Source organism: Pan troglodytes, chromosome 4, assembly GCF_028858775.2.
Source record: "Pan troglodytes isolate AG18354 chromosome 4, NHGRI_mPanTro3-v2.0_pri, whole genome shotgun sequence".
NCBI lineage: Eukaryota > Metazoa > Chordata > Mammalia > Primates > Hominidae > Pan > Pan troglodytes.
The window spans coordinates 64,947,977-65,020,065 of record NC_072402.2 but is presented as its reverse complement, the minus strand read 5'-3'; positions in this window follow the sequence as shown (position 1 = coordinate 65,020,065).

Genomic DNA, 72,089 nt, shown 5'->3' with positions numbered 1-72,089 from the left:
GTTTTGTAGGATCTGCTTGTGGATATATGTAACACTTTGAGGAATTCGTTGGAAACGGGATTTATCATATAAAACTAGACAGAAGTATTCTGAGAAAGTTCCTTGTGATGTGGGCAATCATCTCACAGAGTTGAAGCTTTCTTTTGATAGAGCAGTTTTGAAACAAACTTTTTGTGGAATCTGCAAGTGTTCATTTGGAGCGCTTTGATGCCTACAGCGGAATAGGAAACGTCTTATGATAAAAACTAGACATAAGCATTCTCAGAAGCTTTGTAGTGATGTGTGCATTCAACGGCCAGAGTTGAACCGTGCTTTTGATAGAGCAGTTTTGAAACACTTCTTTTGCACCGTCTACTTTTGGATATTTGGAGCTCTTGGAGGAATTCGTTGTAAATGGGAAACCTTCACATGCAAACTAAACAGAAGCGTTCTCAGGAACTGCTTTTGGATGTGTGCATTCAAATCACAGAGTTGAGCCTTCCTATTGACAGAGTAGTTTTGAAACAGTCTTTTTGTAGAATCTGCAAGTGGATATTTGGAGACATTTGACGCCTCTGATGGAGATAGAAATATCTTCCCATAGGAACTAGACAGAAGCTTTCTCAGAAACTGCTTTGTGATGTGTGTATTCACATCACAGACTGGAACTCTACTTCCGATAGAGCAGTTTTGAAACAGTCTTTCTGTAGAATCTGCAAGTGTTCATTTGGAGCGCTTTGAAGCCTACGGTGGAGAAGGAAATATCTTCAGTTAAAAACTGGACAGAAGCAATCCGAGCAAATTTTTTGAGATGTGCGCACTCAACTAACAGAGTTGAATCTGTGTTTTGATGGAGCAGTATTGAAACACTCGTTTTGTAGGATCTGCTTGTGGATATATGTAACACTTTGAGGAATTCGTTGGAAACGGGATTTTTCATATAAATCTAGACAGAAGTATTCTGAGAAAGTTCCTTGTGATGTGGGCAATCATCTCACAGAGTTGAAGCTTTCTTTTGATAGAGCAGTTGTGAAACACACTTTTTGTGGAATCTGCAAGTGTTCATTTGGAGCGCTTTGACGCCTACAGCGGAATACGAAACATCTTATGATAAAAACTAGACAGAAGCATTCTCAGAAGCTTTGTAGTGATGTGTGCATTCAACGGCCAGAGTTGAACCGTGCTTTTGATAGAGCAGTTTTGAAACACTCCTTTTGTACCGTCTGCTTTTGGATATTTGGAGCTCTTGGAGGAATTCGTTGTAAACGGGAAATCTTCACATACAAACTAAACAGAAGCGTTCTCAGGAACTGCTTTGGGATGTGTGCATTCAAATCTCAGAGTTGAGCCTTCCTTTTCACAGAGTAGTTTTGAAACAGTCTTTTTGTAGAATCTGCAAGTGGATATTTGGAGACATTTGACGCCTGTGATGGAGATGGAAATATCTTCCCGTAGGAACTAGACAGAAGCTTTCTCAGAAACTGCTTTGTGATGTGTGTATTCACATCACAGACTGGAACTCTACTTCTGATAGAGCAGTTTTGAAACAGTCTTTCTGTAGAATCTGCAAGTGTTCATTTGGAGCGCTTTGAAGCCTACGGTGGAGAAGGAAATATCTTCACTTAAAAACTGGACAGAAGCATTCCGAGCAAATTCTTTGAGATGTGCGCACTCAACTAACAGAGTTGAATCTGTGTTTTGATAGAGCAGTATTGAAACATTCGTTTTGTAGGATCTGCTTGTGGATATATGTAACACTTTGAGGAATTCGTTGGAAACGGGATTTTTCATATAAAACTAGACAGAAGTATTCTGAGAAAGTTCCTTGTGATGTGGGCAATCATCTCACAGAGTTGAAGCTTTCTTTTGATAGAGCAGTTTTGAAACACACTTTTTGTGGAATCTGCAAGTGTTCATTTGGAGCGCTTTGACGCCTACAGCGGAATACGAAACATCTTATGATAAAAACTAGACAGAAGCATTCTCAGAAGCTTTGTAGTGATGTGTGCATTCAACGGCCAGAGTTGAACCGTGCTTTTGATAGAGCAGTTTTGAAACACTCCTTTTGTACCGTCTGCTTTTGGATATTTGGTGCTTTTGGAGGAATTCGTTGTAAACGGGAAATCTTCACATACAAACTAAACAGAAGCGTTCTCAGGAACTGCTTTTGGATGTGTGCATTCAAATCACAGAGTTGAGCCTTCCTTTTCACAGAGTAGTTTTGAAACAGTCTTTTTGTAGAATCTGCAAGTGGATATTTGGAGACATTTGACGCCTGTGATGGAGATGGAAATATCTTCCCATAGGAACTAGACAGAAGCTTTCTCAGAAACTGCTTTGTGATGTGTGTATTCACATCACAGACTGGAACTCTACTTCCGATAGAGCAGTTTTGAAACAGTGTTTCTGTAGAATCTGCAAGTGTTCATTTGGAGCGCTTTGAAGCCTACGGTGGAGAAGGAAATATCTTCACTTAAAAACTGGACAGAAGCATTCCGAGCAAATTCTTTGAGATGTGCGCACTCAACTAACAGAGTTGAATCTGTGTTTTGATAGAGCAGTATTGAAACACTCGTTTTGTAGGATCTGCTTGTGGATATATGTAACACTTTGAGGAATTCGTTGGAAACGGGATTTTTCATATAAATCTAGACAGAAGTTTTCTGAGAAAGTTCCTTGTGATGTGGACAATCATCTCACAGAGTTGAAGCTTTCTTTTGATAGAGCAGTTTTGAAACACACTTTTTGTGGAATCTGCAAGTGTTCATTTGGAGCGCTTTGACGCCTACAGCGGAATAGGAAACATCTTATGATAAAAACTAGACAGAAGCATTCTCAGAAGCTTTGCAGTGATGTGTGCATTCAACGGGCAGAGTTGAACCGTGCTTTTGATAGAGCAGTTTTGAAACACTTCTTTTGCACCGTCTACTTTTGGATATTTGGAGCTCTTGGAGGAATTCGTTGTAAATGGGAAACCTTCACATACAAACTAAACAGAAGCGTTCTCAGGAACTGCTTTGGGATGTGTGCATTCAAATCACAGAGTTGAGCCTTCCTATTGACAGAGTAGTTTTGAAACAGTCTTTTTGTAGAATCTGCAAGTGGATATTGGGAGACATTTGACGCCTGTGATGGAGATGGAAATATCTTCCCATAGGAACTAGACAGAAGCTTTCTCAGAAACTGCTTTGTGATGTGTGTATTCACATCACAGACTGGAACTCTACTTCCGATAGAGCAGTTTTGAAACAGTCTTTCTGTAGAATCTGCAAGTGTTCATTTGGAGCGCTTTGAAGCCTACGGTGGAGAAGGAAATATCTTCACTTAAAAACTGGACAGAAGCATTCCGAGCAAATTCTTTGAGATGTGCGCACTCAACTAACAGTGTTGAACCTGTGTTTTGATAGAGCAGTATTGAAACACTCGTTTTGTAGGATCTGCTTGTGGATATATGTAACAAATTGAGGAATTCGTAGGAAACGGGATTTTTCATATAAATCTAGACAGAAATATTCTGAGAAAGTTCCTTGTGATGTGGGCAATCATCTCACAGAGTTGAAGCTTTCTTTTGATAGAGCAGTTTTGAAACACACTTTTTGTTGAATCTGCAATTGTTCATTTGGAGCGCTTTGACGCCTACAGCGGAATAGGAAACATCTTATGATAAAAACTAGACAGAAGCATTCTCAGAAGCTTTGTAGTGATGTGTGCATTCAACGGCCAGATTTGAACCGTGGTTTTGATAGAGCAGTTTTGAAACACTCCTTTTGTACCGTCTGCTTTTGGATATTTGGTGCTTTTGGAGGAATTCGTTGTAAACGGGAAATCTTCACATACAAACTAAACAGAAGCGTTCTCAGGAACTGCTTTTGGATGTGTGCATTCAAATCACAGAGTTGAGCCTTCCTATTGACAGAGTAGTTTTGAAACAGTCTTTTTGTAGAATCTGCAAGTGGATATTTGGAGACATTTGACGCCTCTGATGGAGATGGAAATATCTTCCCATAGGAACTAGACAGAAGCTTTCTCAGAAACTGCTTTGTGATGTGTGTATTCACATCACAGACTGGAACTCTACTTCCGATAGAGCAGTTTTGAAACAGTCTTACTGTAGAATCTGCAAGTGTTCATTTGGTGCGCTTTGAAGCCTACGGTGGAGAAGGAAATATCTTCACTTAAAAACTGGACAGAAGCATTCCGAGCAAATTCTTTGAGATGTGCGCACTCAACTAACAGAGTTGAATCTGTGTTTTGATGGAGCAGTATTGAAACACTCGTTTTGTAGGATCTGCTTGTGGATATATGTAACACTTTGAGGAATTCGTTGGAAACGGGATTTTTCATATAAATCTAGACAGAAGTATTCTGAGAAAGTTCCTTGTGATGTGGGCAATCATCTCACAGAGTTGAAGCTTTCTTTTGATAGAGCAGTTTTGAAACACACTTTTTGTTGAATCTGCAAGTGTTCATTGGGAGCGCTTTGACGCCTACAGCGGAATAGGAAACATCTTATGATAAAAACTAGACAGAAGCATTCTCAGAAGCTTTGTAGTGATGTGTGCATTCAACGGCCAGAGTTGAACCGTGCTTTTGATAGAGCAGTTTTGAAACACTCCTTTTGTACCGTCTGCTTTTGGATATTTGTTGCTTTTGGAGGAATTCGTTGTAAACGGGAAATCTTCACATACAAACTAAACAGATGCGTTCTCAGGAACTCCTTTTGGATGTGTGCATTCAAATCACAGAGTTGAGCCTTCCTATTGACAGAGTAGTTTTGAAACAGTCTTTTTGTAGAATCTGCAAGTGGATATTTGGAGACATTTGACGCCTGTGATGGAGGTGGAAATATCTTCCCATAGGAACTAGACAGAAGCTTTCTCAGAAACTGCTTTGTGATGTGTGTATTCACATCACAGACTGGAACTCTACTTCCAATAGAGCAGTTTTGAAACAGTCTTTCTGTAGAATCTGCAAGTGTTCATTTGGAGCGCTTTGAAGCCTACGGTGGAGAAGGAAATATCTTCACTTAAAAACTGGACAGAAGCATTCCGAGCAAATTCTTTGAGATGTGCGCACTCAACTAACAGAGTTGAATCTGTGTTTTGATAGAGCAGTATTGAAACACTCGTTTTGTAGGATCTGCTTGTGGATATATGTAACACTTTGAGGAATTCGTTGGAAACGGGATTTTTCATATAAATCTAGACAGAAGTATTCTGAGAAAGTACCTTGTGATGTGGGCAATCATCTCACAGAGTTGAAGCTTTCTTTTGATAGAGCAGTTTTGAAACAAACTTTTTGTGGAATCTGCAAGTGTTCATTTGGAGCGCTTTGATGCCTACAGCGGAATAGGAAACGTCTTATGATAAAAACTAGACAGAAGCATTCTCAGAAGCTTTGTAGTGATGTGTGCATTCAACGGCCAGAGTTGAACCGTGCTTTTGATAGAACAGTTTTGAAACACTCCTTTTGTACCGTCTGCTTTTGGATATTTGGAGCTCTTGGAGGAATTCGTTGTAAACGGGAAATCTTCACATACAAACTAAACAGAAGCGTTCTCAGGAACTGCTTTGGGATGTATGCATTCAACTCACAGAGTTGAGCCTTCCTATTGACAGAGTAGTTTTGAAAGAGTCTTTTTGTAGAATCTGCAAGTGGATATTTGGAGACATTTGACGCCTGTGATGGAGATGGAAATATCTTCCCATAGGAACTAGACAGAAGCTTTCTCGGAAACTGCTTTGTGATGTGTGTATTCACATCACAGACTGGAACTCTACTTCCGATAGAGCAGTTTTGAAACAGTCTTTCTGTAGAATCTGCAAGTGTTCATTTGGAGCGCTTTGAAGCCTACGGTGGAGAAGGAAATATCTTCACTTAAAAACTGGACAGAAGCATTCCGAGCAAATTCTTTGAGATCTGCGCACTCAACTAACAGAGTTGAATCTGTGTTTTGATAGAGCAGTATTGAAACACTCGTTTTGTAGGATCTGCCTGTGGATATATGTAACACTTTGAGGAATTCGTTGGAAACGGGATTTTTCATATAAATCTAGACAGAAGTATTCTGAGAAAGTTCCTTGTGATGTGGGCAATCATCTCACAGAGTTGAAGCTTTCTTTTGATACAGCAGTTTTGAAACACACTTTTTGTTGAATCTGCAATTGTTCATTTGGAGCGCTTTGACGCCTAGAGCGGAATAGGAAACATCTTATGATAAAAACTAGACAGAAGCATTCTCAGAAGCTTTGTAGTGATGTGTGCATTCAACGGCCAGAGTTGAACCGTGGTTTTGATAGAGCAGTTTTGAAACACTCCTTTTTTACCGTCTGCTTTTGGATATTTGGAGCTCTTGGAGGAATTCGTTGTAAATGGGAAATCTTCACATACAAACTAAACAGAAGCGTTCTCAGGAACTGCTTTGGGATGTGTGCATTCAAATCACAGAGTTGAGCCTTCCTTTTGACAGAGTAGTTTTGAAAGAGTCTTTTTGTAGAATCTGCAAGTGGATATTTGGAGACATTTGACGCCTGTGATGGAGATGGAAATATCTTCCCGTAGGAACTAGACAGAAGCTTTCTCAGAAACTGCTTTGTGATGTGTGTATTCACATCACAGACTGGAACTCTACTTCCGATAGAACAGTTTTGAAACAGTCTGTCTGTAGAATCTGCAAGTGTTCATTTGGAGCGCTTTGAAGCCTACGGTGGAGAAGGAAATATCTTCACTTAAAAACTGGACAGAAGCATTCCGAGCAAATTCTTTGAGATGTGCGCACTCAACTAACAGAGTTGAATCTGTGTTTTGATAGAGCAGTATTGAAACACTCGTTTTGTAGGATCTGCTTGTGGATATATGTAACACTTTGAGGAATTCGTTGGAAACGGGATTTTTCATATAAATCTAGACAGAAGTTTTCTGAGAATGTTCCTTGTGATGTGGACAATCATCTAACAGAGTTGAAGTTTTCTTTTGATAGAGCAGTTTTGAAACACACTTTTCGTGGAATCTGCAAGTGTTCATTTGTAGCGCTTTGACGCCTACAGCGGAATAGGAAACATCTTATGATAAAAACTAGACAGAAGCATTCTCAGAAGCATTGTAGTCATGTGTGCATTCAACGGCCAGAGTTGAACCGTGCTTTTGATAGAGCAGTTTTGAAACACTCCTTTTGTACCGTCTGCTTTTGGATATTTGGAGCTCTTGGAGGAATTCGTTGTAAACGGGAAATCTTCACATACAAACTAAACAGAAGCGTTCTCAGGAACTGCTTTGGGATGTGTGCATTCAACTCACAGAGTTGAGCCTTCCTATTGACAGAGTAGTTTTGAAAGAGTCTTTTTGTAGAATCTGCAAGTGGATATTTGGAGACATTTGACGCCTGTGATGGAGATGGAAATATCTTCCCATAGGAACTAGACAGAAGCTTTCTCGGAAACTGCTTTGTGATGTGTGTATTCACATCACAGACTGGAACTCTACTTCCAATAGAGCAGTTTTGAAACAGTCTTTCTGTAGAATCTGCAAGTGTTCATTTGGAGCGCTTTGAAGCCTACGGTGGAGAAGGAAATATCTTCACTTAAAAACTGGACAGAAGCATTCCGAGCAAATTCTTTGAGATGTGCGCACTCAACTAACAGAGTTGAATCTGTGTTTTGATAGAGCAGTATTGAAACACTCGTTTTGTAGGATCTGCTTGTGGATATATGTAACACTTTGAGGAATTCGTTGGAAACGGGATTTTTCATATAAATCTAGACAGAAGTATTCTGAGAAAGTTCCTTGTGATGTGGGCAATCATCTCACAGAGTTGAAGCTTTCTTTTGATACAGCAGTTTTGAAACACACTTTTTGTGGAATCTGCAAGTGTTCATTTGGAGCGCTGTGACGCCTACAGCGGAATAGGAAACATCTTATGATAAAAACTAGACAGAAGCATTCTCAGAAGCTTTGTAGTGATGTGTGCATTCAACGGCCAGAGTTGAACCGTGCTTTTGATAGAACAGTTTTGAAACACTCCTTTTGTACCGTCTGCTTTTGGATATTTGGAGCTCTTGGAGGAATTCGTTGTAAACGGGAAATCTTCACATACAAACTAAACAGAAGCGTTCTCAGGAACTGCTTTGGGATGTGTGCATTCAACTCACAGAGTTGAGCCTTCCTATTGACAGAGTAGTTTTGAAAGAGTCTTTTTGTAGAATCTGCAAGTGGATATTTGGAGACATTTGACGCCTGTGATGGAGATGGAAATATCTTCCCATAGGAACTAGACAGAAGCTTTCTCGGAAACTGCTTTGTGATGTGTGTATTCACATCACAGACTGGAACTCTACTTCCGATAGAGCAGTTTTGAAACAGTCTTTCTGTAGAATCTGCAAGTGTTCATTTGGAGCGCTTTGAAGCCTACGGTGGAGAAGGAAATATCTTCACTTAAAAACTGGACAGAAGCATTCCGAGCAAATTCTTTGAGATGTGCGCACTCAACTAACAGAGTTGAATCTGTGTTTTGATAGAGCAGTATTGAAACACTCGTTTTGTAGGATCTGCTTGTGGATATATGTAACACTTTGAGGAATTCGTTGGAAACGGGATTTTTCATATAAATCTAGACAGAAGTATTCTGAGAAAGTTCCTTGTGATGTGGACAATCATCTCACAGAGTTGAAGCTTTCTTTTGATACAGCAGTTTTGAAACACACTTTTTGTGGAATCTGCAAGTGTTCATTTGGAGCGCTTTGACGCCTAGAGCGGAATAGGAAATATCTTATGATAAAAACTAGACAGAAGCATTCTCAGAAGCTTTGTAGTGATGTGTGCATTCAACGGCCAGAGTTGAACCGTGCTTTTGATAGAGCAGTTTTGAAACACTCCTTTTGTACCGTCTGCTTTTGGATATTTGGTGCTTTTGGAGGAATTCGTTGTAAACGGGAAATCTTCACATACAAACTAAACAGAAGCTATCTCAGGAACTGCTTTTGGATGTGTGCATTCAAATCACAGAGTTGAGCCTTCCTATTGACAGAGTAGTTTTGAAACAGTCTTTTTGTAGAATCTGCAAGTGGATATTTGGAGACATTTGACGCCTCTGATGGAGATGGAAATATCTTCCCATAGGAACTAGACAGAAGCTTTCTCAGAAACTGCTTTGTGATGTGTGTATTCACATCACAGACTGGAACTCTACTTCCGATAGAGCAGTTTTGAAACAGTGTTTCTGTAGAATCTGCAAGTGTTCATTTGGAGCGCTTTGAAGCCTACGGTGGAGAAGGAAATATCTTCACTTAAAAACTGGACAGAAGCATTCCGAGCAAATTCTTTGAGATGTGCGCACTCAACTAACAGAGTTGAATCTGTGTTTTGATAGAGCAGTATTGAAACACTCGTTTTGTAGGATCTGCTTGTGGATATATGTAACACTTTGAGGAATTCGTTGGAAACGGGATTTTTCATATAAATCTAGACAGAAGTTTTCTGAGAAAGTTCCTTGTGATGTGGACAATCATCTCACAGAGTTGAAGTTTTCTTTTGATAGAGCAGTTTTGAAACACACTTTTTGTGGAATCTGCAAGTGTTCATTTGGAGCGCTTTGACGCCTACAGCGGAATAGGAAACATCTTATGATAAAAACTAGACAGAAGCATTCTCAGAAGCATTGTAGTGATGTGTGCATTCAACGGCCAGAGTTGAACCGTGCTTTTGATAGAGCAGTTTTGAAACACTCCTTTTGTACCGTCTGCTTTTGGATATTTGGAGCTCTTGGAGGAATTCGTTGTAAACGGGAAATCTTCACATACAAACTAAACAGAAGCGTTCTCAGGAACTGCTTTGGGATGTGTGCATTCAACTCACAGAGTTGAGCCTTCCTATTGACAGAGTAGTTTTGAAAGAGTCTTTTTGTAGAATCTGCAAGTGGATATTTGGAGACATTTGACGCCTGTGATGGAGATGGAAATATCTTCCCATAGGAACTAGACAGAAGCTTTCTCGGAAACTGCTTTGTGATGTGTGTATTCACATCACAGACTGGAACTCTACTTCCGATAGAGCAGTTTTGAAACAGTCTTTCTGTAGAATCTGCAAGTGTTCATTTGGAGCGCTTTGAAGCCTACGGTGGAGAAGGAAATATCTTCACTTAAAAACTGGACAGAAGCATTCCGAGCAAATTCTTTGAGATGTGCGCACTCAACTAACAGAGTTGAATCTGTGTTTTGATAGAGCAGTATTGAAACACTCGTTTTGTAGGATCTGCTTGTGGATATATGTAACACTTTGAGGAATTCGTTGGAAACGGGATTTTTCATATAAAACTAGACAGAAGTATTCTGAGAAAGTTCCTTGTGATGTGGGCAATCATCTCACAGAGTTGAAGCTTTCTTTTGATAGAGCAGTTTTGAAACACACTTTTTGTGGAATCTGCAAGTGTTCATTTGGAGCGCTTTGACGCCTACAGCGGAATACGAAACATGATAAAAACTAGACAGAAGCATTCTCAGAAGCTTTGTAGTGATGTGTGCATTCAACGGCCAGAGTTGAACCGTGCTTTTGATAGAGCAGTTTTGAAACACTCCTTTTGTACCGTCTCTCTTTTGGATATTTGGTGCTTTTGGAGGAATTCGTTGTAAACGGGAAATCTTCACATACAAACTAAACAGAAGCGTTCTCAGGAACTGCTTTTGGATGTGTGCATTCAAATCACAGAGTTGAGCCTTCCTTTTCACAGAGTAGTTTTGAAACAGTCTTTTTGTAGAATCTGCAAGTGGATATTTGGAGACATTTGACGCCTGTGATGGAGATGGAAATATCTTCCCATAGGAACTAGACAGAAGCTTTCTCAGAAACTGCTTTGTGATGTGTGTATTCACATCACAGACTGGAACTCTACTTCCGATAGAGCAGTTTTGAAACAGTGTTTCTGTAGAATCTGCAAGTGTTCATTTGGAGCGCTTTGAAGCCTACGGTGGAGAAGGAAATATCTTCACTTAAAAACTGGACAGAAGCATTCCGAGCAAATTCTTTGAGATGTGCGCACTCAACTAACAGAGTTGAATCTGTGTTTTGATAGAGCAGTATTGAAACACTCGTTTTGTAGGATCTGCTTGTGGATATATGTAACACTTTGAGGAATTCGTTGGAAACGGGATTTTTCATATAAATCTAGACAGAAGTTTTCTGAGAAAGTTCCTTGTGATGTGGACAATCATCTCACAGAGTTGAAGCTTTCTTTTGATAGAGCAGTTTTGAAACACACTTTTTGTGGAATCTGCAAGTGTTCATTTGGAGCGCTTTGACGCCTACAGCGGAATAGGAAACATCTTATGATAAAAACTAGACAGAAGCATTCTCAGAAGCTTTGCAGTGATGTGTGCATTCAACGGGCAGAGTTGAACCGTGCTTTTGATAGAGCAGTTTTGAAACACTTCTTTTGCACCGTCTACTTTTGGATATTTGGAGCTCTTGGAGGAATTCGTTGTAAATGGGAAACCTTCACATACAAACTAAACAGAAGCGTTCTCAGGAACTGCTTTGGGATGTGTGCATTCAAATCACAGAGTTGAGCCTTCCTATTGACAGAGTAGTTTTGAAACAGTCTTTTTGTAGAATCTGCAAGTGGATATTGGGAGACATTTGACGCCTGTGATGGAGATGGAAATATCTTCCCATAGGAACTAGACAGAAGCTTTCTCAGAAACTGCTTTGTGATGTGTGTATTCACATCACAGACTGGAACTCTACTTCCGATAGAGCAGTTTTGAAACAGTCTTTCTGTAGAATCTGCAAGTGTTCATTTGGAGCGCTTTGAAGCCTACGGTGGAGAAGGAAATATCTTCACTTAAAAACTGGACAGAAGCATTCCGAGCAAATTCTTTGAGATGTGCGCACTCAACTAACAGTGTTGAACCTGTGTTTTGATAGAGCAGTATTGAAACACTCGTTTTGTAGGATCTGCTTGTGGATATATGTAACAAATTGAGGAATTCGTAGGAAACGGGATTTTTCATATAAATCTAGACAGAAATATTCTGAGAAAGTTCCTTGTGATGTGGGCAATCATCTCACAGAGTTGAAGCTTTCTTTTGATAGAGCAGTTTTGAAACACACTTTTTGTTGAATCTGCAATTGTTCATTTGGAGCGCTTTGACGCCTACAGCGGAATAGGAAACATCTTATGATAAAAACTAGACAGAAGCATTCTCAGAAGCTTTGTAGTGATGTGTGCATTCAACGGCCAGATTTGAACCGTGGTTTTGATAGAGCAGTTTTGAAACACTCCTTTTGTACCGTCTGCTTTTGGATATTTGGTGCTTTTGGAGGAATTCGTTGTAAACGGGAAATCTTCACATACAAACTAAACAGAAGCGTTCTCAGGAACTGCTTTTGGATGTGTGCATTCAAATCACAGAGTTGAGCCTTCCTATTGACAGAGTAGTTTTGAAACAGTCTTTTTGTAGAATCTGCAAGTGGATATTTGGAGACATTTGACGCCTCTGATGGAGATGGAAATATCTTCCCATAGGAACTAGACAGAAGCTTTCTCAGAAACTGCTTTGTGATGTGTGTATTCACATCACAGACTGGAACTCTACTTCCGATAGAGCAGTTTTGAAACAGTCTTACTGTAGAATCTGCAAGTGTTCATTTGGTGCGCTTTGAAGCCTACGGTGGAGAAGGAAATATCTTCACTTAAAAACTGGACAGAAGCATTCCGAGCAAATTCTTTGAGATGTGCGCACTCAACTAACAGAGTTGAATCTGTGTTTTGATAGAGCAGTATTGAAACACTCGTTTTGTAGGATCTGCTTGTGGATATATGTAACACTTTGAGGAATTCGTTGGAAACGGGATTTTTCATATAAATCTAGACAGAAGTATTCTGAGAAAGTTCCTTGTGATGTGGGCAATCATCTCACAGAGTTGAAGCTTTCTTTTGATACAGCAGTTTTGAAACACACTTTTTGTGGAATCTGCAAGTGTTCATTTGGAGCGCTGTGACGCCTACAGCGGAATAGGAAACATCTTATGATAAAAACTAGACAGAAGCATTCTCAGAAGCTTTGTAGTGATGTGTGCATTCAACGGCCAGAGTTGAACCGTGCTTTTGATAGAACAGTTTTGAAACACTCCTTTTGTACCGTCTGCTTTTGGATATTTGGAGCTCTTGGAGGAATTCGTTGTAAACGGGAAATCTTCACATACAAACTAAACAGAAGCGTTCTCAGGAACTGCTTTGGGATGTGTGCATTCAACTCACAGAGTTGAGCCTTCCTATTGACAGAGTAGTTTTGAAAGAGTCTTTTTGTAGAATCTGCAAGTGGATATTTGGAGACATTTGACGCCTGTGATGGAGATGGAAATATCTTCCCATAGGAACTAGACAGAAGCTTTCTCGGAAACTGCTTTGTGATGTGTGTATTCACATCACAGACTGGAACTCTACTTCCGATAGAGCAGTTTTGAAACAGTCTTTCTGTAGAATCTGCAAGTGTTCATTTGGAGCGCTTTGAAGCCTACGGTGGAGAAGGAAATATCTTCACTTAAAAACTGGACAGAAGCATTCCGAGCAAATTCTTTGAGATGTGCGCACTCAACTAACAGAGTTGAATCTGTGTTTTGATAGAGCAGTATTGAAACACTCGTTTTGTAGGATCTGCTTGTGGATATATGTAACACTTTGAGGAATTCGTTGGAAACGGGATTTTTCATATAAATCTAGACAGAAGTATTCTGAGAAAGTTCCTTGTGATGTGGACAATCATCTCACAGAGTTGAAGCTTTCTTTTGATACAGCAGTTTTGAAACACACTTTTTGTTGAATCTGCAATTGTTCATTTGGAGCGCTTTGACGCCTAGAGCGGAATAGGAAACATCTTATGATAAAAACTAGACAGAAGCATTCTCAGAAGCTTTGTAGTGATGTGTGCATTCAACGGCCAGAGTTGAACCGTGCTTTTGATAGAGCAGTTTTGAAACACTCCTTTTGTACCGTCTGCTTTTGGATATTTGGTGCTTTTGGAGGAATTCGTTGTAAACGGGAAATCTTCACATACAAACTAAACAGAAGCTATCTCAGGAACTGCTTTTGGATGTGTGCATTCAAATCACAGAGTTGAGCCTTCCTATTGACAGAGTAGTTTTGAAACAGTCTTTTTGTAGAATCTGCAAGTGGATATTTGGAGACATTTGACGCCTCTGATGGAGATGGAAATATCTTCCCATAGGAACTAGACAGAAGCTTTCTCAGAAACTGCTTTGTGATGTGTGTATTCACATCACAGACTGGAACTCTACTTCCGATAGAGCAGTTTTGAAACAGTGTTTCTGTAGAATCTGCAAGTGTTCATTTGGAGCGCTTTGAAGCCTACGGTGGAGAAGGAAATATCTTCACTTAAAAACTGGACAGAAGCATTCCGAGCAAATTCTTTGAGATGTGCGCACTCAACTAACAGAGTTGAATCTGTGTTTTGATAGAGCAGTATTGAAACACTCGTTTTGTAGGATCTGCTTGTGGATATATGTAACACTTTGAGGAATTCGTTGGAAACGGGATTTTTCATATAAATCTAGACAGAAGTTTTCTGAGAAAGTTCCTTGTGATGTGGACAATCATCTCACAGAGTTGAAGCTTTCTTTTGATAGAGCAGTTTTGAAACACACTTTTTGTGGAATCTGCAAGTGTTCATTTGGAGCGCTTTGACGCCTACAGCGGAATAGGAAACATCTTATGATAAAAACTAGACAGAAGCATTCTCAGAAGCATTGTAGTGATGTGTGCATTCAACGGCCAGAGTTGAACCGTGCTTTTGATAGAGCAGTTTTGAAACACTCCTTTTGTACCGTCTGCTTTTGGATATTTGGAGCTCTTGGAGGAATTCGTTGTAAACGGGAAATCTTCACATACAAACTAAACAGAAGCGTTCTCAGGAACTGCTTTGGGATGTGTGCATTCAACTCACAGAGTTGAGCCTTCCTATTGACAGAGTAGTTTTGAAAGAGTCTTTTTGTAGAATCTGCAAGTGGATATTTGGAGACATTTGACGCCTGTGATGGAGATGGAAATATCTTCCCATAGGAACTAGACAGAAGCTTTCTCGGAAACTGCTTTGTGATGTGTGTATTCACATCACAGACTGGAACTCTACTTCCGATAGAGCAGTTTTGAAACAGTCTTTCTGTAGAATCTGCAAGTGTTCATTTGGAGCGCTTTGAAGCCTACGGTGGAGAAGGAAATATCTTCACTTAAAAACTGGACAGAAGCATTCCGAGCAAATTCTTTGAGATGTGCGCACTCAACTAACAGAGTTGAATCTGTGTTTTGATAGAGCAGTATTGAAACACTCGTTTTGTAGGATCTGCTTGTGGATATATGTAACACTTTGAGGAATTCGTTGGAAACGGGATTTTTCATATAAATCTAGACAGAAGTTTTCTGAGAAAGTTCCTTGTGATGTGGACAATCATCTCACAGAGTTGAAGCTTTCTTTTGATAGAGCAGTTTTGAAACACACTTTTTGTGGAATCTGCAAGTGTTCATTTGGAGCGCTTTGACGCCTACAGCGGAATAGGAAACATCTTATGATAAAAACTAGACAGAAGCATTCTCAGAAGCTTTGCAGTGATGTGTGCATTCAACGGGCAGAGTTGAACCGTGCTTTTGATAGAGCAGTTTTGAAACACTTCTTTTACACCGTCTACTTTTGGATATTTGGAGCTCTTGGAGGAATTCGTTGTAAATGGGAAACCTTCACATACAAACTAAACAGAAGCGTTCTCAGGAACTGCTTTGGGATGTGTGCATTCAAATCACAGAGTTGAGCCTTCCTATTGACAGAGTAGTTTTGAAACAGTCTTTTTGTAGAATCTGCAAGTGGATATTGGGAGACATTTGACGCCTGTGATGGAGATGGAAATATCTTCCCATAGGAACTAGACAGAAGCTTTCTCAGAAACTGCTTTGTGATGTGTGTATTCACATCACAGACTGGAACTCTACTTCCGATAGAGCAGTTTTGAAACAGTCTTTCTGTAGAATCTGCAAGTGTTCATTTGGAGCGCTTTGAAGCCTACGGTGGAGAAGGAAATATCTTCACTTAAAAACTGGACAGAAGCATTCCGAGCAAATTCTTTGAGATGTGCGCACTCAACTAACAGTGTTGAACCTGTGTTTTGATAGAGCAGTATTGAAACACTCGTTTTGTAGGATCTGCTTGTGGATATATGTAACAAATTGAGGAATTCGTAGGAAACGGGATTTTTCATATAAATCTAGACAGAAATATTCTGAGAAAGTTCCTTGTGATGTGGGCAATCATCTCACAGAGTTGAAGCTTTCTTTTGATAGAGCAGTTTTGAAACACACTTTTTGTTGAATCTGCAATTGTTCATTTGGAGCGCTTTGACGCCTACAGCGGAATAGGAAACATCTTATGATAAAAACTAGACAGAAGCATTCTCAGAAGCTTTGTAGTGATGTGTGCATTCAACGGCCAGATTTGAACCGTGGTTTTGATAGAGCAGTTTTGAAACACTCCTTTTGTACCGTCTGCTTTTGGATATTTGGTGCTTTTGGAGGAATTCGTTGTAAACGGGAAATCTTCACATACAAACTAAACAGAAGCGTTCTCAGGAACTGCTTTTGGATGTGTGCATTCAAATCACAGAGTTGAGCCTTCCTATTGACAGAGTAGTTTTGAAACAGTCTTTTTGTAGAATCTGCAAGTGGATATTTGGAGACATTTGACGCCTCTGATGGAGATGGAAATATCTTCCCATAGGAACTAGACAGAAGCTTTCTCAGAAACTGCTTTGTGATGTGTGTATTCACATCACAGACTGGAACTCTACTTCCGATAGAGCAGTTTTGAAACAGTCTTACTGTAGAATCTGCAAGTGTTCATTTGGTGCGCTTTGAAGCCTACGGTGGAGAAGGAAATATCTTCACTTAAAAACTGGACAGAAGCATTCCGAGCAAATTCTTTGAGATGTGCGCACTCAACTAACAGAGTTGAATCTGTGTTTTGATGGAGCAGTATTGAAACACTCGTTTTGTAGGATCTGCTTGTGGATATATGTAACACTTTGAGGAATTCGTTGGAAACGGGATTTTTCATATAAATCTAGACAGAAGTATTCTGAGAAAGTTCCTTGTGATGTGGGCAATCATCTCACAGAGTTGAAGCTTTCTTTTGATACAGCAGTTTTGAAACACACTTTTTGTGGAATCTGCAAGTGTTCATTTGGAGCGCTTTGACGCCTAGAGCGGAATAGGAAACATCTTATGATAAAAACTAGACAGAAGCATTCTCAGAAGCTTTGTAGTGATGTGTGCATTCAACGGCCAGAGTTGAACCGTGCTTTTGATAGAGCAGTTTTGAAACACTCCTTTTGTACCGTCTGCTTTTGGATATTTGGTGCTTTTGGAGGAATTCGTTGTAAACGGGAAATCTTCACATACAAACTAAACAGAAGCTATCTCAGGAACTGCTTTTGGATGTGTGCATTCAAATCACAGAGTTGAGCCTTCCTATTGACAGAGTAGTTTTGAAACAGTCTTTTTGTAGAATCTGCAAGTGGATATTTGGAGACATTTGACGCCTCTGATGGAGATGGAAATATCTTCCCATAGGAACTAGACAGAAGCTTTCTCAGAAACTGCTTTGTGATGTGTGTATTCACATCACAGACTGGAACTCTACTTCCGATAGAGCAGTTTTGAAACAGTGTTTCTGTAGAATCTGCAAGTGTTCATTTGGAGCGCTTTGAAGCCTACGGTGGAGAAGGAAATATCTTCACTTAAAAACTGGACAGAAGCATTCCGAGCAAATTCTTTGAGATGTGCGCACTCAACTAACAGAGTTGAATCTGTGTTTTGATAGAGCAGTATTGAAACACTCGTTTTGTAGGATCTGCTTGTGGATATATGTAACACTTTGAGGAATTCGTTGGAAACGGGATTTTTCATATAAATCTAGACAGAAGTTTTCTGAGAAAGTTCCTTGTGATGTGGACAATCATCTCACAGAGTTGAAGCTTTCTTTTGATACAGCAGTTTTGAAACACACTTTTTGTGGAATCTGCAAGTGTTCATTTGGAGCGCTTTGACGCCTAGAGCGGAATAGGAAACATCTTATGATAAAAACTAGACAGAAGCATTCTCAGAAGCTTTGTAGTGATGTGTGCATTCAACGGCCAGAGTTGAACCGTGCTTTTGATAGAGCAGTTTTGAAACACTCCTTTTGTACCGTCTGCTTTTGGATATTTGGTGCTTTTGGAGGAATTCGTTGTAAACGGGAAATCTTCACATACAAACTAAACAGAAGCTATCTCAGGAACTGCTTTTGGATGTGTGCATTCAAATCACAGAGTTGAGCCTTCCTATTGACAGAGTAGTTTTGAAACAGTCTTTTTGTAGAATCTGCAAGTGGATATTTGGAGACATTTGACGCCTCTGATGGAGATGGAAATATCTTCCCATAGGAACTAGACAGAAGCTTTCTCAGAAACTGCTTTGTGATGTGTGTATTCACATCACAGACTGGAACTCTACTTCCGATAGAGCAGTTTTGAAACAGTGTTTCTGTAGAATCTGCAAGTGTTCATTTGGAGCGCTTTGAAGCCTACGGTGGAGAAGGAAATATCTTCACTTAAAAACTGGACAGAAGCATTCCGAGCAAATTCTTTGAGATGTGCGCACTCAACTAACAGAGTTGAATCTGTGTTTTGATGGAGCAGTATTGAAACACTCGTTTTGTAGGATCTGCTTGTGGATATATGTAACACTTTGAGGAATTCGTTGGAAACGGGATTTTTCATATAAATCTAGACAGAAGTTTTCTGAGAAAGTTCCTTGTGATGTGGACAATCATCTCACAGAGTTGAAGCTTTCTTTTGATAGAGCAGTTTTGAAACACACTTTTTGTGGAATCTGCAAGTGTTCATTTGGAGCGCTTTGACGCCTACAGCGGAATAGGAAACATCTTATGATAAAAACTAGACAGAAGCATTCTCAGAAGCATTGTAGTGATGTGTGCATTCAACGGCCAGAGTTGAACCGTGCTTTTGATAGAGCAGTTTTGAAACACTCCTTTTGTACCGTCTGCTTTTGGATATTTGGAGCTCTTGGAGGAATTCGTTGTAAACGGGAAATCTTCACATACAAACTAAACAGAAGCGTTCTCAGGAACTGCTTTGGGATGTGTGCATTCAACTCACAGAGTTGAGCCTTCCTATTGACAGAGTAGTTTTGAAAGAGTCTTTTTGTAGAATCTGCAAGTGGATATTTGGAGACATTTGACGCCTGTGATGGAGATGGAAATATCTTCCCATAGGAACTAGACAGAAGCTTTCTCGGAAACTGCTTTGTGATGTGTGTATTCACATCACAGACTGGAACTCTACTTCCGATAGAGCAGTTTTGAAACAGTCTTTCTGTAGAATCTGCAAGTGTTCATTTGGAGCGCTTTGAAGCCTACGGTGGAGAAGGAAATATCTTCACTTAAAAACTGGACAGAAGCATTCCGAGCAAATTCTTTGAGATGTGCGCACTCAACTAACAGAGTTGAATCTGTGTTTTGATAGAGCAGTATTGAAACACTCGTTTTGTAGGATCTGCTTGTGGATATATGTAACACTTTGAGGAATTCGTTGGAAACGGGATTTTTCATATAAATCTAGACAGAAGTTTTCTGAGAAAGTTCCTTGTGATGTGGACAATCATCTCACAGAGTTGAAGCTTTCTTTTGATAGAGCAGTTTTGAAACACACTTTTTGTGGAATCTGCAAGTGTTCATTTGGAGCGCTTTGACGCCTACAGCGGAATAGGAAACATCTTATGATAAAAACTAGACAGAAGCATTCTCAGAAGCTTTGCAGTGATGTGTGCATTCAACGGGCAGAGTTGAACCGTGCTTTTGATAGAGCAGTTTTGAAACACTTCTTTTACACCGTCTACTTTTGGATATTTGGAGCTCTTGGAGGAATTCGTTGTAAATGGGAAACCTTCACATACAAACTAAACAGAAGCGTTCTCAGGAACTGCTTTGGGATGTGTGCATTCAAATCACAGAGTTGAGCCTTCCTATTGACAGAGTAGTTTTGAAACAGTCTTTTTGTAGAATCTGCAAGTGGATATTGGGAGACATTTGACGCCTGTGATGGAGATGGAAATATCTTCCCATAGGAACTAGACAGAAGCTTTCTCAGAAACTGCTTTGTGATGTGTGTATTCACATCACAGACTGGAACTCTACTTCCGATAGAGCAGTTTTGAAACAGTCTTTCTGTAGAATCTGCAAGTGTTCATTTGGAGCGCTTTGAAGCCTACGGTGGAGAAGGAAATATCTTCACTTAAAAACTGGACAGAAGCATTCCGAGCAAATTCTTTGAGATGTGCGCACTCAACTAACAGTGTTGAACCTGTGTTTTGATAGAGCAGTATTGAAACACTCGTTTTGTAGGATCTGCTTGTGGATATATGTAACAAATTGAGGAATTCGTAGGAAACGGGATTTTTCATATAAATCTAGACAGAAATATTCTGAGAAAGTTCCTTGTGATGTGGGCAATCATCTCACAGAGTTGAAGCTTTCTTTTGATAGAGCAGTTTTGAAACACACTTTTTGTTGAATCTGCAATTGTTCATTTGGAGCGCTTTGACGCCTACAGCGGAATAGGAAACATCTTATGATAAAAACTAGACAGAAGCATTCTCAGAAGCTTTGTAGTGATGTGTGCATTCAACGGCCAGATTTGAACAGTGGTTTTGATAGAGCAGTTTTGAAACACTCCTTTTGTACCGTCTGCTTTTGGATATTTGGTGCTTTTGGAGGAATTCGTTGTAAACGGGAAATCTTCACATACAAACTAAACAGAAGCGTTCTCAGGAACTGCTTTTGGATGTGTGCATTCAAATCACAGAGTTGAGCCTTCCTATTGACAGAGTAGTTTTGAAACAGTCTTTTTGTAGAATCTGCAAGTGGATATTTGGAGACATTTGACGCCTCTGATGGAGATGGAAATATCTTCCCATAGGAACTAGACAGAAGCTTTCTCAGAAACTGCTTTGTGATGTGTGTATTCACATCACAGACTGGAACTCTACTTCCGATAGAGCAGTTTTGAAACAGTCTTACTGTAGAATCTGCAAGTGTTCATTTGGTGCGCTTTGAAGCCTACGGTGGAGAAGGAAATATCTTCACTTAAAAACTGGACAGAAGCATTCCGAGCAAATTCTTTGAGATGTGCGCACTCAACTAACAGAGTTGAATCTGTGTTTTGATGGAGCAGTATTGAAACACTCGTTTTGTAGGATCTGCTTGTGGATATATGTAACACTTTGAGGAATTCGTTGGAAACGGGATTTTTCATATAAATCTAGACAGAAGTATTCTGAGAAAGTTCCTTGTGATGTGGGCAATCATCTCACAGAGTTGAAGCTTTCTTTTGATACAGCAGTTTTGAAACACACTTTTTGTGGAATCTGCAAGTGTTCATTTGGAGCGCTTTGACGCCTAGAGCGGAATAGGAAACATCTTATGATAAAAACTAGACAGAAGCATTCTCAGAAGCTTTGTAGTGATGTGTGCATTCAACGGCCAGAGTTGAACCGTGCTTTTGATAGAGCAGTTTTGAAACACTCCTTTTGTACCGTCTGCTTTTGGATATTTGGTGCTTTTGGAGGAATTCGTTGTAAACGGGAAATCTTCACATACAAACTAAACAGAAGCTATCTCAGGAACTGCTTTTGGATGTGTGCATTCAAATCACAGAGTTGAGCCTTCCTATTGACAGAGTAGTTTTGAAACAGTCTTTTTGTAGAATCTGCAAGTGGATATTTGGAGACATTTGACGCCTCTGATGGAGATGGAAATATCTTCCCATAGGAACTAGACAGAAGCTTTCTCAGAAACTGCTTTGTGATGTGTGTATTCACATCACAGACTGGAACTCTACTTCCGATAGAGCAGTTTTGAAACAGTGTTTCTGTAGAATCTGCAAGTGTTCATTTGGAGCGCTTTGAAGCCTACGGTGGAGAAGGAAATATCTTCACTTAAAAACTGGACAGAAGCATTCCGAGCAAATTCTTTGAGATGTGCGCACTCAACTAACAGAGTTGAATCTGTGTTTTGATAGAGCAGTATTGAAACACTCGTTTTGTAGGATCTGCTTGTGGATATATGTAACACTTTGAGGAATTCGTTGGAAACGGGATTTTTCATATAAATCTAGACAGAAGTTTTCTGAGAAAGTTCCTTGTGATGTGGACAATCATCTCACAGAGTTGAAGCTTTCTTTTGATAGAGCAGTTTTGAAACACACTTTTTGTGGAATCTGCAAGTGTTCATTTGGAGCGCTTTGACGCCTACAGCGGAATAGGAAACATCTTATGATAAAAACTAGACAGAAGCATTCTCAGAAGCATTGTAGTGATGTGTGCATTCAACGGCCAGAGTTGAACCGTGCTTTTGATAGAGCAGTTTTGAAACACTCCTTTTGTACCGTCTGCTTTTGGATATTTGGAGCTCTTGGAGGAATTCGTTGTAAACGGGAAATCTTCACATACAAACTAAACAGAAGCGTTCTCAGGAACTGCTTTGGGATGTGTGCATTCAACTCACAGAGTTGAGCCTTCCTATTGACAGAGTAGTTTTGAAAGAGTCTTTTTGTAGAATCTGCAAGTGGATATTTGGAGACATTTGACGCCTGTGATGGAGATGGAAATATCTTCCCATAGGAACTAGACAGAAGCTTTCTCGGAAACTGCTTTGTGATGTGTGTATTCACATCACAGACTGGAACTCTACTTCCGATAGAGCAGTTTTGAAACAGTCTTTCTGTAGAATCTGCAAGTGTTCATTTGGAGCGCTTTGAAGCCTACGGTGGAGAAGGAAATATCTTCACTTAAAAACTGGACAGAAGCATTCCGAGCAAATTCTTTGAGATGTGCGCACTCAACTAACAGAGTTGAATCTGTGTTTTGATAGAGCAGTATTGAAACACTCGTTTTGTAGGATCTGCTTGTGGATATATGTAACACTTTGAGGAATTCGTTGGAAACGGGATTTTTCATATAAAACTAGACAGAAGTATTCTGAGAAAGTTCCTTGTGATGTGGGCAATCATCTCACAGAGTTGAAGCTTTCTTTTGATAGAGCAGTTGTGAAACACACTTTTTGTTGAATCTGCAAGTGTTCATTTGGAGCGCTTTGACGCCTACAGCGGAATACGAAACATGATAAAAACTAGACAGAAGCATTCTCAGAAGCTTTGTAGTGATGTGTGCATTCAACGGCCAGAGTTGAACCGTGCTTTTGATAGAGCAGTTTTGAAACACTCCTTTTGTACCGTCTGCTTTTGGATATTTGGAGCTCTTGGAGGAATTCGTTGTAAACGGGAAATCTTCACATACAAACTAAACAGAAGCGTTCTCAGGAACTGCTTTGGGATGTGTGCATTCAACTCACAGAGTTGAGCCTTCCTATTGACAGAGTAGTTTTGAAAGAGTCTTTTTGTAGAATCTGCAAGTGGATATTTGGAGACATTTGACGCCTGTGATGGAGATGGAAATATCTTCCCATAGGAACTAGACAGAAGCTTTCTCGGAAACTGCTTTGTGATGTGTGTATTCACATCACAGACTGGAACTCTACTTCCGATAGAGCAGTTTTGAAACAGTCTTTCTGTAGAATCTGCAAGTGTTCATTTGGAGCGCTTTGAAGCCTACGGTGGAGAAGGAAATATCTTCACTTAAAAACTGGACAGAAGCATTCCGAGCAAATTCTTTGAGATGTGCGCACTCAACTAACAGAGTTGAATCTGTGTTTTGATAGAGCAGTATTGAAACACTCGTTTTGTAGGATCTGCTTGTGGATATATGTAACACTTTGAGGAATTCGTTGGAAACGGGATTTTTCATATAAATCTAGACAGAAGTTTTCTGAGAAAGTTCCTTGTGATGTGGACAATCATCTCACAGAGTTGAAGCTTTCTTTTGATAGAGCAGTTTTGAAACACACTTTTTGTGGAATCTGCAAGTGTTCATTTGGAGCGCTTTGACGCCTACAGCGGAATAGGAAACATCTTATGATAAAAACTAGACAGAAGCATTCTCAGAAGCTTTGCAGTGATGTGTGCATTCAACGGGCAGAGTTGAACCGTGCTTTTGATAGAGCAGTTTTGAAACACTTCTTTTACACCGTCTACTTTTGGATATTTGGAGCTCTTGGAGGAATTCGTTGTAAATGGGAAACCTTCACATACAAACTAAACAGAAGCGTTCTCAGGAACTGCTTTGGGATGTGTGCATTCAAATCACAGAGTTGAGCCTTCCTATTGACAGAGTAGTTTTGAAACAGTCTTTTTGTAGAATCTGCAAGTGGATATTGGGAGACATTTGACGCCTGTGATGGAGATGGAAATATCTTCCCATAGGAACTAGACAGAAGCTTTCTCAGAAACTGCTTTGTGATGTGTGTATTCACATCACAGACTGGAACTCTACTTCCGATAGAGCAGTTTTGAAACAGTCTTTCTGTAGAATCTGCAAGTGTTCATTTGGAGCGCTTTGAAGCCTACGGTGGAGAAGGAAATATCTTCACTTAAAAACTGGACAGAAGCATTCCGAGCAAATTCTTTGAGATGTGCGCACTCAACTAACAGTGTTGAACCTGTGTTTTGATAGAGCAGTATTGAAACACTCGTTTTGTAGGATCTGCTTGTGGATATATGTAACAAATTGAGGAATTCGTAGGAAACGGGATTTTTCATATAAATCTAGACAGAAATATTCTGAGAAAGTTCCTTGTGATGTGGGCAATCATCTCACAGAGTTGAAGCTTTCTTTTGATAGAGCAGTTTTGAAACACACTTTTTGTTGAATCTGCAATTGTTCATTTGGAGCGCTTTGACGCCTACAGCGGAATAGGAAACATCTTATGATAAAAACTAGACAGAAGCATTCTCAGAAGCTTTGTAGTGATGTGTGCATTCAACGGCCAGATTTGAACAGTGGTTTTGATAGAGCAGTTTTGAAACACTCCTTTTGTACCGTCTGCTTTTGGATATTTGGTGCTTTTGGAGGAATTCGTTGTAAACGGGAATTCTTCACATACAAACTAAACAGAAGCGTTCTCAGGAACTGCTTTTGGATGTGTGCATTCAAATCACAGAGTTGAGCCTTCCTATTGACAGAGTAGTTTTGAAACAGTCTTTTTGTAGAATCTGCAAGTGGATATTTGGAGACATTTGACGCCTCTGATGGAGATGGAAATATCTTCCCATAGGAACTAGACAGAAGCTTTCTCAGAAACTGCTTTGTGATGTGTGTATTCACATCACAGACTGGAACTCTACTTCCGATAGAGCAGTTTTGAAACAGTCTTACTGTAGAATCTGCAAGTGTTCATTTGGTGCGCTTTGAAGCCTACGGTGGAGAAGGAAATATCTTCACTTAAAAACTGGACAGAAGCATTCCGAGCAAATTCTTTGAGATGTGCGCACTCAACTAACAGAGTTGAATCTGTGTTTTGATGGAGCAGTATTGAAACACTCGTTTTGTAGGATCTGCTTGTGGATATATGTAACACTTTGAGGAATTCGTTGGAAACGGGATTTTTCATATAAATCTAGACAGAAGTATTCTGAGAAAGTTCCTTGTGATGTGGGCAATCATCTCACAGAGTTGAAGCTTTCTTTTGATACAGCAGTTTTGAAACACACTTTTTGTGGAATCTGCAAGTGTTCATTTGGAGCGCTTTGACGCCTAGAGCGGAATAGGAAACATCTTATGATAAAAACTAGACAGAAGCATTCTCAGAAGCTTTGTAGTGATGTGTGCATTCAACGGCCAGAGTTGAACCGTGCTTTTGATAGAGCAGTTTTGAAACACTCCTTTTGTACCGTCTGCTTTTGGATATTTGGTGCTTTTGGAGGAATTCGTTGTAAACGGGAAATCTTCACATACAAACTAAACAGAAGCTATCTCAGGAACTGCTTTTGGATGTGTGCATTCAAATCACAGAGTTGAGCCTTCCTATTGACAGAGTAGTTTTGAAACAGTCTTTTTGTAGAATCTGCAAGTGGATATTTGGAGACATTTGACGCCTCTGATGGAGATGGAAATATCTTCCCATAGGAACTAGACAGAAGCTTTCTCAGAAACTGCTTTGTGATGTGTGTATTCACATCACAGACTGGAACTCTACTTCCGATAGAGCAGTTTTGAAACAGTGTTTCTGTAGAATCTGCAAGTGTTCATTTGGAGCGCTTTGAAGCCTACGGTGGAGAAGGAAATATCTTCACTTAAAAACTGGACAGAAGCATTCCGAGCAAATTCTTTGAGATGTGCGCACTCAACTAACAGAGTTGAATCTGTGTTTTGATAGAGCAGTATTGAAACACTCGTTTTGTAGGATCTGCTTGTGGATATATGTAACACTTTGAGGAATTCGTTGGAAACGGGATTTTTCATATAAATCTAGACAGAAGTTTTCTGAGAAAGTTCCTTGTGATGTGGACAATCATCTCACAGAGTTGAAGCTTTCTTTTGATAGAGCAGTTTTGAAACACACTTTTTGTGGAATCTGCAAGTGTTCATTTGGAGCGCTTTGACGCCTACAGCGGAATAGGAAACATCTTATGATAAAAACTAGACAGAAGCATTCTCAGAAGCATTGTAGTGATGTGTGCATTCAACGGCCAGAGTTGAACCGTGCTTTTGATAGAGCAGTTTTGAAACACTCCTTTTGTACCGTCTGCTTTTGGATATTTGGAGCTCTTGGAGGAATTCGTTGTAAACGGGAAATCTTCACATACAAACTAAACAGAAGCGTTCTCAGGAACTGCTTTGGGATGTGTGCATTCAACTCACAGAGTTGAGCCTTCCTATTGACAGAGTAGTTTTGAAAGAGTCTTTTTGTAGAATCTGCAAGTGGATATTTGGAGACATTTGACGCCTGTGATGGAGATGGAAATATCTTCCCATAGGAACTAGACAGAAGCTTTCTCGGAAACTGCTTTGTGATGTGTGTATTCACATCACAGACTGGAACTCTACTTCCGATAGAGCAGTTTTGAAACAGTCTTTCTGTAGAATCTGCAAGTGTTCATTTGGAGCGCTTTGAAGCCTACGGTGGAGAAGGAAATATCTTCACTTAAAAACTGGACAGAAGCATTCCGAGCAAATTCTTTGAGATGTGCGCACTCAACTAACAGAGTTGAATCTGTGTTTTTATAGAGCAGTATTGAAACACTCGTTTTGTAGGATCTGCTTGTGGATATATGTAACACTTTGAGGAATTCGTTGGAAACGGGATTTTTCATATAAAACTAGACAGAAGTATTCTGAGAAAGTTCCTTGTGATGTGGGCAATCATCTCACAGAGTTGAAGCTTTCTTTTGATAGAGCAGTTGTGAAACACACTTTTTGTTGAATCTGCAAGTGTTCATTTGGAGCGCTTTGACGCCTACAGCGGAATACGAAACATGATAAAAACTAGACAGAAGCATTCTCAGAAGCTTTGTAGTGATGTGTGCATTCAACGGCCAGAGTTGAACCGTGCTTTTGATAGAGCAGTTTTGAAACACTCCTTTTGTACCGTCTCTCTTTTGGATATTTGGTGCTTTTGGAGGAATTCGTTGTAAACGGGAAATCTTCACATATAAACTAAACAGAAGCGTTCTCAGGAACTGCTTTTGGATGTGTGCATTCAAATCACAGAGTTGAGCCTTCCTTTTCACAGAGTAGTTTTGAAAGAGTCTTTTTGTAGAATCTGCAAGTGGATATTTGGAGACATTTGACGCCTGTGATGGAGATGGAAATATCTTCCCATAGGAACTAGACAGAAGCTTTCTCAGAAACTGCTTTGTGATGTGTGTATTCACATCACAGACTGGAACTCTACTTCCGATAGAGCAGTTTTGAAACAGTGTTTCTGTAGAATCTGCAAGTGTTCATTTGGAGCGCTTTGAAGCCTACGGTGGAGAAGGAAATATCTTCACTTAAAAACTGGACAGAAGCATTCCGAGCAAATTCTTTGAGATGTGCGCACTCAACTAACAGAGTTGAATCTGTGTTTTGATAGAGCAGTATTGAAACACTCGTTTTGTAGGATCTGCTTGTGGATATATGTAACACTTTGAGGAATTCGTTGGAAACGGGATTTTTCATATAAATCTAGACAGAAGTTTTCTGAGAAAGTTCCTTGTGATGTGGACAATCATCTCACAGAGTTGAAGCTTTCTTTTGATAGAGCAGTTTTGAAACACACTTTTTGTGGAATCTGCAAGTGTTCATTTGGAGCGCTTTGACGCCTACAGCGGAATAGGAAACATCTTATGATAAAAACTAGACAGAAGCATTCTCAGAAGCTTTGCAGTGATGTGTGCATTCAACGGGCAGAGTTGAACCGTGCTTTTGATAGAGCAGTTTTGAAACACTTCTTTTGCACCGTCTACTTTTGGATATTTGGAGCTCTTGGAGGAATTCGTTGTAAATGGGAAACCTTCACATACAAACTAAACAGAAGCGTTCTCAGGAACTGCTTTGGGATGTGTGCATTCAAATCACAGAGTTGAGCCTTCCTATTGACAGAGTAGTTTTGAAACAGTCTTTTTGTAGAATCTGCAAGTGGATATTGGGAGACATTTGACGCCTGTGATGGAGATGGAAATATCTTCCCATAGGAACTAGACAGAAGCTTTCTCAGAAACTGCTTTGTGATGTGTGTATTCACATCACAGACTGGAACTCTACTTCCGATAGAGCAGTTTTGAAACAGTCTTTCTGTAGAATCTGCAAGTGTTCATTTGGAGCGCTTTGAAGCCTACGGTGGAGAAGGAAATATCTTCACTTAAAAACTGGAGAGAAGCATTCCGAGCAAATTCTTTGAGATGTGCGCACTCAACTAACAGTGTTGAACCTGTGTTTTGATAGAGCAGTATTGAAACACTCGTTTTGTAGGATCTGCTTGTGGATATATGTAACAAATTGAGGAATTCGTAGGAAACGGGATTTTTCATATAAATCTAGACAGAAATATTCTGAGAAAGTTCCTTGTGATGTGGGCAATCATCTCACAGAGTTGAAGCTTTCTTTTGATAGAGCAGTTTTGAAACACACTTTTTGTTGAATCTGCAATTGTTCATTTGGAGCGCTTTGACGCCTACAGCGGAATAGGAAACATCTTATGATAAAAACTAGACAGAAGCATTCTCAGAAGCTTTGTAGTGATGTGTGCATTCAACGGCCAGATTTGAACCGTGGTTTTGATAGAGCAGTTTTGAAACACTCCTTTTGTACCGTCTGCTTTTGGATATTTGGAGCTCTTGGAGGAATTCGTTGTAAACGGGAAATCTTCACATACAAACTAAACAGAAGCGTTCTCAGGAACTGCTTTTGGATGTGTGCATTCAAATCACAGAGTTGAGCCTTCCTATTGACAGAGTAGTTTTGAAACAGTCTTTTTGTAGAATCTGCAAGTGGATATTTGGAGACATTTGACGCCTCTGATGGAGATGGAAATATCTTCCCATAGGAACTAGACAGAAGCTTTCTCAGAAACTGCTTTGTGATGTGTGTATTCACATCACAGACTGGAACTCTACTTCCGATAGAGCAGTTTTGAAACAGTCTTACTGTAGAATCTGCAAGTGTTCATTTGGTGCGCTTTGAAGCCTACGGTGGAGAAGGAAATATCTTCACTTAAAAACTGGACAGAAGCATTCCGAGCAAATTCTTTGAGATGTGCGCACTCAACTAACAGAGTTGAATCTGTGTTTTGATGGAGCAGTATTGAAACACTCGTTTTGTAGGATCTGCTTGTGGATATATGTAACACTTTGAGGAATTCGTTGGAAACGGGATTTTTCATATAAATCTAGACAGAAGTATTCTGAGAAAGTTCCTTGTGATGTGGGCAATCATCTCACAGAGTTGAAGCTTTCTTTTGATAGAGCAGTTGTGAAACACACTTTTTGTTGAATCTGCAAGTGTTCATTGGGAGCGCTTTGACGCCTACAGCGGAATAGGAAACATCTTATGATAAAAACTAGACAGAAGCATTCTCAGAAGCTTTGTAGTGATGTGTGCATTCAACGGCCAGAGTTGAACCGTGCTTTTGATAGAGCAGTTTTGAAACACTCCTTTTGTACCGTCTGCTTTTGGATATTTGTTGCTTTTGGAGGAATTCGTTGTAAACGGGAAATCTTCACATACAAACTAAACAGATGCGTTCTCAGGAACTCCTTTTGGATGTGTGCATTCAAATCACAGAGTTGAGCCTTCCTATTGACAGAGTAGTTTTGAAACAGTCTTTTTGTAGAATCTGCAAGTGGATATTTGGAGACATTTGACGCCTGTGATGGAGGTGGAAATATCTTCCCATAGGAACTAGACAGAAGCTTTCTCAGAAACTGCTTTGTGATGTGTGTATTCACATCACAGACTGGAACTCTACTTCCAATAGAGCAGTTTTGAAACAGTCTTTCTGTAGAATCTGCAAGTGTTCATTTGGAGCGCTTTGAAGCCTACGGTGGAGAAGGAAATATCTTCACTTAAAAACTGGACAGAAGCATTCCGAGCAAATTCTTTGAGATGTGCGCACTCAACTAACAGAGTTGAATCTGTGTTTTGATAGAGCAGTATTGAAACACTCGTTTTGTAGGATCTGCTTGTGGATATATGTAACACTTTGAGGAATTCGTTGGAAACGGGATTTTTCATATAAATATAGACAGAAGTATTCTGAGAAAGTACCTTGTGATGTGGGCAATCATCTCACAGAGTTGAAGCTTTCTTTTGATAGAGCAGTTTTGAAACAAACTTTTTGTGGAATCTGCAAGTGTTCATTTGGAGCGCTTTGATGCCTACAGCGGAATAGGAAACGTCTTATGATAAAAACTAGACAGAAGCATTCTCAGAAGCTTTGTAGTGATGTGTGCATTCAACGGCCAGAGTTGAACCGTGCTTTTGATAGAGCAGTTTTGAAACACTTCTTTTGCACCGTCTACTTTTGGATATTTGGAGCTCTTGGAGGAATTCGTTGTAAATGGGAAACCTTCACATGCAAACTAAACAGAAGCGTTCTCAGGAACTGCTTTGGGATGTGTGCATTCAAATCACAGAGTTGAGCCTTCCTTTTGACAGAGTAGTTTTGAAACAGTCTTTGTAGAATCTGCAAGTGGATATTTGGAGACATTTGACGCCTGTGATGGAGATGGAAATATCTTCCCATAGGAACTAGACAGAAGCTTTCTCAGAAACTGCTTTGTGATGTGTGTATTCATATCACAGACTGGAACTCTACTTCCAATAGAGCAGTTTTGAAACAGTGTTTCTGTAGAATCTGCAAGTGTTCATTTGGAGCGCTTTGAAGCCTACGGTGGAGAAGGAAATATCTTCACTTAAAAACTGGACAGAAGCATTCCGAGCAAATTCTTTGAGATGTGCGCACTCAACTAACAGAGTTGAATCTGTGTTTTGATAGAGCAGTATTGAAACACTCGTTTTGTAGGATCTGCTTGTGGATATATGTAACACTTTCAGGAATTCATTGGAAACGGGATTTTTCATATAAATCTAGACAGAAGTTTTCTGAGAATGTTCCTTGTGATGTGGACAATCATCTAACAGAGTTGAAGTTTTCTTTTGATAGAGCAGTTTTGAAACACACTTTTCGTGGAATCTGCAAGTGTTCATTTGGAGCGCTTTGACGCCTACAGCGGAATAGGAAACATCTTATGATAAAAACTAGACAGAAGCATTCTCAGAAGCATTGTATTGATGTGTGCATTCAACGGCCAGAGTTGAACCGTGCTTTTGATAGAACAGTTTTGAAACACTCCTTTTGTACCGTCTGCTTTTGGATATTTGGAGCTCTTGGAGGAATTCGTTGTAAACGGGAAATCTTCACATACAAACTAAACAGAAGCGTTCTCAGGAACTGCTTTGGGATGTATGCATTCAACTCACAGAGTTGAGCCTTCCTATTGACAGAGTAGTTTTGAAAGAGTCTTTTTGTAGAATCTGCAAGTGGATATTTGGAGACATTTGACGCCTGTGATGGAGATGGAAATATCTTCCCATAGGAACTAGACAGAAGCTTTCTCGGAAACTGCTTTGTGATGTGTGTATTCACATCACAGACTGGAACTCTACTTCCGATAGAGCAGTTTTGAAACAGTCTTTCTGTAGAATCTGCAAGTGTTCATTTGGAGCGCTTTGAAGCCTACGGTGGAGAAGGAAATATCTTCACTTAAAAACTGGACAGAAGCATTCCGAGCAAATTCTTTGAGATGTGCGCACTCAACTAACAGAGTTGAATCTGTGTTTTGATAGAGCAGTATTGAAACACTCGTTTTGTAGGATCTGCCTGTGGATATATGTAACACTTTGAGGAATTCGTTGGAAACGGGATTTTTCATATAAATCTAGACAGAAGTATTCTGAGAAAGTTCCTTGTGATGTGGGCAATCATCTCACAGAGTTGAAGCTTTCTTTTGATACAGCAGTTTTGAAACACACTTTTTGTGGAATCTGCAATTGTTCATTTGGAGCGCTTTGATGCCTAGAGCGGAATAGGAAACATCTTATGATAAAAACTAGACAGAAGCATTCTCAGAAGCTTTGTAGTGATGTGTGCATTCAACGGCCAGAGTTGAACCGTGCTTTTGATATAACAGTTTTGAAACACTCCTTTTGTACCGTCTGCTTTTGGATATTTGGAGCTCTTGGAGGAATTCGTTGTAAACGGGAAATCTTCACATACAAACTAAACAGAAGCGTTCTCAGGAACTGCTTTGGGATGTGTGCATTCAACTCACAGAGTTGAGCCTTCCTATTGACAGAGTAGTTTGGAAAGAGTCTTTTTGTAGAATCTGCAAGTGGATATTTGGAGACATTTGACGCCTGTGATGGAGATGGAAATATCTTCCCATAGGAACTAGACAGAAGCTTTCTCGGAAACTGCTTTGTGATGTGTGTATTCACATCACAGACTGGAACTCTACTTCCGATAGAGCAGTTTTGAAACAGTCTTTCTGTAGAATCTGCAAGTGTTCATTTGGAGCGCTTTGAAGCCTACGGTGGAGAAGGAAATATCTTCACTTAAAAACTGGACAGAAGCATTCCGAGCAAATTCTTTGAGATGTGCGCACTCAACTAACAGAGTTGAATCTGTGTTTTGATAGAGCAGTATTGAAACACTCGTTTTGTAGGATCTGCTTGTGGATATATGTAACACTTTCAGGAATTCGTTGGAAACGGGATTTTTCATATAAATCTAGACAGAAGTATTCTGAGAAAGTTCCTTGTGATGTGGGCAATCATCTCACAGAGTTGAAGCTTTCTTTTGATACAGCAGTTTTGAAACACACTTTTTGTGGAATCTGCAAGTGTTCATTTGGAGCGCTTTGACGCCTAGAGCGGAATAGGAAACATCTTATGATAAAAACTAGACAGAAGCATTCTCAGAAGCTTTGTAGTGATGTGTGCATTCAACGGCCAGAGTTGAACCGTGCTTTTGATAGAGCAGTTTTGAAACACTCCTTTTGTACCGTCTGCTTTTGGATATTTGGTGCTTTTGGAGGAATTCGTTGTAAACGGGAAATCTTCACATACAAACTAAACAGAAGCTATCTCAGGAACTGCTTTTGGATGTGTGCATTCAAATCACAGAGTTGAGCCTTCCTATTGACAGAGTAGTTTTGAAACAGTCTTTTTGTAGAATCTGCAAGTGGATATTTGGAGACATTTGACGCCTCTGATGGAGATGGAAATATCTTCCCATAGGAACTAGACAGAAGCTTTCTCAGAAACTGCTTTGTGATGTGTGTATTCACATCACAGACTGGAACTCTACTTCCGATAGAGCAGTTTTGAAACAGTGTTTCTGTAGAATCTGCAAGTGTTCATTTGGAGCGCTTTGAAGCCTACGGTGGAGAAGGAAATATCTTCACTTAAAAACTGGACAGAAGCATTCCGAGCAAATTCTTTGAGATGTGCGCACTCAACTAACAGAGTTGAATCTGTGTTTTGATAGAGCAGTATTGAAACACTCGTTTTGTAGGATCTGCTTGTGGATATATGTAACACTTTGAGGAATTCGTTGGAAACGGGATTTTTCATATAAATCTAGACAGAAGTTTTCTGAGAAAGTTCCTTGTGATGTGGGCAATCATCTCACAGAGTTGAAGCTTTCTTTTGATAGAGCAGTTTTGAAACACACTTTTTGTGGAATCTGCAAGTGTTCATTTGGAGCGCTTTGACGCCTACAGCGGAATAGGAAACATCTTATGATAAAAACTAGACAGAAGCATTCTCAGAAGCATTGTAGTGATGTGTGCATTCAACGGCCAGAGTTGAACCGTGCTTTTGATAGAGCAGTTTTGAAACACTCCTTTTGTACCGTCTGCTTTTGGATATTTGGAGCTCTTGGAGGAATTCGTTGTAAACGGGAAATCTTCACATACAAACTAAACAGAAGCGTTCTCAGGAACTGCTTTGGGATGTGTGCATTCAACTCACAGAGTTGAGCCTTCCTATTGACAGAGTAGTTTTGAAAGAGTCTTTTTGTAGAATCTGCAAGTGGATATTTGGAGACATTTGACGCCTGTGATGGAGATGGAAATATCTTCCCATAGGAACTAGACAGAAGCTTTCTCGGAAACTGCTTTGTGATGTGTGTATTCACATCACAGACTGGAACTCTACTTCCGATAGAGCAGTTTTGAAACAGTCTTTCTGTAGAATCTGCAAGTGTTCATTTGGAGCGCTTTGAAGCCTACGGTGGAGAAGGAAATATCTTCACTTAAAAACTGGACAGAAGCATTCCGAGCAAATTCTTTGAGATGTGCGCACTCAACTAACAGAGTTGAATCTGTGTTTTGATAGAGCAGTATTGAAACACTCGTTTTGTAGGATCTGCTTGTGGATATATGTAACACTTTGAGGAATTCGTTGGAAACGGGATTTTTCATATAAATCTAGACAGAAGTATTCTGAGAAAGTTCCTTGTGATGTGGGCAATCATCTCACAGAGTTGAAGCTTTCTTTTGATACAGCAGTTTTGAAACACACTTTTTGTGGAATCTGCAAGTGTTCATTTGGAGCGCTTTGACGCCTACAGCGGAATAGGAAACATCTTATGATAAAAACTAGACAGAAGCATTCTCAGAAGCTTTGTAGTGATGTGTGCATTCAATGACCAGAGTTGAACCGTGCTTTTGATAGAGCAGTTTTGAAACACTCCTTTTTTACCGTCTGCTTTTGGATATTTGGAGCTCTTGGAGGAATTCGTTGTAAATGGGAAATCTTCACATACAAACTAAACAGAAGCGTTCTCAGGAACTGCTTTGGGATGTGTGCATTCAAATCACAGAGTTGAGCCTTCCTTTTGACAGAGTAGTTTTGAAAGAGTCTTTTTGTAGAATCTGCAAGTGGATATTTGGAGACATTTGACGCCTGTGATGGAGATGGAAATATCTTCCCATAGGAACTAGACAGAAGCTTTCTCGGAAACTGCTTTGTGATGTGTGTATTCACATCACAGACTGGAACTCTACTTCCGATAGAGCAGTTTTGAAACAGTCTTTCTGTAGAATCTGCAAGTGTTCATTTGGAGCGCTTTGAAGCCTACGGTGGAGAAGGAAATATCTTCACTTAAAAACTGGACAGAAGCATTCCGAGCAAATTCTTTGAGATGTGCGCACTCAACTAACAGAGTTGAATCTGTGTTTTGATAGAGCAGTATTGAAACACTCGTTTTGTAGGATCTGCTTGTGGATATATGTAACACTTTCAGGAATTCGTTGGAAACGGGATTTTTCATATAAATCTAGACAGAAGTATTCTGAGAAAGTTCCTTGTGATGTGGGCAATCATCTCACAGAGTTGAAGCTTTCTTTTGATACAGCAGTTTTGAAACACACTTTTTGTGGAATCTGCAAGTGTTCATTTGGAGCGCTTTGACGCCTAGAGCGGAATAGGAAACATCTTATGATAAAAACTAGACAGAAGCATTCTCAGAAGCTTTGTAGTGATGTGTGCATTCAACGGCCAGAGTTGAACCGTGCTTTTGATAGAGCAGTTTTGAAACACTCCTTTTGTACCGTCTGCTTTTGGATATTTGGTGCTTTTGGAGGAATTCGTTGTAAACGGGAAATCTTCACATACAAACTAAACAGAAGCTATCTCAGGAACTGCTTTTGGATGTGTGCATTCAAATCACAGAGTTGAGCCTTCCTATTGACAGAGTAGTTTTGAAACAGTCTTTTTGTAGAATCTGCAAGTGGATATTTGGAGACATTTGACGCCTCTGATGGAGATGGAAATATCTTCCCATAGGAACTAGACAGAAGCTTTCTCAGAAACTGCTTTGTGATGTGTGTATTCACATCACAGACTGGAACTCTACTTCCGATAGAGCAGTTTTGAAACAGTGTTTCTGTAGAATCTGCAAGTGTTCATTTGGAGCGCTTTGAAGCCTACGGTGGAGAAGGAAATATCTTCACTTAAAAACTGGACAGAAGCATTCCGAGCAAATTCTTTGAGATGTGCGCACTCAACTAACAGAGTTGAATCTGTGTTTTGATAGAGCAGTATTGAAACACTCGTTTTGTAGGATCTGCTTGTGGATATATGTAACACTTTGAGGAATTCGTTGGAAACGGGATTTTTCATATAAATCTAGACAGAAGTTTTCTGAGAAAGTTCCTTTTGATGTGGGCAATCATCTCACAGAGTTGAAGCTTTCTTTTGATAGAGCAGTTTTGAAACACACTTTTTGTGGAATCTGCAAGTGTTCATTTGGAGCGCTTTGACGCCTACAGCGGAATAGGAAACATCTTATGATAAAAACTAGACAGAAGCATTCTCAGAAGCATTGTAGTGATGTGTGCATTCAACGGCCAGAGTTGAACCGTGCTTTTGATAGAGCAGTTTTGAAACACTCCTTTTGTACCGTCTGCTTTTGGATATTTGGAGCTCTTGGAGGAATTCGTTGTAAACGGGAAATCTTCACATACAAACTAAACAGAAGCGTTCTCAGGAACTGCTTTGGGATGTGTGCATTCAACTCACAGAGTTGAGCCTTCCTATTGACAGAGTAGTTTTGAAAGAGTCTTTTTGTAGAATCTGCAAGTGGATATTTGGAGACATTTGACGCCTGTGATGGAGATGGAAATATCTTCCCATAGGAACTAGACAGAAGCTTTCTCGGAAACTGCTTTGTGATGTGTGTATTCACATCACAGACTGGAACTCTACTTCCGATAGAGCAGTTTTGAAACAGTCTTTCTGTAGAATCTGCAAGTGTTCATTTGGAGCGCTTTGAAGCCTACGGTGGAGAAGGAAATATCTTCACTTAAAAACTGGACAGAAGCATTCCGAGCAAATTCTTTGAGATGTGCGCACTCAACTAACAGAGTTGAATCTGTGTTTTGATAGAGCAGTATTGAAACACTCGTTTTGTAGGATCTGCTTGTGGATATATGTAACACTTTGAGGAATTCGTTGGAAACGGGATTTTTCATATAAATATAGACAGAAGTATTCTGAGAAAGTACCTTGTGATGTGGGCAATCATCTCACAGAGTTGAAGCTTTCTTTTGATAGAGCAGTTTTGAAACAAACTTTTTGTGGAATCTGCAAGTGTTCATTTGGAGCGCTTTGATGCCTACAGCGGAATAGGAAACGTCTTATGATAAAAACTAGACAGAAGCATTCTCAGAAGCTTTGTAGTGATGTGTGCATTCAACGGCCAGAGTTGAACCGTGCTTTTGATAGAGCAGTTTTGAAACACTTCTTTTGCACCGTCTACTTTTGGATATTTGGAGCTCTTGGAGGAATTCGTTGTAAATGGGAAACCTTCACATGCAAACTAAACAGAAGCGTTCTCAGGAACTGCTTTGGGATGTGTGCATTCAAATCACAGAGTTGAGCCTTCCTTTTGACAGAGTAGTTTTGAAACAGTCTTTGTAGAATCTGCAAGTGGATATTTGGAGACATTTGACGCCTGTGATGGAGATGGAAATATCTTCCCATAGGAACTAGACAGAAGCTTTCTCAGAAACTGCTTTGTGATGTGTGTATTCATATCACAGACTGGAACTCTACTTCCAATAGAGCAGTTTTGAAACAGTGTTTCTGTAGAATCTGCAAGTGTTCATTTGGAGCGCTTTGAAGCCTACGGTGGAGAAGGAAATATCTTCACTTAAAAACTGGACAGAAGCATTCCGAGCAAATTCTTTGAGATGTGCGCACTCAACTAACAGAGTTGAATCTGTGTTTTGATAGAGCAGTATTGAAACACTCGTTTTGTAGGATCTGCTTGTGGATATATGTAACACTTTCAGGAATTCATTGGAAACGGGATTTTTCATATAAATCTAGACAGAAGTTTTCTGAGAATGTTCCTTGTGATGTGGACAATCATCTAACAGAGTTGAAGTTTTCTTTTGATAGAGCAGTTTTGAAACACACTTTTCGTGGAATCTGCAAGTGTTCATTTGTAGCGCTTTGACGCCTACAGCGGAATAGGAAACATCTTATGATAAAAACTAGACAGAAGCATTCTCAGAAGCATTGTATTGATGTGTGCATTCAACGGCCAGAGTTGAACCGTGCTTTTGATAGAACAGTTTTGAAACACTCCTTTTGTACCGTCTGCTTTTGGATATTTGGAGCTCTTGGAGGAATTCGTTGTAAACGGGAAATCTTCACATACAAACTAAACAGAAGCGTTCTCAGGAACTGCTTTGGGATGTATGCATTCAACTCACAGAGTTGAGCCTTCCTATTGACAGAGTAGTTTTGAAAGAGTCTTTTTGTAGAATCTGCAAGTGGATATTTGGAGACATTTGACGCCTGTGATGGAGATGGAAATATCTTCCCATAGGAACTAGACAGAAGCTTTCTCGGAAACTGCTTTGTGATGTGTGTATTCACATCACAGACTGGAACTCTACTTCCGATAGAGCAGTTTTGAAACAGTCTTTCTGTAGAATCTGCAAGTGTTCATTTGGAGCGCTTTGAAGCCTACGGTGGAGAAGGAAATATCTTCACTTAAAAACTGGACAGAAGCATTCCGAGCAAATTCTTTGAGATGTGCGCACTCAACTAACAGAGTTGAATCTGTGTTTTGATAGAGCAGTATTGAAACACTCGTTTTGTAGGATCTGCCTGTGGATATATGTAACACTTTGAGGAATTCGTTGGAAACGGGATTTTTCATATAAATCTAGACAGAAGTATTCTGAGAAAGTTCCTTGTGATGTGGGCAATCATCTCACAGAGTTGAAGCTTTCTTTTGATACAGCAGTTTTGAAACACACTTTTTGTGGAATCTGCAATTGTTCATTTGGAGCGCTTTGATGCCTAGAGCGGAATAGGAAACATCTTATGATAAAAACTAGACAGAAGCATTCTCAGAAGCTTTGTAGTGATGTGTGCATTCAACGGCCAGAGTTGAACCGTGCTTTTGATATAACAGTTTTGAAACACTCCTTTTGTACCGTCTGCTTTTGGATATTTGGAGCTCTTGGAGGAATTCGTTGTAAACGGGAAATCTTCACATACAAACTAAACAGAAGCGTTCTCAGGAACTGCTTTGGGATGTGTGCATTCAACTCACAGAGTTGAGCCTTCCTATTGACAGAGTAGTTTGGAAAGAGTCTTTTTGTAGAATCTGCAAGTGGATATTTGGAGACATTTGACGCCTGTGATGGAGATGGAAATATCTTCCCATAGGAACTAGACAGAAGCTTTCTCGGAAACTGCTTTGTGATGTGTGTATTCACATCACAGACTGGAACTCTACTTCCGATAGAGCAGTTTTGAAACAGTCTTTCTGTAGAATCTGCAAGTGTTCATTTGGAGCGCTTTGAAGCCTACGGTGGAGAAGGAAATATCTTCACTTAAAAACTGGACAGAAGCATTCCGAGCAAATTCTTTGAGATGTGCGCACTCAACTAACAGAGTTGAATCTGTGTTTTGATAGAGCAGTATTGAAACACTCGTTTTGTAGGATCTGCTTGTGGATATATGTAACACTTTCAGGAATTCGTTGGAAACGGGATTTTTCATATAAATCTAGACAGAAGTATTCTGAGAAAGTTCCTTGTGATGTGGGCAATCATCTCACAGAGTTGAAGCTTTCTTTTGATACAGCAGTTTTGAAACACACTTTTTGTGGAATCTGCAAGTGTTCATTTGGAGCGCTTTGACGCCTAGAGCGGAATAGGAAACATCTTATGATAAAAACTAGACAGAAGCATTCTCAGAAGCTTTGTAGTGATGTGTGCATTCAACGGCCAGAGTTGAACCGTGCTTTTGATAGAGCAGTTTTGAAACACTCCTTTTGTACCGTCTGCTTTTGGATATTTGGTGCTTTTGGAGGAATTCGTTGTAAACGGGAAATCTTCACATACAAACTAAACAGAAGCTATCTCAGGAACTGCTTTTGGATGTGTGCATTCAAATCACAGAGTTGAGCCTTCCTATTGACAGAGTAGTTTTGAAACAGTCTTTTTGTAGAATCTGCAAGTGGATATTTGGAGACATTTGACGCCTCTGATGGAGATGGAAATATCTTCCCATAGGAACTAGACAGAAGCTTTCTCAGAAACTGCTTTGTGATGTGTGTATTCACATCACAGACTGGAACTCTACTTCCGATAGAGCAGTTTTGAAACAGTGTTTCTGTAGAATCTGCAAGTGTTCATTTGGAGCGCTTTGAAGCCTACGGTGGAGAAGGAAATATCTTCACTTAAAAACTGGACAGAAGCATTCCGAGCAAATTCTTTGAGATGTGCGCACTCAACTAACAGAGTTGAATCTGTGTTTTGATAGAGCAGTATTGAAACACTCGTTTTGTAGGATCTGCTTGTGGATATATGTAACACTTTGAGGAATTCGTTGGAAACGGGATTTTTCATATAAATCTAGACAGAAGTTTTCTGAGAAAGTTCCTTGTGATGTGGGCAATCATCTCACAGAGTTGAAGCTTTCTTTTGATAGAGCAGTTTTGAAACACACTTTTTGTGGAATCTGCAAGTGTTCATTTGGAGCGCTTTGACGCCTACAGCGGAATAGGAAACATCTTATGATAAAAACTAGACAGAAGCATTCTCAGAAGCATTGTAGTGATGTGTGCATTCAACGGCCAGAGTTGAACCGTGCTTTTGATAGAGCAGTTTTGAAACACTCCTTTTGTACCGTCTGCTTTTGGATATTTGGAGCTCTTGGAGGAATTCGTTGTAAACGGGAAATCTTCACATACAAACTAAACAGAAGCGTTCTCAGGAACTGCTTTGGGATGTGTGCATTCAACTCACAGAGTTGAGCCTTCCTATTGACAGAGTAGTTTTGAAAGAGTCTTTTTGTAGAATCTGCAAGTGGATATTTGGAGACATTTGACGCCTGTGATGGAGATGGAAATATCTTCCCATAGGAACTAGACAGAAGCTTTCTCGGAAACTGCTTTGTGATGTGTGTATTCACATCACAGACTGGAACTCTACTTCCGATAGAGCAGTTTTGAAACAGTCTTTCTGTAGAATCTGCAAGTGTTCATTTGGAGCGCTTTGAAGCCTACGGTGGAGAAGGAAATATCTTCACTTAAAAACTGGACAGAAGCATTCCGAGCAAATTCTTTGAGATGTGCGCACTCAACTAACAGAGTTGAATCTGTGTTTTGATAGAGCAGTATTGAAACACTCGTTTTGTAGGATCTGCTTGTGGATATATGTAACACTTTGAGGAATTCGTTGGAAACGGGATTTTTCATATAAATCTAGACAGAAGTATTCTGAGAAAGTTCCTTGTGATGTGGGCAATCATCTCACAGAGTTGAAGCTTTCTTTTGATACAGCAGTTTTGAAACACACTTTTTGTGGAATCTGCAAGTGTTCATTTGGAGCGCTTTGACGCCTACAGCGGAATAGGAAACATCTTATGATAAAAACTAGACAGAAGCATTCTCAGAAGCTTTGTAGTGATGTGTGCATTCAATGACCAGAGTTGAACCGTGCTTTTGATAGAGCAGTTTTGAAACACTCCTTTTTTACCGTCTGCTTTTGGATATTTGGAGCTCTTGGAGGAATTCGTTGTAAATGGGAAATCTTCACATACAAACTAAACAGAAGCGTTCTCAGGAACTGCTTTGGGATGTGTGCATTCAAATCACAGAGTTGAGCCTTCCTTTTGACAGAGTAGTTTTGAAAGAGTCTTTTTGTAGAATCTGCAAGTGGATATTTGGAGACATTTGACGCCTGTGATGGAGATGGAAATATCTTCCCATAGGAACTAGACAGAAGCTTTCTCGGAAACTGCTTTGTGATGTGTGTATTCACATCACAGACTGGAACTCTACTTCCGATAGAGCAGTTTTGAAACAGTCTTTCTGTAGAATCTGCAAGTGTTCATTTGGAGCGCTTTGAAGCCTACGGTGGAGAAGGAAATATCTTCACTTAAAAACTGGACAGAAGCATTCCGAGCAAATTCTTTGAGATGTGCGCACTCAACTAACAGAGTTGAATCTGTGTTTTGATAGAGCAGTATTGAAACACTCGTTTTGTAGGATCTGCTTGTGGATATATGTAACACTTTGAGGAATTCGTTGGAAACGGGATTTTTCATATAAATCTAGACAGAAGTATTCTGAGAAAGTTCCTTGTGATGTGGGCAATCATCTCACAGAGTTGAAGCTTTCTTTTGATAGAGCAGTTTTGAAACACACTTTTTGTTGAATCTGCAATTGTTCATTTGGAGCGCTTTGACGCCTAGAGCGGAATAGGAAACATCTTATGATAAAAACTAGACAGAAGCATTCTCAGAAGCTTTGTAGTGATGTGTGCATTCAACGGCCAGAGTTGAACCGTGCTTTTGATAGAGCAGTTTTGAAACACTCCTTTTGTACCGTCTGCTTTTGGATATTTGGTGCTTTTGGAGGAATTCGTTGTAAACGGGAAATCTTCACATACAAACTAAACAGAAGCGTTCTCAGGAACTGCTTTGGGATGTGTGCATTCAAATCACAGAGTTGAGCCTTCCTATTGACAGAGTAGTTTTGAAACAGTCTTTTTGTAGAATCTGCAAGTGGATATTTGGAGACATTTGACGCCTCTGATGGAGATGGAAATATCTTCCCATAGGAACTAGACAGAAGCTTTCTCAGAAACTGCTTTGTGATGTGTGTATTCACATCACAGACTGGAACTCTACTTCCGATAGAGCAGTTTTGAAACAGTCTTTCTGTAGAATCTGCAAGTGTTCATTTGGAGCGCTTTGAAGCCTACGGTGGAGAAGGAAATATCTTCAGTTAAAAACTGGACAGAAGCAATCCGAGCAAATTCTTTGAGATGTGCGCACTCAACTAACAGAGTTGAATCTGTGTTTTGATGGAGCAGTATTGAAACACTCGTTTTGTAGGATCTGCTTGTGGATATATGTAACACTTTGAGGAATTCGTTGGAAACGGGATTTTTCATATAAATCTAGACAGAAGTATTCTGAGAAAGTTCCTTGTGATGTGGGCAATCATCTCACAGAGTTGAAGCTTTCTTTTGATAGAGCAGTTGTGAAACACACTTTTTGTGGAATCTGCAAGTGTTCATTGGGAGCGCTTTGACGCCTACAGCGGAATAGGAAACATCTTATGATAAAAACTAGACAGAAGCATTCTCAGAAGCTTTGTAGTGATGTGTGCATTCAACGGCCAGAGTTGAACCGTGCTTTTGATAGAGCAGTTTTGAAACACTCCTTTTGTACCGTCTGCTTTTGGATATTTGGAGCTCTTGGAGGAATTCGTTGTAAACGGGAAATCTTCACATACAAACTAAACAGAAGCGTTCTCAGGAACTGCTTTGGGATGTGTGCATTCAAATCTCAGAGTTGAGCCTTCCTTTTCACAGAGTAGTTTTGAAACAGTCTTTTTGTAGAATCTGCAAGTGGATATTTGGAGACATTTGACGCCTGTGATGGAGATGGAAATATCTTCCCGTAGGAACTAGACAGAAGCTTTCTCAGAAACTGCTTTGTGATGTGTGTATTCACATCACAGACTGGAACTCTACTTCTGATAGAGCAGTTTTGAAACAGTCTTTCTGTAGAATCTGCAAGTGTTCATTTGGAGCGCTTTGAAGCCTACGGTGGAGAAGGAAATATCTTCACTTAAAAACTGGACAGAAGCATTCCGAGCAAATTCTTTGAGATGTGCGCACTCAACTAACAGAGTTGAATCTGTGTTTTGATAGAGCAGTATTGAAACACTCGTTTTGTAGGATCTGCTTGTGGATATATGTAACACTTTGAGGAATTCGTTGGAAACGGGATTTTTCATATAAAACTAGACAGAAGTATTCTGAGAAAGTTCCTTGTGATGTGGGCAATCATCTCACAGAGTTGAAGCATTCTTTTGATAGAGCAGTTTTGAAACACACTTTTTGTGGAATCTGCAAGTGTTCATTTGGAGCGCTTTGACGCCTACAGCGGAATAGGAAACATCTTATGATAAAAACTAGACAGAAGCATTCTCAGAAGCATTGTAGTCATGTGTGCATTCAACGGCCAGAGTTGAACCGTGCTTTTGATAGAGCAGTTTTGAAACACTCCTTTTGTACCGTCTGCTTTTGGATATTTGGTGCTTTTGGAGGAATTCGTTGTAAACGGGAAATCTTCACATACAAACTAAACAGAAGCGTTCTCAGGAACTGCTTTTGGATGTGTGCATTCAAATCACAGAGTTGAGCCTTCCTTTTCACAGAGTAGTTTTGAAACAGTCTTTTTGTAGAATCTGCAAGTGGATATTTGGAGACATTTGACGCCTGTGATGGAGATGGAAATATCTTCCCATAGGAACTAGACAGAAGCTTTCTCAGAAACTGCTTTGTGATGTGTGTATTCACATCACAGACTGGAACTCTACTTCCGATAGAGCAGTTTTGAAACAGTGTTTCTGTAGAATCTGCAAGTGTTCGTTTGGAGCGCTTTGAAGCCTACGGTGGAGAAGGAAATATCTTCACTTAAAAACTGGACAGAAGCATTCCGAGCAAATTCTTTGAGATGTGCGCACTCAACTAACAGAGTTGAATCTGTGTTTTGATAGAGCAGTATTGAAACACTCGTTTTGTAGGATCTGCTTGTGGATATATGTAACACTTTGAGGAATTCATTGGAAACGGGATTTTTCATATAAATCTAGACAGAAGTATTCTGAGAAAGTTCCTTGTGATGTGGGCAATCATCTCACAGAGTTGAAGCTTTCTTTTGATACAGCAGTTTTGAAACACACTTTTTGTTGAATCTGCAATTGTTCATTTGGAGCGCTTTGACGCCTAGAGCGGAATAGGAAACATCTTATGATAAAAACTAGACAGAAGCATTCTCAGAAGCTTTGTAGTGATGTGTGCATTCAACGGCCAGAGTTGAACCGTGCTTTTGATAGAGCAGTTTTGAAACACTCCTTTTGTACCGTCTGCTTTTGGATATTTGGTGCTTTTGGAGGAATTCGTTGTAAACGGGAAATCTTCACATACAAACTAAACAGAAGCGTTCTCAGGAACTGCTTTGGGATGTGTGCATTCAAATCACAGAGTTGAGCCTTCCTATTGACAGAGTAGTTTTGAAACAGTCTTTTTGTAGAATCTGCAAGTGGATATTTGGAGACATTTGACGCCTCTGATGGAGATGGAAATATCTTCCCATAGGAACTAGACAGAGGCTTTCTCAGAAACTGCTTTGTGATGTGTGTATTCACATCACAGACTGGAACTCTACTTCCGATAGAGCAGTTTTGAAACAGTCTTTCTGTAGAATCTGCAAGTGTTCATTTGGAGCGCTTTGAAGCCTACGGTGGAGAAGGAAATATCTTCAGTTAAAAACTGGACAGAAGCAATCCGAGCAAATTCTTTGAGATGTGCGCACTCAACTAACAGAGTTGAATCTGTGTTTTGATGGAGCAGTATTGAAACACTCGTTTTGTAGGATCTGCTTGTGGATATATGTAACACTTTGAGGAATTCGTTGGAAACGGGATTTTTCATATAAATCTAGACAGAAGTATTCTGAGAAAGTTCCTTGTGATGTGGGCAATCATCTCACAGAGTTGAAGCTTTCTTTTGATAGAGCAGTTGTGAAACACACTTTTTGTGGAATCTGCAAGTGTTCATTTGGAGCGCTTTGACGCCTACAGCGGAATAGGAAACATCTTATGATAAAAACTAGACAGAAGCATTCTCAGAAGCTTTGTAGTGATGTGTGCATTCAACGGCCAGAGTTGAACCGTGCTTTTGATAGAGCAGTTTTGAAACACTCCTTTTGTACCGTCTGCTTTTGGATATTTGGAGCTCTTGGAGGAATTCGTTGTAAACGGGAAATCTTCACATACAAACTAAACAGAAGCGTTCTCAGGAACTGCTTTGGGATGTGTGCATTCAAATCTCAGAGTTGAGCCTTCCTTTTCACAGAGTAGTTTTGAAACAGTCTTTTTGTAGAATCTGCAAGTGGATATTTGGAGACATTTGACGCCTGTGATGGAGATGGAAATATCTTCCCGTAGGAACTAGACAGAAGCTTTCTCAGAAACTGCTTTGTGATGTGTGTATTCACATCACAGACTGGAACTCTACTTCTGATAGAGCAGTTTTGAAACAGTCTTTCTGTAGAATCTGCAAGTGTTCATTTGGAGCGCTTTGAAGCCTACGGTGGAGAAGGAAATATCTTCACTTAAAAACTGGACAGAAGCATTCCGAGCAAATTCTTTGAGATGTGCGCACTCAACTAACAGAGTTGAATCTGTGTTTTGATAGAGCAGTATTGAAACACTCGTTTTGTAGGATCTGCTTGTGGATATATGTAACACTTTGAGGAATTCGTTGGAAACGGGATTTTTCATATAAAACTAGACAGAAGTATTCTGAGAAAGTTCCTTGTGATGTGGGCAATCATCTCACAGAGTTGAAGCTTTCTTTTGATAGAGCAGTTTTGAAACACACTTTTTGTGGAATCTGCAAGTGTTCATTTGGAGCGCTTTGACGCCTACAGCGGAATAGGAAACATCTTATGATAAAAACTAGACAGAAGCATTCTCAGAAGCATTGTAGTCATGTGTGCATTCAACGGCCAGAGTTGAACCGTGCTTTTGATAGAGCAGTTTTGAAACACTCCTTTTGTACCGTCTGCTTTTGGATATTTGGTGCTTTTGGAGGAATTCGTTGTAAACGGGAAATCTTCACATACAAACTAAACAGAAGCGTTCTCAGGAACTGCTTTTGGATGTGTGCATTCAAATCACAGAGTTGAGCCTTCCTTTTCACAGAGTAGTTTTGAAACAGTCTTTTTGTAGAATCTGCAAGTGGATATTTGGAGACATTTGACGCCTGTGATGGAGATGGAAATATCTTCCCATAGGAACTAGACAGAAGCTTTCTCAGAAACTGCTTTGTGATGTGTGTATTCACATCACAGACTGGAACTCTACTTCCGATAGAGCAGTTTTGAAACAGTGTTTCTGTAGAATCTGCAAGTGTTCGTTTGGAGCGCTTTGAAGCCTACGGTGGAGAAGGAAATATCTTCACTTAAAAACTGGACAGAAGCATTCCGAGCAAATTCTTTGAGATGTGCGCACTCAACTAACAGAGTTGAATCTGTGTTTTGATAGAGCAGTATTGAAACACTCGTTTTGTAGGATCTGCTTGTGGATATATGTAACACTTTGAGGAATTCATTGGAAACGGGATTTTTCATATAAATCTAGACAGAAGTATTCTGAGAAAGTTCCTTGTGATGTGGGCAATCATCTCACAGAGTTGAAGCTTTCTTTTGATACAGCAGTTTTGAAACACACTTTTTGTTGAATCTGCAATTGTTCATTTGGAGCGCTTTGACGCCTAGAGCGGAATAGGAAACATCTTATGATAAAAACTAGACAGAAGCATTCTCAGAAGCTTTGTAGTGATGTGTGCATTCAACGGCCAGAGTTGAACCGTGCTTTTGATAGAGCAGTTTTGAAACACTCCTTTTGTACCGTCTGCTTTTGGATATTTGGTGCTTTTGGAGGAATTCGTTGTAAACGGGAAATCTTCACATACAAACTAAACAGAAGCGTTCTCAGGAACTGCTTTGGGATGTGTGCATTCAAATCACAGAGTTGAGCCTTCCTATTGACAGAGTAGTTTTGAAACAGTCTTTTTGTAGAATCTGCAAGTGGATATTTGGAGACATTTGACGCCTCTGATGGAGATGGAAATATCTTCCCATAGGAACTAGACAGAAGCTTTCTCAGAAACTGCTTTGTGATGTGTGTATTCACATCACAGACTGGAACTCTACTTCAGATAGAGCAGTTTTGAAACAGTCTTTCTGTAGAATCTGCAAGTGTTCATTTGGAGCGCTTTGAAGCCTACGGTGGAGAAGGAAATATCTTCAGTTAAAAACTGGACAGAAGCAATCCGAGCAAATTCTTTGAGATGTGCGCACTCAACTAACAGAGTTGAATCTGTGTTTTGATGGAGCAGTATTGAAACACTCGTTTTGTAGGATCTGCTTGTGGATATATGTAACACTTTGAGGAATTCGTTGGAAACGGGATTTTTCATATAAATCTAGACAGAAGTATTCTGAGAAAGTTCCTTGTGATGTGGGCAATCATCTCACAGAGTTGAAGCTTTCTTTTGATACAGCAGTTTTGAAACACACTTTTTGTTGAATCTGCAATTGTTCATTTGGAGCGCTTTGACGCCTAGAGCGGAATAGGAAACATCTTATGATAAAAACTAGACAGAAGCATTCTCAGAAGCTTTGTAGTGATGTGTGCATTCAACGGCCAGAGTTGAACCGTGCTTTTGATAGAGCAGTTTTGAAACACTCCTTTTGTACCGTCTGCTTTTGGATATTTGGTGCTTTTGGAGGAATTCGTTGTAAACGGGAAATCTTCACATACAAACTAAACAGAAGCGTTCTCAGGAACTGCTTTGGGATGTGTGCATTCAAATCACAGAGTTGAGCCTTCCTATTGACAGAGTAGTTTTGAAACAGTCTTTTTGTAGAATCTGCAAGTGGATATTTGGAGACATTTGACGCCTCTGATGGAGATGGAAATATCTTCCCATAGGAACTAGACAGAGGCTTTCTCAGAAACTGCTTTGTGATGTGTGTATTCACATCACAGACTGGAACTCTACTTCCGATAGAGCAGTTTTGAAACAGTCTTTCTGTAGAATCTGCAAGTGTTCATTTGGAGCGCTTTGAAGCCTACGGTGGAGAAGGAAATATCTTCAGTTAAAAACTGGACAGAAGCAATCCGAGCAAATTCTTTGAGATGTGCGCACTCAACTAAGAGAGTTGAATCTGTGTTTTGATGGAGCAGTATTGAAACACTCGTTTTGTAGGATCTGCTTGTGGATATATGTAACACTTTGAGGAATTCGTTGGAAACGGGATTTTTCATATAAATCTAGACAGAAGTATTCTGAGAAAGTTCCTTGTGATGTGGGCAATCATCTCACAGAGTTGAAGCTTTCTTTTGATAGAGCAGTTGTGAAACACACTTTTTGTGGAATCTGCAAGTGTTCATTTGGAGCGCTTTGACGCCTACAGCGGAATAGGAAACATCTTATGATAAAAACTAGACAGAAGCATTCTCAGAAGCTTTGTAGTGATGTGTGCATTCAACGGCCAGAGTTGAACCGTGCTTTTGATAGAGCAGTTTTGAAACACTCCTTTTGTACCGTCTGCTTTTGGATATTTGGAGCTCTTGGAGGAATTCGTTGTAAACGGGAAATCTTCACATACAAACTAAACAGAAGCGTTCTCAGGAACTGCTTTGGGATGTGTGCATTCAAATCTCAGAGTTGAGCCTTCCTTTTCACAGAGTAGTTTTGAAACAGTCTTTTTGTAGAATCTGCAAGTGGATATTTGGAGACATTTGACGCCTGTGATGGAGATGGAAATATCTTCCCGTAGGAACTAGACAGAAGCTTTCTCAGAAACTGCTTTGTGATGTGTGTATTCACATCACAGACTGGAACTCTACTTCTGATAGAGCAGTTTTGAAACAGTCTTTCTGTAGAATCTGCAAGTGTTCATTTGGAGCGCTTTGAAGCCTACGGTGGAGAAGGAAATATCTTCACTTAAAAACTGGACAGAAGCATTCCGAGCAAATTCTTTGAGATGTGCGCACTCAACTAACAGAGTTGAATCTGTGTTTTGATAGAGCAGTATTGAAACACTCGTTTTGTAGGATCTGCTTGTGGATATATGTAACACTTTGAGGAATTCGTTGGAAACGGGATTTTTCATATAAAACTAGACAGAAGTATTCTGAGAAAGTTCCTTGTGATGTGGGCAATCATCTCACAGAGTTGAAGCTTTCTTTTGATAGAGCAGTTTTGAAACACACTTTTTGTGGAATCTGCAAGTGTTCATTTGGAGCGCTTTGACGCCTACAGCGGAATACGAAACATCTTATGATAAAAACTAGACAGAAGCATTCTCAGAAGCTTTGTAGTGATGTGTGCATTCAACGGCCAGAGTTGAACCGTGCTTTTGATAGAGCAGTTTTGAAACACTCCTTTTGTACCGTCTGCTTTTGGATATTTTGTGCTTTTGGGGGAATCCGTTGTAAACGGGAAATCTTCACATACAAACTAAACAGAAGCGTTCTCAGGAACTGCTTTTGGATGTGTGCATTCAAATCACAGAGTTGAGCCTTCCTTTTCACAGAGTAGTTTTGAAACAGTCTTTTTGTAGAATCTGCAAGTGGATATTTGGAGACATTTGACGCCTGTGATGGAGATGGAAATATCTTCCCATAGGAACTAGACAGAAGCTTTCTCGGAAACTGCTTTGTGATGTGTGTATTCACATCACAGACTGGAACTCTACTTCCGATAGAGCAGTTTTGTAACAGTCTTTCTGTAGAATCTGCAAGTGTTCATTTGGAGCGCTTTGAAGCCTACGGTGGAGAAGGAAATATCTTCACTTAAAAACTGGACAGAAGCATTCCGAGCAAATTCTTTGAGATGTGCGCACTCAACTAACAGAGTTGAATCTGTGTTTTGATAGAGCAGTATTGAAACACTCGTTTTGTAGGATCTGCTTGTGGATATATGTAACACTTTGAGGAATTCGTTGGAAACGGGATTTTTCATATAAATCTAGACAGAAGTATTCTGAGAAAGTTCCTTGTGATGTGGGCAATCATCTCACAGAGTTGAAGCTTTCTTTTGATACAGCAGTTTTGAAACACACTTTTTGTTGAATCTGCAATTGTTCATTTGGAGCGCTTTGACGCCTAGAGCGGAATAGGAAACATCTTATGATAAAAACTAGACAGAAGCATTCTCAGAAGCTTTGTAGTGATGTGTGCATTCAACGGCCAGAGTTGAACCGTGCTTTTGATAGAGCAGTTTTGAAACACTCCTTTTGTACCGTCTGCTTTTGGATATTTGGTGCTTTTGGAGGAATTCGTTGTAAACGGGAAATCTTCACATACAAACTAAACAGAAGCGTTCTCAGGAACTGCTTTGGGATGTGTGCATTCAAATCACAGAGTTGAGCCTTCCTATTGACAGAGTAGTTTTGAAACAGTCTTTTTGTAGAATCTGCAAGTGGATATTTGGAGACATTTGACGCCTCTGATGGAGATGGAAATATCTTCCCATAGGAACTAGACAGAAGCTTTCTCAGAAACTGCTTTGTGATGTGTGTATTCACATCACAGACTGGAACTCTACTTCCGATAGAGCAGTTTTGAAACAGTCTTTCTGTAGAATCTGCAAGTGTTCATTTGGAGCGCTTTGAAGCCTACGGTGGAGAAGGAAATATCTTCAGTTAAAAACTGGACAGAAGCAATCCGAGCAAATTCTTTGAGATGTGCGCACTCAACTAACAGAGTTGAATCTGTGTTTTGATGGAGCAGTATTGAAACACTCGTTTTGTAGGATCTGCTTGTGGATATATGTAACACTTTGAGGAATTCGTTGGAAACGGGATTTTTCATATAAATCTAGACAGAAGTATTCTGAGAAAGTTCCTTGTGATGTGGGCAATCATCTCACAGAGTTGAAGCTTTCTTTTGATAGAGCAGTTGTGAAACACACTTTTTGTGGAATCTGCAAGTGTTCATTTGGAGCGCTTTGACGCCTACAGCGGAATAGGAAACATCTTATGATAAAAACTAGACAGAAGCATTCTCAGAAGCTTTGTAGTGATGTGTGCATTCAACGGCCAGAGTTGAACCGTGCTTTTGATAGAGCAGTTTTGAAACACTCCTTTTGTACCGTCTGCTTTTGGATATTTGGAGCTCTTGGAGGAATTCGTTGTAAACGGGAAATCTTCACATACAAACTAAACAGAAGCGTTCTCAGGAACTGCTTTGGGATGTGTGCATTCAAATCTCAGAGTTGAGCCTTCCTTTTCACAGAGTAGTTTTGAAACAGTCTTTTTGTAGAATCTGCAAGTGGATATTTGGAGACATTTGACGCCTCTGATGGAGATGGAAATATCTTCCCGTAGGAAATAGACAGAAGCTTTCTCAGAAACTGCTTTGTGATGTGTGTATTCACATCACAGACTGGAACTCTACTTCTGATAGAGCAGTTTTGAAACAGTCTTTCTGTAGAATCTGCAAGTGTTCATTTGGAGCGCTTTGAAGCCTACGGTGGAGAAGGAAATATCTTCACTTAAAAACTGGACAGAAGCATTCCGAGCAAATTCTTTGAGATGTGCGCACTCAACTAACAGAGTTGAATCTGTGTTTTGATAGAGCAGTATTGAAACACTCGTTTTGTAGGATCTGCTTGTGGATATATGTAACACTTTGAGGAATTCGTTGGAAACGGGATTTTTCATATAAAACTAGACAGAAGTATTCTGAGAAAGTTCCTTGTGATGTGGGCAATCATCTCACAGAGTTGAAGCTTTCTTTTGATAGAGCAGTTTTGAAACACACTTTTTGTGGAATCTGCAAGTGTTCATTTGGAGCGCTTTGACGCCTACAGCGGAATAGGAAACATCTTATGATAAAAACTAGACAGAAGCATTCTCAGAAGCATTGTAGTCATGTGTGCATTCAACGGCCAGAGTTGAACCGTGCTTTTGATAGAGCAGTTTTGAAACACTCCTTTTGTACCGTCTGCTTTTGGATATTTGGTGCTTTTGGAGGAATTCGTTGTAAACGGGAAATCTTCACATACAAACTAAACAGAAGCGTTCTCAGGAACTGCTTTTGGATGTGTGCATTCAAATCACAGAGTTGAGCCTTCCTTTTCACAGAGTAGTTTTGAAACAGTCTTTTTGTAGAATCTGCAAGTGGATATTTGGAGACATTTGACGCCTGTGATGGAGATGGAAATATCTTCCCATAGGAACTAGACAGAAGCTTTCTCAGAAACTGCTTTGTGATGTGTGTATTCACATCACAGACTGGAACTCTACTTCCGATAGAGCAGTTTTGAAACAGTGTTTCTGTAGAATCTGCAAGTGTTCATTTGGAGCGCTTTGAAGCCTACGGTGGAGAAGGAAATATCTTCACTTAAAAACTGGACAGAAGCATTCCGAGCAAATTCTTTGAGATGTGCGCACTCAACTAACAGAGTTGAATCTGTGTTTTGATAGAGCAGTATTGAAACACTCGTTTTGTAGGATCTGCTTGTGGATATATGTAACACTTTGAGGAATTCGTTGGAAACGGGATTTTTCATATAAATCTAGACAGAAGTATTCTGAGAAAGTTCCTTGTGATGTGGGCAATCATCTCACAGAGTTGAAGCTTTCTTTTGATACAGCAGTTTTGAAACACACTTTTTGTTGAATCTGCAATTGTTCATTTGGAGCGCTTTGACGCCTAGAGCGGAATAGGAAACATCTTATGATAAAAACTAGACAGAAGCATTCTCAGAAGCTTTGTAGTGATGTGTGCATTCAACGGCCAGAGTTGAACCGTGCTTTTGATAGAGCAGTTTTGAAACACTCCTTTTGTACCGTCTGCTTTTGGATATTTGGTGCTTTTGGAGGAATTCGTTGTAAACGGGAAATCTTCACATACAAACTAAACAGAAGCGTTCTCAGGAACTGCTTTGGGATGTGTGCATTCAAATCACAGAGTTGAGCCTTCCTATTGACAGAGTAGTTTTGAAACAGTCTTTTTGTAGAATCTGCAAGTGGATATTTGGAGACATTTGACGCCTCTGATGGAGATGGAAATATCTTCCCATAGGAACTAGACAGAAGCTTTCTCAGAAACTGCTTTGTGATGTGTGTATTCACATCACAGACTGGAACTCTACTTCCGATAGAGCAGTTTTGAAACAGTCTTTCTGTAGAATCTGCAAGTGTTCATTTGGAGCGCTTTGAAGCCTACGGTGGAGAAGGAAATATCTTCAGTTAAAAACTGGACAGAAGCAATCCGAGCAAATTCTTTGAGATGTGCGCACTCAACTAAGAGAGTTGAATCTGTGTTTTGATGGAGCAGTATTGAAACACTCGTTTTGTAGGATCTGCTTGTGGATATATGTAACACTTTGAGGAATTCGTTGGAAACGGGATTTTTCATATAAATCTAGACAGAAGTATTCTGAGAAAGTTCCTTGTGATGTGGGCAATCATCTCACAGAGTTGAAGCTTTCTTTTGATAGAGCAGTTGTGAAACACACTTTTTGTGGAATCTGCAAGTGTTCATTTGGAGCGCTTTGACGCCTACAGCGGAATAGGAAACATCTTATGATAAAAACTAGACAGAAGCATTCTCAGAAGCTTTGTAGTGATGTGTGCATTCAACGGCCAGAGTTGAACCGTGCTTTTGATAGAGCAGTTTTGAAACACTCCTTTTGTACCGTCTGCTTTTGGATATTTGGAGCTCTTGGAGGAATTCGTTGTAAACGGGAAATCTTCACATACAAACTAAACAGAAGCGTTCTCAGGAACTGCTTTGGGATGTGTGCATTCAAATCTCAGAGTTGAGACTTCCTTTTCACAGAGTAGTTTTGAAACAGTCTTTTTGTAGAATCTGCAAGTGGATATTTGGAGACATTTGACGCCTGTGATGGAGATGGAAATATCTTCCCGTAGGAACTAGACAGAAGCTTTCTCAGAAACTGCTTTGTGATGTGTGTATTCACATCACAGACTGGAACTCTACTTCTGATAGAGCAGTTTTGAAACAGTCTTTCTGTAGAATCTGCAAGTGTTCATTTGGAGCGCTTTGAAGCCTACGGTGGAGAAGGAAATATCTTCACTTAAAAACTGGACAGAAGCATTCCGAGCAAATTCTTTGAGATGTGCGCACTCAACTAACAGAGTTGAATCTGTGTTTTGATAGAGCAGTATTGAAACACTCGTTTTGTAGGATCTGCTTGTGGATATATGTAACACTTTGAGGAATTCGTTGGAAACGGGATTTTTCATATAAAACTAGACAGAAGTATTCTGAGAAAGTTCCTTGTGATGTGGGCAATCATCTCACAGAGTTGAAGCTTTCTTTTGATAGAGCAGTTTTGAAACACACTTTTTGTGGAATCTGCAAGTGTTCATTTGGAGCGCTTTGACGCCTACAGCGGAATACGAAACATCTTATGATAAAAACTAGACAGAAGCATTCTCAGAAGCTTTGTAGTGATGTGTGCATTCAACGGCCAGAGTTGAACCGTGCTTTTGATAGAGCAGTTTTGAAACACTCCTTTTGTACCGTCTGCTTTTGGATATTTGGTGCTTTTGGAGGAATTCGTTGTAAACGGGAAATCTTCACATACAAACTAAACAGAAGCGTTCTCAGGAACTGCTTTTGGATGTGTGCATTCAAATCACAGAGTTGAGCCTTCCTTTTCACAGAGTAGTTTTGAAACAGTCTTTTTGTAGAATCTGCAAGTGGATATTTGGAGACATTTGACGCCTGTGATGGAGATGGAAATATCTTCCCATAGGAACTAGACAGAAGCTTTCTCGGAAACTGCTTTGTGATGTGTGTATTCACATCACAGACTGGAACTCTACTTCCGATAGAGCAGTTTTGTAACAGTCTTTCTGTAGAATCTGCAAGTGTTCATTTGGAGCGCTTTGAAGCCTACGGTGGAGAAGGAAATATCTTCACTTAAAAACTGGACAGAAGCATTCCGAGCAAATTCTTTGAGATGTGCGCACTCAACTAACAGAGTTGAATCTGTGTTTTGATAGAGCAGTATTGAAACACTCGTTTTGTAGGATCTGCTTGTGGATATATGTAACACTTTGAGGAATTCGTTGGAAACGGGATTTTTCATATAAATCTAGACAGAAGTATTCTGAGAAAGTTCCTTGTGATGTGGGCAATCATCTCACAGAGTTGAAGCTTTCTTTTGATACAGCAGTTTTGAAACACACTTTTTGTTGAATCTGCAATTGTTCATTTGGAGCGCTTTGACGCCTAGAGCGGAATAGGAAACATCTTATGATAAAAACTAGACAGAAGCATTCTCAGAAGCTTTGTAGTGATGTGTGCATTCAACGGCCAGAGTTGAACCGTGCTTTTGATAGAGCAGTTTTGAAACACTCCTTTTGTACCGTCTGCTTTTGGATATTTGGTGCTTTTGGAGGAATTCGTTGTAAACGGGAAATCTTCACATACAAACTAAACAGAAGCGTTCTCAGGAACTGCTTTGGGATGTGTGCATTCAAATCACAGAGTTGAGCCTTCCTATTGACAGAGTAGTTTTGAAACAGTCTTTTTGTAGAATCTGCAAGTGGATATTTGGAGACATTTGACGCCTCTGATGGAGATGGAAATATCTTCCCATAGGAACTAGACAGAAGCTTTCTCAGAAACTGCTTTGTGATGTGTGTATTCACATCACAGACTGGAACTCTACTTCCGATAGAGCAGTTTTGAAACAGTCTTTCTGTAGAATCTGCAAGTGTTCATTTGGAGCGCTTTGAAGCCTACGGTGGAGAAGGAAATATCTTCAGTTAAAAACTGGACAGAAGCAATCCGAGCAAATTCTTTGAGATGTGCGCACTCAACTAACAGAGTTGAATCTGTGTTTTGATGGAGCAGTATTGAAACACTCGTTTTGTAGGATCTGCTTGTGGATATATGTAACACTTTGAGGAATTCGTTGGAAACGGGATTTTTCATATAAATCTAGACAGAAGTATTCTGAGAAAGTTCCTTGTGATGTGGGCAATCATCTCACAGAGTTGAAGCTTTCTTTTGATAGAGCAGTTGTGAAACACACTTTTTGTGGAATCTGCAAGTGTTCATTTGGAGCGCTTTGACGCCTACAGCGGAATAGGAAACATCTTATGATAAAAACTAGACAGAAGCATTCTCAGAAGCTTTGTAGTGATGTGTGCATTCAACGGCCAGAGTTGAACCGTGCTTTTGATAGAGCAGTTTTGAAACACTCCTTTTGTACCGTCTGCTTTTGGATATTTGGAGCTCTTGGAGGAATTCGTTGTAAACGGGAAATCTTCACATACAAACTAAACAGAAGCGTTCTCAGGAACTGCTTTGGGATGTGTGCATTCAAATCTCAGAGTTGAGCCTTCCTTTTCACAGAGTAGTTTTGAAACAGTCTTTTTGTAGAATCTGCAAGTGGATATTTGGAGACATTTGACGCCTGTGATGGAGATGGAAATATCTTCCCGTAGGAACTAGACAGAAGCTTTCTCAGAAACTGCTTTGTGATGTGTGTATTCACATCACAGACTGGAACTCTACTTCTGATAGAGCAGTTTTGAAACAGTCTTTCTGTAGAATCTGCAAGTGTTCATTTGGAGCGCTTTGAAGCCTACGGTGGAGAAGGAAATATCTTCACTTAAAAACTGGACAGAAGCATTCCGAGCAAATTCTTTGAGATGTGCGCACTCAACTAACAGAGTTGAATCTGTGTTTTGATAGAGCAGTATTGAAACACTCGTTTTGTAGGATCTGCTTGTGGATATATGTAACACTTTGAGGAATTCGTTGGAAACGGGATTTTTCATATAAAACTAGACAGAAGTATTCTGAGAAAGTTCCTTGTGATGTGGGCAATCATCTCACAGAGTTGAAGCTTTCTTTTGATAGAGCAGTTTTGAAACACACTTTTTGTGGAATCTGCAAGTGTTCATTTGGAGCGCTTTGACGCCTACAGCGGAATAGGAAACATCTTATGATAAAAACTAGACAGAAGCATTCTCAGAAGCATTGTAGTCATGTGTGCATTCAACGGCCAGAGTTGAACCGTGCTTTTGATAGAGCAGTTTTGAAACACTCCTTTTGTACCGTCTGCTTTTGGATATTTGGTGCTTTTGGAGGAATTCGTTGTAAACGGGAAATCTTCACATACAAACTAAACAGAAGCGTTCTCAGGAACTGCTTTTGGATGTGTGCATTCAAATCACAGAGTTGAGCCTTCCTTTTCACAGAGTAGTTTTGAAACAGTCTTTTTGTAGAATCTGCAAGTGGATATTTGGAGACATTTGACGCCTGTGATGGAGATGGAAATATCTTCCCATAGGAACTAGACAGAAGCTTTCTCAGAAACTGCTTTGTGATGTGTGTATTCACATCACAGACTGGAACTCTACTTCCGATAGAGCAGTTTTGAAACAGTGTTTCTGTAGAATCTGCAAGTGTTCATTTGGAGCGCTTTGAAGCCTACGGTGGAGAAGGAAATATCTTCACTTAAAAACTGGACAGAAGCATTCCGAGCAAATTCTTTGAGATGTGCGCACTCAACTAACAGAGTTGAATCTGTGTTTTGATAGAGCAGTATTGAAACACTCGTTTTGTAGGATCTGCTTGTGGATATATGTAACACTTTGAGGAATTCGTTGGAAACGGGATTTTTCATATAAATCTAGACAGAAGTTTTCTGAGAAAGTTCCTTGTGATGTGGACAATCATCTCACAGAGTTGAAGCTTTCTTTTGATAGAGCAGTTTTGAAACACACTTTTTGTGGAATCTGCAAGTGTTCATTTGGAGCGCTTTGACGCCTACAGCGGAATAGGAAACATCTTATGATAAAAACTAGACAGAAGCATTCTCAGAAGCTTTGCAGTGATGTGTGCATTCAACGGCCAGAGTTGAACCGTGCTTTTGATAGAGCAGTTTTGAAACACTTCTTTTGCACCGTCTACTTTTGGATATTTGGAGCTCTTGGAGGAATTCGTTGTAAATGGGAAACCTTCACATACAAACTAAACAGAAGCGTTCTCAGGAACTGCTTTGGGATGTGTGCATTCAAATCACAGAGTTGAGCCTTCCTATTGACAGAGTAGTTTTGAAACAGTCTTTTTGTAGAATCTGCAAGTGGATATTGGGAGACATTTGACGCCTGTGATGGAGATGGAAATATCTTCCCATAGGAACTAGACAGAAGCTTTCTCAGAAACTGCTTTGTGATGTGTGTATTCACATCACAGACTGGAACTCTACTTCCGATAGAGCAGTTTTGAAACAGTCTTTCTGTAGAATCTGCAAGTGTTCATTTGGAGCGCTTTGAAGCCTACGGTGGAGAAGGAAATATCTTCACTTAAAAACTGGACAGAAGCATTCCGAGCAAATTCTTTGAGATGTGCGCACTCAACTAACAGTGTTGAACCTGTGTTTTGATAGAGCAGTATTGAAACACTCGTTTTGTAGGATCTGCTTGTGGATATATGTAACAAATTGAGGAATTCGTAGGAAACGGGATTTTTCATATAAATCTAGACAGAAATATTCTGAGAAAGTTCCTTGTGATGTGGGCAATCATCTCACAGAGTTGAAGCTTTCTTTTGATAGAGCAGTTTTGAAACACACTTTTTGTTGAATCTGCAATTGTTCATTTGGAGCGCTTTGACGCCTACAGCGGAATAGGAAACATCTTATGATAAAAACTAGACAGAAGCATTCTCAGAAGCTTTGTAGTGATGTGTGCATTCAACGGCCAGATTTGAACCGTGCTTTTGATAGAGCAGTTTTGAAACACTCCTTTTGTACCGTCTGCTTTTGGATATTTGGTGCTTTTGGAGGAATTCGTTGTAAACGGGAAATCTTCACATACAAACTAAACAGAAGCGTTCTCAGGAACTGCTTTTGGATGTGTGCATTCAAATCACAGAGTTGAGCCTTCCTATTGACAGAGTAGTTTTGAAACAGTCTTTTTGTAGAATCTGCAAGTGGATATTTGGAGACATTTGACGCCTGTGATGGAGATGGAAATATCTTCCCATAGGAACTAGACAGAAGCTTTCTCAGAAACTGCTTTGTGATGTGTGTATTCACATCACAGACTGGAACTCTACTTCCGATAGAGCAGTTTTGAAACAGTCTTACTGTAGAATCTGCAAGTGTTCATTTGGTGCGCTTTGAAGCCTACGGTGGAGAAGGAAATATCTTCACTTAAAAACTGGACAGAAGCATTCCGAGCAAATTCTTTGAGATGTGCGCACTCAACTAACAGAGTTGAATCTGTGTTTTGATGGAGCAGTATTGAAACACTCGTTTTGTAGGATCTGCTTGTGGATATATGTAACACTTTGAGGAATTCGTTGGAAACGGGATTTTTCATATAAATCTAGACAGAAGTATTCTGAGAAAGTTCCTTGTGATGTGGGCAATCATCTCACAGAGCTGAAGCTTTCTTTTGATAGAGCAGTTGTGAAACACACTTTTTGTTGAATCTGCAAGTGTTCATTGGGAGCGCTTTGACGCCTACAGCGGAATAGGAAACATCTTATGATAAAAACTAGACAGAAGCATTCTCAGAAGCTTTGTAGTGATGTGTGCATTCAACGGCCAGAGTTGAACCGTGCTTTTGATAGAGCAGTTTTGAAACACTCCTTTTGTACCGTCTGCTTTTGGATATTTGTTGCTTTTGGAGGAATTCGTTGTAAACGGGAAATCTTCACATACAAACTAAACAGATGCGTTCTCAGGAACTCCTTTTGGATGTGTGCATTCAAATCACAGAGTTGAGCCTTCCTATTGACAGAGTAGTTTTGAAACAGTCTTTTTGTAGAATCTGCAAGTGGATATTTGGAGACATTTGACGCCTGTGATGGAGATGGAAATATCTTCCCATAGGAACTAGACAGAAGCTTTCTCAGAAACTGCTTTGTGATGTGTGTATTCACATCACAGACTGGAACTCTACTTCCGATAGAGCAGTTTTGAAACAGTGTTTCTGTAGAATCTGCAAGTGTTCATTTGGAGCGCTTTGAAGCCTACGGTGGAGAAGGAAATATTTTCACTTAAAAACTGGACAGAAGCATTCCGAGCAAATTCTTTGAGATGTGCGCACTCAACTAACAGAGTTGAATCTGTGTTTTGATAGAGCAGTATTGAAACACTCGTTTTGTAGGATCTGCTTCTGGATATATGTAACAATTTGAGGAATTCGTTGGAAACGGGATTTTTCATATAAATCTAGACAGAACTTTTCTGAGAATGTTCCTTGTGATGTGGACAATCATCTAACAGAGTTGAAGTTTTCTTTTGATAGAGCAGTTTTGAAACACACTTTTTGTGGAATCTGCAAGTGTTCATTTGGAGCGCTTTGACGCCTACAGCGGAATAGGAAACATCTTATGATAAAAACTAGACAGAAGCATTCTCAGAAGCATTGTAGTCATGTGTGCATTCAACGGCCAGAGTTGAACCGTGCTTTTGATAGAGCAGTTTTGAAACACTCCTTTTGTACCGTCTGCTTTTGGATATTTGGTGCTTTTGGAGGAATTCGTTGTAAACGGGAAATCTTCACATACAAACTAAACAGAAGCGTTCTCAGGAACTGCTTTTGGATGTGTGCATTCAAATCACAGAGTTGAGCCTTCCTTTTCACAGAGTAGTTTTGAAACAGTCTTTTTGTAGAATCTGCAAGTGGATATTTGGAGACATTTGACGCCTGTGATGGAGATGGAAATATCTTCCCATAGGAACTAGACAGAAGCTTTCTCAGAAACTGCTTTGTGATGTGTGTATTCACATCACAGACTGGAACTCTACTTCCGATAGAGCAGTTTTGAAACAGTGTTTCTGTAGAATCTGCAAGTGTTCGTTTGGAGCGCTTTGAAGCCTACGGTGGAGAAGGAAATATCTTCACTTAAAAACTGGACAGAAGCATTCCGAGCAAATTCTTTGAGATGTGCGCACTCAACTAACAGAGTTGAATCTGTGTTTTGATAGAGCAGTATTGAAACACTCGTTTTGTAGGATCTGCTTGTGGATATATGTAACACTTTGAGGAATTCATTGGAAACGGGATTTTTCATATAAATCTAGACAGAAGTATTCTGAGAAAGTTCCTTGTGATGTGGGCAATCATCTCACAGAGTTGAAGCTTTCTTTTGATACAGCAGTTTTGAAACACACTTTTTGTTGAATCTGCAATTGTTCATTTGGAGCGCTTTGACGCCTAGAGCGGAATAGGAAACATCTTATGATAAAAACTAGACAGAAGCATTCTCAGAAGCTTTGTAGTGATGTGTGCATTCAACGGCCAGAGTTGAACCGTGCTTTTGATAGAGCAGTTTTGAAACACTCCTTTTGTACCGTCTGCTTTTGGATATTTGGTGCTTTTGGAGGAATTCGTTGTAAACGGGAAATCTTCACATACAAACTAAACAGAAGCGTTCTCAGGAACTGCTTTGGGATGTGTGCATTCAAATCACAGAGTTGAGCCTTCCTATTGACAGAGTAGTTTTGAAACAGTCTTTTTGTAGAATCTGCAAGTGGATATTTGGAGACATTTGACGCCTCTGATGGAGATGGAAATATCTTCCCATAGGAACTAGACAGAAGCTTTCTCAGAAACTGCTTTGTGATGTGTGTATTCACATCACAGACTGGAACTCTACTTCAGATAGAGCAGTTTTGAAACAGTCTTTCTGTAGAATCTGCAAGTGTTCATTTGGAGCGCTTTGAAGCCTACGGTGGAGAAGGAAATATCTTCAGTTAAAAACTGGACAGAAGCAATCCGAGCAAATTCTTTGAGATGTGCGCACTCAACTAACAGAGTTGAATCTGTGTTTTGATGGAGCAGTATTGAAACACTCGTTTTGTAGGATCTGCTTGTGGATATATGTAACACTTTGAGGAATTCGTTGGAAACGGGATTTTTCATATAAATCTAGACAGAAGTATTCTGAGAAAGTTCCTTGTGATGTGGGCAATCATCTCACAGAGTTGAAGCTTTCTTTTGATACAGCAGTTTTGAAACACACTTTTTGTTGAATCTGCAATTGTTCATTTGGAGCGCTTTGACGCCTAGAGCGGAATAGGAAACATCTTATGATAAAAACTAGACAGAAGCATTCTCAGAAGCTTTGTAGTGATGTGTGCATTCAACGGCCAGAGTTGAACCGTGCTTTTGATAGAGCAGTTTTGAAACACTCCTTTTGTACCGTCTGCTTTTGGATATTTGGTGCTTTTGGAGGAATTCGTTGTAAACGGGAAATCTTCACATACAAACTAAACAGAAGCGTTCTCAGGAACTGCTTTGGGATGTGTGCATTCAAATCACAGAGTTGAGCCTTCCTATTGACAGAGTAGTTTTGAAACAGTCTTTTTGTAGAATCTGCAAGTGGATATTTGGAGACATTTGACGCCTCTGATGGAGATGGAAATATCTTCCCATAGGAACTAGACAGAGGCTTTCTCAGAAACTGCTTTGTGATGTGTGTATTCACATCACAGACTGGAACTCTACTTCCGATAGAGCAGTTTTGAAACAGTCTTTCTGTAGAATCTGCAAGTGTTCATTTGGAGCGCTTTGAAGCCTACGGTGGAGAAGGAAATATCTTCAGTTAAAAACTGGACAGAAGCAATCCGAGCAAATTCTTTGAGATGTGCGCACTCAACTAAGAGAGTTGAATCTGTGTTTTGATGGAGCAGTATTGAAACACTCGTTTTGTAGGATCTGCTTGTGGATATATGTAACACTTTGAGGAATTCGTTGGAAACGGGATTTTTCATATAAATCTAGACAGAAGTATTCTGAGAAAGTTCCTTGTGATGTGGGCAATCATCTCACAGAGTTGAAGCTTTCTTTTGATAGAGCAGTTGTGAAACACACTTTTTGTGGAATCTGCAAGTGTTCATTTGGAGCGCTTTGACGCCTACAGCGGAATAGGAAACATCTTATGATAAAAACTAGACAGAAGCATTCTCAGAAGCTTTGTAGTGATGTGTGCATTCAACGGCCAGAGTTGAACCGTGCTTTTGATAGAGCAGTTTTGAAACACTCCTTTTGTACCGTCTGCTTTTGGATATTTGGAGCTCTTGGAGGAATTCGTTGTAAACGGGAAATCTTCACATACAAACTAAACAGAAGCGTTCTCAGGAACTGCTTTGGGATGTGTGCATTCAAATCTCAGAGTTGAGCCTTCCTTTTCACAGAGTAGTTTTGAAACAGTCTTTTTGTAGAATCTGCAAGTGGATATTTGGAGACATTTGACGCCTGTGATGGAGATGGAAATATCTTCCCGTAGGAACTAGACAGAAGCTTTCTCAGAAACTGCTTTGTGATGTGTGTATTCACATCACAGACTGGAACTCTACTTCTGATAGAGCAGTTTTGAAACAGTCTTTCTGTAGAATCTGCAAGTGTTCATTTGGAGCGCTTTGAAGCCTACGGTGGAGAAGGAAATATCTTCACTTAAAAACTGGACAGAAGCATTCCGAGCAAATTCTTTGAGATGTGCGCACTCAACTAACAGAGTTGAATCTGTGTTTTGATAGAGCAGTATTGAAACACTCGTTTTGTAGGATCTGCTTGTGGATATATGTAACACTTTGAGGAATTCGTTGGAAACGGGATTTTTCATATAAAACTAGACAGAAGTATTCTGAGAAAGTTCCTTGTGATGTGGGCAATCATCTCACAGAGTTGAAGCTTTCTTTTGATAGAGCAGTTTTGAAACACACTTTTTGTGGAATCTGCAAGTGTTCATTTGGAGCGCTTTGACGCCTACAGCGGAATACGAAACATCTTATGATAAAAACTAGACAGAAGCATTCTCAGAAGCTTTGTAGTGATGTGTGCATTCAACGGCCAGAGTTGAACCGTGCTTTTGATAGAGCAGTTTTGAAACACTCCTTTTGTACCGTCTGCTTTTGGATATTTTGTGCTTTTGGGGGAATCCGTTGTAAACGGGAAATCTTCACATACAAACTAAACAGAAGCGTTCTCAGGAACTGCTTTTGGATGTGTGCATTCAAATCACAGAGTTGAGCCTTCCTTTTCACAGAGTAGTTTTGAAACAGTCTTTTTGTAGAATCTGCAAGTGGATATTTGGAGACATTTGACGCCTGTGATGGAGATGGAAATATCTTCCCATAGGAACTAGACAGAAGCTTTCTCGGAAACTGCTTTGTGATGTGTGTATTCACATCACAGACTGGAACTCTACTTCCGATAGAGCAGTTTTGTAACAGTCTTTCTGTAGAATCTGCAAGTGTTCATTTGGAGCGCTTTGAAGCCTACGGTGGAGAAGGAAATATCTTCACTTAAAAACTGGACAGAAGCATTCCGAGCAAATTCTTTGAGATGTGCGCACTCAACTAACAGAGTTGAATCTGTGTTTTGATAGAGCAGTATTGAAACACTCGTTTTGTAGGATCTGCTTGTGGATATATGTAACACTTTGAGGAATTCGTTGGAAACGGGATTTTTCATATAAATCTAGACAGAAGTATTCTGAGAAAGTTCCTTGTGATGTGGGCAATCATCTCACAGAGTTGAAGCTTTCTTTTGATACAGCAGTTTTGAAACACACTTTTTGTTGAATCTGCAATTGTTCATTTGGAGCGCTTTGACGCCTAGAGCGGAATAGGAAACATCTTATGATAAAAACTAGACAGAAGCATTCTCAGAAGCTTTGTAGTGATGTGTGCATTCAACGGCCAGAGTTGAACCGTGCTTTTGATAGAGCAGTTTTGAAACACTCCTTTTGTACCGTCTGCTTTTGGATATTTGGTGCTTTTGGAGGAATTCGTTGTAAACGGGAAATCTTCACATACAAACTAAACAGAAGCGTTCTCAGGAACTGCTTTGGGATGTGTGCATTCAAATCACAGAGTTGAGCCTTCCTATTGACAGAGTAGTTTTGAAACAGTCTTTTTGTAGAATCTGCAAGTGGATATTTGGAGACATTTGACGCCTCTGATGGAGATGGAAATATCTTCCCATAGGAACTAGACAGAAGCTTTCTCAGAAACTGCTTTGTGATGTGTGTATTCACATCACAGACTGGAACTCTACTTCCGATAGAGCAGTTTTGAAACAGTCTTTCTGTAGAATCTGCAAGTGTTCATTTGGAGCGCTTTGAAGCCTACGGTGGAGAAGGAAATATCTTCAGTTAAAAACTGGACAGAAGCAATCCGAGCAAATTCTTTGAGATGTGCGCACTCAACTAACAGAGTTGAATCTGTGTTTTGATGGAGCAGTATTGAAACACTCGTTTTGTAGGATCTGCTTGTGGATATATGTAACACTTTGAGGAATTCGTTGGAAACGGGATTTTTCATATAACTCTAGACAGAAGTATTCTGAGAAAGTTCCTTGTGATGTGGGCAATCATCTCACAGAGTTGAAGCTTTCTTTTGATAGAGCAGTTGTGAAACACACTTTTTGTGGAATCTGCAAGTGTTCATTTGGAGCGCTTTGACGCCTACAGCGGAATAGGAAACATCTTATGATAAAAACTAGACAGAAGCATTCTCAGAAGCTTTGTAGTGATGTGTGCATTCAACGGCCAGAGTTGAACCGTGCTTTTGATAGAGCAGTTTTGAAACACTCCTTTTGTACCGTCTGCTTTTGGATATTTGGAGCTCTTGGAGGAATTCGTTGTAAACGGGAAATCTTCACATACAAACTAAACAGAAGCGTTCTCAGGAACTGCTTTGGGATGTGTGCATTCAAATCTCAGAGTTGAGCCTTCCTTTTCACAGAGTAGTTTTGAAACAGTCTTTTTGTAGAATCTGCAAGTGGATATTTGGAGACATTTGACGCCTCTGATGGAGATGGAAATATCTTCCCGTAGGAAATAGACAGAAGCTTTCTCAGAAACTGCTTTGTGATGTGTGTATTCACATCACAGACTGGAACTCTACTTCTGATAGAGCAGTTTTGAAACAGTCTTTCTGTAGAATCTGCAAGTGTTCATTTGGAGCGCTTTGAAGCCTACGGTGGAGAAGGAAATATCTTCACTTAAAAACTGGACAGAAGCATTCCGAGCAAATTCTTTGAGATGTGCGCACTCAACTAACAGAGTTGAATCTGTGTTTTGATAGAGCAGTATTGAAACACTCGTTTTGTAGGATCTGCTTGTGGATATATGTAACACTTTGAGGAATTCGTTGGAAACGGGATTTTTCATATAAAACTAGACAGAAGTATTCTGAGAAAGTTCCTTGTGATGTGGGCAATCATCTCACAGAGTTGAAGCTTTCTTTTGATAGAGCAGTTTTGAAACACACTTTTTGTGGAATCTGCAAGTGTTCATTTGGAGCGCTTTGACGCCTACAGCGGAATAGGAAACATCTTATGATAAAAACTAGACAGAAGCATTCTCAGAAGCATTGTAGTCATGTGTGCATTCAACGGCCAGAGTTGAACCGTGCTTTTGATAGAGCAGTTTTGAAACACTCCTTTTGTACCGTCTGCTTTTGGATATTTGGTGCTTTTGGAGGAATTCGTTGTAAACGGGAAATCTTCACATACAAACTAAACAGAAGCGTTCTCAGGAACTGCTTTTGGATGTGTGCATTCAAATCACAGAGTTGAGCCTTCCTTTTCACAGAGTAGTTTTGAAACAGTCTTTTTGTAGAATCTGCAAGTGGATATTTGGAGACATTTGACGCCTGTGATGGAGATGGAAATATCTTCCCATAGGAACTAGACAGAAGCTTTCTCAGAAACTGCTTTGTGATGTGTGTATTCACATCACAGACTGGAACTCTACTTCCGATAGAGCAGTTTTGAAACAGTGTTTCTGTAGAATCTGCAAGTGTTCATTTGGAGCGCTTTGAAGCCTACGGTGGAGAAGGAAATATCTTCACTTAAAAACTGGACAGAAGCATTCCGAGCAAATTCTTTGAGATGTGCGCACTCAACTAACAGAGTTGAATCTGTGTTTTGATAGAGCAGTATTGAAACACTCGTTTTGTAGGATCTGCTTGTGGATATATGTAACACTTTGAGGAATTCGTTGGAAACGGGATTTTTCATATAAATCTAGACAGAAGTATTCTGAGAAAGTTCCTTGTGATGTGGGCAATCATCTCACAGAGTTGAAGCTTTCTTTTGATACAGCAGTTTTGAAACACACTTTTTGTTGAATCTGCAATTGTTCATTTGGAGCGCTTTGACGCCTAGAGCGGAATAGGAAACATCTTATGATAAAAACTAGACAGAAGCATTCTCAGAAGCTTTGTAGTGATGTGTGCATTCAACGGCCAGAGTTGAACCGTGCTTTTGATAGAGCAGTTTTGAAACACTCCTTTTGTACCGTCTGCTTTTGGATATTTGGTGCTTTTGGAGGAATTCGTTGTAAACGGGAAATCTTCACATACAAACTAAACAGAAGCGTTCTCAGGAACTGCTTTGGGATGTGTGCATTCAAATCACAGAGTTGAGCCTTCCTATTGACAGAGTAGTTTTGAAACAGTCTTTTTGTAGAATCTGCAAGTGGATATTTGGAGACATTTGACGCCTCTGATGGAGATGGAAATATCTTCCCATAGGAACTAGACAGAAGCTTTCTCAGAAACTGCTTTGTGATGTGTGTATTCACATCACAGACTGGAACTCTACTTCCGATAGAGCAGTTTTGAAACAGTCTTTCTGTAGAATCTGCAAGTGTTCATTTGGAGCGCTTTGAAGCCTACGGTGGAGAAGGAAATATCTTCAGTTAAAAACTGGACAGAAGCAATCCGAGCAAATTCTTTGAGATGTGCGCACTCAACTAAGAGAGTTGAATCTGTGTTTTGATGGAGCAGTATTGAAACACTCGTTTTGTAGGATCTGCTTGTGGATATATGTAACACTTTGAGGAATTCGTTGGAAACGGGATTTTTCATATAAATCTAGACAGAAGTATTCTGAGAAAGTTCCTTGTGATGTGGGCAATCATCTCACAGAGTTGAAGCTTTCTTTTGATAGAGCAGTTGTGAAACACACTTTTTGTGGAATCTGCAAGTGTTCATTTGGAGCGCTTTGACGCCTACAGCGGAATAGGAAACATCTTATGATAAAAACTAGACAGAAGCATTCTCAGAAGCTTTGTAGTGATGTGTGCATTCAACGGCCAGAGTTGAACCGTGCTTTTGATAGAGCAGTTTTGAAACACTCCTTTTGTACCGTCTGCTTTTGGATATTTGGAGCTCTTGGAGGAATTCGTTGTAAACGGGAAATCTTCACATACAAACTAAACAGAAGCGTTCTCAGGAACTGCTTTGGGATGTGTGCATTCAAATCTCAGAGTTGAGACTTCCTTTTCACAGAGTAGTTTTGAAACAGTCTTTTTGTAGAATCTGCAAGTGGATATTTGGAGACATTTGACGCCTGTGATGGAGATGGAAATATCTTCCCGTAGGAACTAGACAGAAGCTTTCTCAGAAACTGCTTTGTGATGTGTGTATTCACATCACAGACTGGAACTCTACTTCTGATAGAGCAGTTTTGAAACAGTCTTTCTGTAGAATCTGCAAGTGTTCATTTGGAGCGCTTTGAAGCCTACGGTGGAGAAGGAAATATCTTCACTTAAAAACTGGACAGAAGCATTCCGAGCAAATTCTTTGAGATGTGCGCACTCAACTAACAGAGTTGAATCTGTGTTTTGATAGAGCAGTATTGAAACACTCGTTTTGTAGGATCTGCTTGTGGATATATGTAACACTTTGAGGAATTCGTTGGAAACGGGATTTTTCATATAAAACTAGACAGAAGTATTCTGAGAAAGTTCCTTGTGATGTGGGCAATCATCTCACAGAGTTGAAGCTTTCTTTTGATAGAGCAGTTTTGAAACACACTTTTTGTGGAATCTGCAAGTGTTCATTTGGAGCGCTTTGACGCCTACAGCGGAATACGAAACATCTTATGATAAAAACTAGACAGAAGCATTCTCAGAAGCTTTGTAGTGATGTGTGCATTCAACGGCCAGAGTTGAACCGTGCTTTTGATAGAGCAGTTTTGAAACACTCCTTTTGTACCGTCTGCTTTTGGATATTTGGTGCTTTTGGAGGAATTCGTTGTAAACGGGAAATCTTCACATACAAACTAAACAGAAGCGTTCTCAGGAACTGCTTTTGGATGTGTGCATTCAAATCACAGAGTTGAGCCTTCCTTTTCACAGAGTAGTTTTGAAACAGTCTTTTTGTAGAATCTGCAAGTGGATATTTGGAGACATTTGACGCCTGTGATGGAGATGGAAATATCTTCCCATAGGAACTAGACAGAAGCTTTCTCGGAAACTGCTTTGTGATGTGTGTATTCACATCACAGACTGGAACTCTACTTCCGATAGAGCAGTTTTGTAACAGTCTTTCTGTAGAATCTGCAAGTGTTCATTTGGAGCGCTTTGAAGCCTACGGTGGAGAAGGAAATATCTTCACTTAAAAACTGGACAGAAGCATTCCGAGCAAATTCTTTGAGATGTGCGCACTCAACTAACAGAGTTGAATCTGTGTTTTGATAGAGCAGTATTGAAACACTCGTTTTGTAGGATCTGCTTGTGGATATATGTAACACTTTGAGGAATTCGTTGGAAACGGGATTTTTCATATAAATCTAGACAGAAGTATTCTGAGAAAGTTCCTTGTGATGTGGGCAATCATCTCACAGAGTTGAAGCTTTCTTTTGATACAGCAGTTTTGAAACACACTTTTTGTTGAATCTGCAATTGTTCATTTGGAGCGCTTTGACGCCTAGAGCGGAATAGGAAACATCTTATGATAAAAACTAGACAGAAGCATTCTCAGAAGCTTTGTAGTGATGTGTGCATTCAACGGCCAGAGTTGAACCGTGCTTTTGATAGAGCAGTTTTGAAACACTCCTTTTGTACCGTCTGCTTTTGGATATTTGGTGCTTTTGGAGGAATTCGTTGTAAACGGGAAATCTTCACATACAAACTAAACAGAAGCGTTCTCAGGAACTGCTTTGGGATGTGTGCATTCAAATCACAGAGTTGAGCCTTCCTATTGACAGAGTAGTTTTGAAACAGTCTTTTTGTAGAATCTGCAAGTGGATATTTGGAGACATTTGACGCCTCTGATGGAGATGGAAATATCTTCCCATAGGAACTAGACAGAAGCTTTCTCAGAAACTGCTTTGTGATGTGTGTATTCACATCACAGACTGGAACTCTACTTCCGATAGAGCAGTTTTGAAACAGTCTTTCTGTAGAATCTGCAAGTGTTCATTTGGAGCGCTTTGAAGCCTACGGTGGAGAAGGAAATATCTTCAGTTAAAAACTGGACAGAAGCAATCCGAGCAAATTCTTTGAGATGTGCGCACTCAACTAACAGAGTTGAATCTGTGTTTTGATGGAGCAGTATTGAAACACTCGTTTTGTAGGATCTGCTTGTGGATATATGTAACACTTTGAGGAATTCGTTGGAAACGGGATTTTTCATATAAATCTAGACAGAAGTATTCTGAGAAAGTTCCTTGTGATGTGGGCAATCATCTCACAGAGTTGAAGCTTTCTTTTGATAGAGCAGTTGTGAAACACACTTTTTGTGGAATCTGCAAGTGTTCATTTGGAGCGCTTTGACGCCTACAGCGGAATAGGAAACATCTTATGATAAAAACTAGACAGAAGCATTCTCAGAAGCTTTGTAGTGATGTGTGCATTCAACGGCCAGAGTTGAACCGTGCTTTTGATAGAGCAGTTTTGAAACACTCCTTTTGTACCGTCTGCTTTTGGATATTTGGAGCTCTTGGAGGAATTCGTTGTAAACGGGAAATCTTCACATACAAACTAAACAGAAGCGTTCTCAGGAACTGCTTTGGGATGTGTGCATTCAAATCTCAGAGTTGAGCCTTCCTTTTCACAGAGTAGTTTTGAAACAGTCTTTTTGTAGAATCTGCAAGTGGATATTTGGAGACATTTGACGCCTGTGATGGAGATGGAAATATCTTCCCGTAGGAACTAGACAGAAGCTTTCTCAGAAACTGCTTTGTGATG